This window comes from Chlorocebus sabaeus, chromosome 2 (genome assembly GCF_047675955.1).
Source record: "Chlorocebus sabaeus isolate Y175 chromosome 2, mChlSab1.0.hap1, whole genome shotgun sequence".
NCBI lineage: Eukaryota > Metazoa > Chordata > Mammalia > Primates > Cercopithecidae > Chlorocebus > Chlorocebus sabaeus.
The window spans coordinates 20,701,924-20,773,520 of record NC_132905.1 but is presented as its reverse complement, the minus strand read 5'-3'; the positions used below and the strand labels follow the sequence as shown (position 1 = coordinate 20,773,520).

The 71,597-nt window shown below is 44.5% G+C and overlaps 1 protein-coding gene, 1 long non-coding RNA gene and 1 other non-coding gene across 4 annotated transcripts; 2 read left to right on the top strand and 1 right to left on the bottom strand.

Annotated features, from left to right (window-relative positions):
* Nucleotides 1-9,326: 9,326 nt before the first annotated feature.
* LOC119618746 (U6 spliceosomal RNA) lies at nucleotides 9,327-9,432 on the top strand. Its single transcript, XR_005235106.2, has one exon. It is a non-coding gene; the product is annotated as a U6 spliceosomal RNA (small nuclear RNA).
* A 28,623-nt stretch (nucleotides 9,433-38,055) lies between these two features.
* LOC119618570 (uncharacterized) lies at nucleotides 38,056-54,363 on the bottom strand. 2 transcript variants are annotated; one of them, XR_012089367.1, is made up of 7 exons: nucleotides 54,021-54,363; nucleotides 53,191-53,288; nucleotides 51,595-51,658; nucleotides 49,505-49,627; nucleotides 47,750-48,440; nucleotides 40,181-41,484; nucleotides 38,056-39,344 (listed from the first exon to the last, which is right to left on the bottom strand). It is a non-coding gene; the product is annotated as an uncharacterized lncRNA (long non-coding RNA). The 2 variants fall into 2 exon arrangements; XR_005234950.2 differs by lacking the exon at nucleotides 47,750-48,440 and having other exon boundaries at nucleotides 54,021-54,353.
* Nucleotides 54,364-63,904: 9,541 nt separating this feature from the next.
* Nucleotides 63,905-69,626, top strand: SRSF6 (serine and arginine rich splicing factor 6). Its single transcript, XM_008016978.3, has 6 exons — nucleotides 63,905-64,186; nucleotides 64,407-64,555; nucleotides 65,815-65,939; nucleotides 66,078-66,286; nucleotides 66,563-66,646; nucleotides 66,751-69,626. The coding sequence occupies exons 1-6, from the start codon at nucleotides 64,080-64,082 to the stop codon at nucleotides 67,106-67,108; spliced, it is 1,032 nt and encodes a 343-aa protein (XP_008015169.1). The 5' UTR covers nucleotides 63,905-64,079; the 3' UTR covers nucleotides 67,109-69,626.
* Nucleotides 69,627-71,597: the final 1,971 nt, after the last annotated feature.

Below are 71,597 nucleotides of genomic sequence, written 5' to 3'. Positions count from 1 at the left end.
AAATAAATAAAATAGCACTCCTGGGCACTGCAGCACACACAGAGAGGGGAACATTTATTATCTTACCTGTTTTAAAGAAACATAATATTTGTCAGATACCCACAAACTACACAGCTCAAGGCAGTTCACAGTTTCAACATTAGCTTGTGCTACATTGCTTTTAGTGACATCATGTCTTTGAAAAGCTGAGTTTTCTGTAGTTACAGTTATAAAAAGCAAATCATCACGTGAAAATCAATGTAGAACAGAAAATGAGGGAAGCAACGTCCAATCTGATTCAAGTTTTGAGAAGCTGTGCAGTGCCCAACAGGCACATACATCCCATGACTATGTCATTCTGGTTGAGATGGAAGAAAAGTATTTTTTGTTTCAATTTATGTGAGTTATTTTTTCAAACAACAACTCAGCTGTTAGGGCATAAAGACCCGTAAGTTGTTTGCACCTAATTACTTAATAAACAAAACTATTAGGTATTTCTTTAGGCCTTGGGGCATCAAGGAAAAGTTACTAAGACACTGAAGGCATTGGGAACGGAGAAACTGTGGGAGTCCCTGTGTTAGGCATTTTACTTCATCTATCTGGGCCTCAGTTTTCCTGTATATAAACTGGAGGCCAGGCATGGTGGCTCACACCTGTAATCCCAGCACTTTGGGAGGCCGAGGTGGGTGGATCACCTGAGGTCAGGAGTTTCAGACCAGCCTGGACAATAGGGCAAAACCCCGTCTCTCTCTACTAAAAATACAAAAATTAGCCGGGCTTGGTGGTGGACACCTGTAATCCCAGGAGACTGAGACAGGAGAATCGCTTGAACCCAGGAGGCAGACATTGCAGGGAGCTGATATCTCACCATTGCAGTCCATCCTGGGAGACAAGAGTGAAACCACCTCAAAACAAAAAAAACAAACAAAAAAAAAACTGGAGATAATAAGTATATATCACAAGGTTATTGATAGGATGAGTTAAGTGAAGATATATGCAGTATTTAGAATGGTACCTAGTGCATAATAACGGCTGCATATATGTTCTTATTATTACACAGAAAGGCCAAATTGGTAGTTGGAATTATCATAGGGAAAATGTCTAAAACTCAGCAGAGAACAATATTCCAACATTGTCCTTTTTTTATTAATAATGTAATTACCATATACCAAGTTCTCTGACATACATGACAAAGAGCATTGGACTGGGAGTCATAAGGAGATGTGTTCCAGCCACAGTTCAGCCTTGAAACCTTGAGCAAGGCACTCCCTCCCCCCGAGCCTCAGTTTCCACATCAGTATATCATATGTGCGGTGGTGACCATGGGTTTCGTGGGGCAGGGTTAAGACTCTCCTCAAGTGTGCAAACACCAAAGGGACCAGGCCACAGATGGGGAAGTTCCTCCTATACTACAAACAGGGAAAATCTTAACAAGTCATTAATATTTTGAAATTGATCTGCTAATTAGAAACTTTCTTTGGGCCGGGCATGTTGGCTCACATCTGTAATCCCAGCAATGGGAGGCTGAGGCAAGATTGCTTGAGCTCTGGAGTTCAAGACCAGCCTGGGCAACAGGCAAAGCCCCGTTTCTATAAAAGAAAAATGAAAAAAAAAAAAAATATATATATATATATATATATGTTAAGAAACTGTCTTTATCAGCTCATTGGCATAAGTTTCTCTCGACTCTAGAGGCCACTGAAGGAATGAGTTTCTCGGCTTACTCTGAGTCAAAGGTAATGAAGCCAGTCAGAGTTCCAAAATCATTGGCTTCGAACTGATTCAGACCGTTCACTAAATTAGACCATCTCAGAATGTGTCGAAATAGTGAGGATTTTGCCAGCCGTATAATCAGTTCTGTATCCAATTTCTTAAATAGAGATTTGTTGATAAACCAACCTACCATTTTTAAAATGCAGTTTTGTCTTCACACACACACAAAAAAACAATAAAGCCTTTCTTTTAAAAAAGATCTCAGTTTTCATCAGATCAAATTTCCTTTGCCATTTGCCACTAGGGTTCCTAGGGATTCTGATTTTTTTTAGTGCTGAGTTTACTCCTTTATTAGATCATCACTGAAATCGACCTTATTCCCATAGAGGGGTGATTACGGGTTTATTCCTTTTACAAGGCTGGTGGCTGACAGAAGTGGTACTGCTGGTAGCTTCAAGGAAATGTGTTTTATAAAACGAGGACTGAGGTTGTTATAAAGCTGATTTTGGCATGTTTTTCTAACTTAAAAAAAAATGAGAAAGGAAAAATGGTTTTTCTCAGATGAAGGGTTCTGCGCGTATACACAGGATTTCAAAATCTAAAGCCTCTCAAAATAGAAATAAAGATGAGTGTCACTCCCTGACTTCCACTTCCCATTCTCCAGACCAGCCAGGTCTGTCTCTAAGTCTGGAGCAGAAAGCAGACCTACCCACGGCTCCCAGATTCTCCCTGACGGCACATGGCATTTGGATGTGAGAATGTTCAGACTCACTCCAACAAAACAAATGAGTACCTTTGAGCTTTTAAAAAAATCACGTTGGCCCGGTGCAGTGGCTCACACTTTTATCCCAACACTTTAGGAGGCCAGGGCAGGAGGATCGTTTGAGCCCAGGAGTTGAAGACCAACCTGGGCAACATAGCCAGACCATGTCTCCACTACAAAGGAAAAATAATAGACAGGCATGATGGCCCAAGCCTGTAGTCTCAGCTACTCAGGAGGCTGAGGTGGGAGGATCATCTGAGCCGCAGAGGTCGAGGCTGCAGTGAGCCATGATCTTGCCACCACACTCCAGGCTGGAATCTGGGTGATAGACTGAGACATTATCTCAAAAGAAAAAAAAAAAAAAAAAAAAAAAAAATCACCTTGCCTCACCCTTGAAACTGATTCCATGACCTCAGAGACACCCTTGGTAGAAAAATCAGGAAAGGCCTCCCACAGTTAAGAGTTAGGACCCAGACCATCCTTCCCATGTAGCTTCTACAGCTAGATGGTCCGGGTTCAAATCCTGGCTCTGCCACTAGCCAGCTATGTAACTTTGAGCAAGTCACTTAACCTTTCTGTGTTTTACTTTTCTCATATGCCAAGTGGAAGTAACAATTAAGAATCAAATGACTTACTATTTGTAAAAGTTCTTACCGTAAGAGCTGGTGTGCATTATTTGATGAAAGCAAGCAGCTAGGGTTTTGTCTTATGTCTGGACAACAGATGGTCATCCTCCTCTCCCAGCCTGCGCCTCAGAGTGGTCCATGTCCCCAGTGAGCTCACTGCCAACTTCCCAACTTTCACCCACTCCTGCCCTTCGCTCTAGAGAAAAGTCTGTTCAGGCCTTGACATTGCTCAACAACTCTCTGATTTTTCCTAGTCCATCCTTTTGCCTTCTTCACGAAGACAGTGTCAGACCGGCCTCTCCCACCAAATCTCTGAGCCTCATTCACACTTGGCTTCTCTCCTTCTTCACAGAGAAAATAATGCTGTCAAGCAGAAACCCCACAACCTCCTTCCATGCCTCTCACTCTGTCGTGCTCCTGACCACGCCTCCTTTCTCCCCTACCCTCCTTCTTACCAGAGTGGAGGAGGTCCCATCCCTCCACCTTGTGAGGTTGGTTGCCATCTCCAGTGGGGCCTGCCAGTGCAGTTGTGCAGGTTGTGCACTGCACAAGGGCAGCTAGCCAAAGTGTCAGTAGAAACTAAAATCCAACCCATTTGTGCTTTCCAAATCCTTTATCCTGGCAGGAGATGCCCGGACATGTGTGCTTTTTCTAAATCATCCACCAAGAAGGGCCCATTTTTCAAATTTAAGCAGATAATTTTTTTTTTTTTTTTTTTACTTTTTTTTTGAGTTGGAGTTTCACTTTTGTCATCCAGGCTGGAGTGCAATGGTACGATCTCGGCTCACTGCAACCTCCGCCTCCCAGGTTTAAGCAATTCTCCTGCCTCAGTCTCCTGCGTAGCTGAGATTACAGGCGCCTGCCACCGCACCCAGCTAATTTTTGTAATTTTAGTAGAGACAGGGTTTCGCCACGTTGGCCAGGCTGGTCTCAAACTCCTGGCCTCAGGTGATCCACCCACCTCGGCCTCCCAAAGTGCTGTGATTGCAGGCATGAGCCACCCCGCCTGGCTAAGCAGGTATCTTATAGGCAAGTGGAGATCATGGCCCCTGAGCTCAAAACCTCAGAGCCTTTATCACGCTGTCACCTCTTTATTAGCCTCTCCTTTATCAGCTTCTACCTTCAGTCTCAGAGCTGTCATGAGCAGAGGATGACATGAAGGAAAAGCAGCCAACACTTGAAATGGTGCAAAGAAATTACCGTGTATCCTTCAGTGCTGCATGTTGCAAGTCAGATGCCTCTCCCCTTATCTGATTCTCCAGGAACTGAGCTGTACAATACAGTAGCCACCAGCCACGTGCAGTTACTAAACATAAAACATGGGTAGTCAAAATCGAGCTGTGCTGTTAGGTATAAAATACACACTTGATTTCAAATACTTCGTAAGAAAAAAAATGTTAAATATTTCATTAAGGCCAGGTACAGTGGCTCATGCCTGTAATCCTGGCACTTTGGGAGGCCGAGGTAGGAGGATCACTTGAGCCCAGGAGCATGAGAGTAGCCTGGCAATAGTGCAAGGCCCTGTCTCCACAAAAATTTACTTTAAAAATTAGCTAGACATGGTGGTGCATGCCTGTAGTCCCAGCTACTTAGGAGGCTGAGGTGGGAGGATGGCTTGAGCCCAGGTGGTGGAGGCTACAGTGAGCCATCACCACTCCACCACACTCCCGCCTGGGCAACAGAATGAGACCTGCCTCAAAAAAGAATTTCATTAATAATTCTTACATGACATGTTTCTAGGGTTGTCATAACAAAGTAGCACAAACAGGGTGGCTTAAAACAGGAGAAATTTATTGTCACACAACTCTGGAAGCTAGAAGTCCAAAATCAAGGCGCCAGCAAACCCACGCTCCCTCTGAAACCTAGAAGGGGGAACCGTTGCCTGCCTATTCCTAGCTTCTGATGGTGGCCATCAATTCTTGGCATTCCTTGACTTGTAGCTGCCTCGCACGTGCCTCTGTCGTTGCTTGTTGCTCTCCCTGTGCTGTCACATAGCATCGTCTTAGAAGGATTCCCGTCATAGTAGATAAAGCGCCCATCCTACTCCAGTATGACCTGATCTTAACTAATTACATTTGCAACAACCCTATTTCCAAATAAGGTCATATTCTAAAGTACTGAGGGTGAGGATTTTAACATGTATTCTGGGGAAACAAAATTAAACCCGCAACACATGTTTTTTGTTTTATTTTGTTTTGTTTTGTTTGAGGCGGAGTCTCTCTCTGTCACCCAGGCTGGAGTGCAGTGGAACCATCTCAGCTCACTGCAGCCTCTGCCTCCTGGGTTCAAGCAATTCTGCCTCAGCCTCCTAAGTAGCTGGAATTACAGATGGGCACCACCATGCCCGGCTAATTTTTGTATTTTTAGTAGAGATGGGGTTTCACCATGTTGGCCAGGCTGGTGTCGAGCTCCTGACCTCAAGTGCTCCGCCTGCCTCAACCTCCCAAAATGCTGAGTCACCTCACCCGGCCCCACATCACATGTCTAAATGATACTATTTGAATACATTGAGTTAAATTAAGTACAATGATTGATTGCATTTGAGGCTCACATTACATGTCTATTGGATGGCACTGCTTTAGGGGTGTATACTGTGGTTTGACTTATTTACTATTGATTAGGGGAGCTTACAACTCTGAAAAAGAAAAGTGTTAATCCATCGAAAACCAATAGTAACCAATAAACTTTATCCTGTAGAGATGCAAATGAAAAGATCATAACCCAAAGTTTATGGATTTCTTCTGTATGTACTTTAGCAGTCTTATTCCAACATTCTTTCTCCTTTTTTTTATTTTATTTTTTTTTTATTTTTTGAGATGGAGTCTCGCTCTGTCGCCCAGGCTGGAGTGCAGTGGCGCAATCTCGGCTCACTGCAACCTCCACCTCCCAGGTTCAAGTGATTCTCCTGCTTCAGCCTCCTAAGTAGCTGGGATTACAGGCACCCACCACCACGCCTGGCTAATTTTTGTATTTTTAGTAGAGACAGGGTTTCACCATGTTGGCCAGGATAGTCTCAATCTCCTGACCTCAGGTGATCTGCCCACCTTGGCCTCCCAAAGCGCTGGATTTACAGGCATGAGCCACTGCGCCTGGCCACATTCTTTCATTTAAGTGATACCATGGTTTGAATATTTGTCTTCTCCAAAATTCATGTTGAAATGTAATCTCCAATATGGCAGTACTGGGAGGAGATGCCTTTATGAGAACTGGGTTGTGAGACACTGCCCTCACTAACAGATTAATCCATTCAAGGATGAATGGGTTACCACGGGAGTGGGCCTTGTGGCTTTCTAAGAAAAGGAAAACAGACCTGAGCTGCCACGCTCAGCCTCCTCACCATGTGATGTCCTGTGCCATCCCGAGGCTCTGCAGAGAGTCCCCACCAGCAAAAAGGCCCTCAGCAGATGTGGTCCCTTTACCTTGGACTTCTCAACCTCCATAACTGTAAGAAACAAATTTCTTTTCTTTATAAATTACCCAGTTTCAGGTATTCTGTCATAAGCAACAGAAAATGAACTAAGACAAGTAACTCTAAATATTTCTATCTCTCCTACACTGTTTTTTTTTTGTTTTTTTTTTTTTTATTTTTTTGAGACAGAGTCTCGCTCTGTCACCCAGGCTGGAGTGCAGTGGTGCAATCTCGGCTCACTGCAACCTCCACCTCCCAGGTTCAAGCTATTCTTGTGTCTCAGTCCCCTGAGTAGCTGGGACTACAGTGCCTGCCCCCATGCCCAGCTATTTTTGTATTTTTAGTAGAGAAAAGGTCTTGCTATGTTGGCCAGGCTGGTCTCGAACTCCTGACTGACCTCAAGTGATCTGCCCACCTTGGCCTTCCAAAGTTTTGGGATTACAGGCTTCAGCCACCATGCCCAGCCTCTCCTATACTTTTTTTGAACTCTTCTTACCATGTTGGGCTGGTTCACACATTAATGAGTTAATTGAATCTACAACCCATGCTCACCATATGGAAAGTTGAGTTTTCAATATTTTGGAAATTATACCTCGACAAGGGGATCCTGAGGAGAGTGGAGCCTGAATGAATGCCCTTTCCTTCCCTGATTCCAATTCCAGGCTACTGTCTTTCGTGAGCAAGACCCGATTCCTGCAAAAATCACTGCTATGGGGGTTTCCTTCCTCTTAGACAATTAACTCATGAGCAATAAAAGGGTAAGGGTCAAAAGTGGCCATTTCAGGGAAAAGTTGCGTTTTCAGGCTCCTTAGACCCTGCAGGAGACTACTGAGCCTTCTTGACCTTTACTAATTCAGAAAGTTGCTAGCATGGGTTGGATTACCCACTCACAAGTCTGAGAAAGTCCAGAGAGACCAGGGAGCAGCGAAGCCTCCTGTGGATGCCTTGGCAGGGGGATGACAGCCTCTCATGAACCACAAGTCCTCAGGGTCTGAGACCCTTCATTCCTGCTCATCTTTAAGGACACTTCTCAGCCAGATCTGCACCCAAAGAAACAGATACCAAAAGATAACGGCTCAACAAAGGGATCTCCAGAGGAGGATGAGGTAGAACAAACATATCGCATGTTTGCTGACTAGAACTGGAGCTTGAAGGGACAAATTAACATCTGCATTTGCAAAAAAAATGATAGTAAGCTTTAAGATCCACATACATCACAAAAAAAAAGAACTTTTGAAGCTTAAAACAAGAACTTTGAGTTTTGGCTGAGGGCAGTGGCTCATGCCTATAATCATAGCACTTTGTGAGACAGATGGGAGGATCACTTGAGGACAGGAGTTCGAGACCAGCCTATCAACATAGCAAGACCCCATCTCTTTTTCTATTTTTAAAAGAAAAGAAAAGAACTTTGAGATTTTAAAAAAAGAAATAGTAAATAAATTGAAGGAGGGGATATCATCATTGAGCCCTCAACTAGAAACCTGGAAGATTAAGTATAAAAAAAAAATCTTAAAGTATAGAGAAGAAAGATAATGAGATAAAAGTCATACTGGAAAATATAAAAGATTTAGACGAAAGATCCAGGAGTCCTAACATGTAAAGAACAGAAGTTCCAGGTGGAGACAAAATAGGAGAAGGAAAAGAGGCAATAATTAAATATATGTCAGAAGAAAGTTTTCCTGAGCTAAGGAAGTACCTGAATAGCCTGTTCAATCCATAGAGACACAAGGGCTGCCTGGCCAAGAAATTACTCACATAATAGAATGGAAGAAATTCACACAAGGATATGCAAGAACTCAAAGGTACACCTGAAGATAAGAAATAGCCTATGTGAACAAAAATATGGTTGCTGCTTCACTTCGGCACTCCAAATCTCCCACAAGAACCTGTCTTGGCCGGGTGCAGTGGCTCACGCCTGTAATCCCAGCACTTTGGAAGGCTAAGGAGGGTAGATATTGAGGTCAGGAGATCAAGACCATCCTGGCCAACACAATGAAATCCCGTCTCTACTAAAAATACAAAAATTAGCTGGGCGTGGTGGCACGTGCCTGTAATCCCAGCTACTTAGGAGGCTGAGGCAGGAGAATCGCTTGAACCCGGGAGGCGGAGGTTGCAGTGAGTCGAGTTCACACCACTGCACTCCAGCCTGGGCAACAGAGTGAGACTCCTTCTCAAAAAAAAAAAAAAAAAAAAAAAAAACAAGAAACGTATAGGTAAAGAAGTTTGTAAAATGTAGTTCATCCCAGCCAAATTCACATATTTTAAAGCTACTAAACCAGCTAAGGCTAAAAGAACAGAACAGATTTTTTTAGTCCCATTTTCTCTGGATGGCTTCCAGTCAATGCCTAAGCAAGGCAGTATCAAAGGCTTAGACATTTCTGCCCAATGGGGGAATTCCCTTAGTAGGCAACTGTTGCTCCAGAGCTCCCCCGTCAGGCTGGCAGACATAGTATTAGGAATTCATCGTGAGGTGACAGCTCCCCTGCTTAAATCCTGCTTCTTCCCATTTTCTTTCACAGGTGTCACTCCACAATAAATCTTTTGTATTTCTAATTCTGTCTTAGCATCTGCATCTCAGAAATTCCAACCAGTATAAAATAACTTTAAAATAACCATTGTAACTATACTCAAGGACTGAAAATATCCTTCAAATAAATGAATAAATAGGAAATTTCAACAGATAAATAGAAACTACAGAAAAGAATCAAATGAACATGCTAGAATTTAAAAATTCAATATCTGTATTTTTTAAAGGTCACTGGATAGGCTTAACAAGAGACAAGAGGTGACAGAGAGTCAACAAACTTGAAGATAGGTCAATAGAAGTATCCTACCTGTCCTCATTTCAGCAGTACATATACTAAAATTAGAATGATACAGAGAAGATTAGCATGGCCCTGTACAAGGATGATATGCAAATTCATGAAGCATTATAAAATAATTTTTAAATTTTTTTTAAAAGAGATATCCTAGCTGAAGAATAGAAAAATAAAAAATGGTGAAATTTCAATGACCTATGGAGCAATATCAAAAGTTTTAACTTTGTATCATTGGAGTCCTTGAAGGCCTTAAGAAAAGATTAGGACAAAAAAGTTTTGTGGGCTAGGCCCAGTGGCTCATGCCTATATTCCCAGCACTTTGGGAGGCCAAGGCGGGTAGATCACTTGAGGTCAGGAATTCAAGACCAGTCTGACCAAAATGGTGAAATGCCATCTCTACTAAAAATATAAAAAATTAGCCGAGCATGGTGGTGCATGCCTGTAATCCCAATCTCAGCTACTTGGGAGGCTGAGGCAGGAGAATCTCTTGAACCCAGGAGGCGGAAGTTGCAGTGAGCCAAGATCATACCCCTGCACTTCAGGTTGGGCAAAAAGAGTGAAATTCCATCTCAAAAAAAAAAAAAAAAAAAAGTTTTGTGAAGAAATCATGGTCAAATTTTTAGTGCAAGTTATAAATTTACAGATTCAAGAAATTCAACAAACCCCAAGCAGGAAAAAATACAAAGAAAACCACATATAAATACATCAGACCAAACTGCTGAAAACCAAAGATAAAGAAAATATCATGATATCAGCCAGAGAAAATTTACACAATACATAACGGGGAACAATGATTTGAATGACTTCTGACTTCACATCAGAAATAATAGAGAACAAAAGACAACAGAAAAACAACATTAAGCCCAGGCGACATGATGAAACCCCGCTTCTACAGAAAAAAACACAAAAATTAGCCAGCATGGTGGTGCACACCTGTAGTCCCAGCTATTTGGGAGGTGAGGCGGTAGGATCTCTTGAGCCCAGGAAGTTGAGGCTGCAGTGAGCCATGATCACACCACTGCACTCCAGCCTGGGTGACCAAGTGAAACCCTATATCCAAAAAAAAAAGGAAAAGAAAAACAAATTGTCAACCCAGAATTCTATATCCACGAAAATATACCTGAAATGAATGTGTTGCTATGCAACAATTACCACAACCTAGTGGTTTTTAAATATGCACATTATCTCACAGTTTCTCTACATTGGAAGTCAGAGCCAGGAATCTGTTCTCACCTGGAAGCTGAACTGACAATGAATCGTCTTCTAAGCTCATTCAGGTTAGTGGCAGAATTTATTTCTTTGAGATTGTAAGACTGAGGCCATGCTGAGCAACTAGATGTTGCCTGAAATTTCTTGCCTGGTGGGCTCAGATAAGTTTTTGCAAGCCTCCATGCTCACAGCCAGTAAGTAAAAGAGACTAGAGTCAGCTAGCAAGACAGAGTCTTCTATAATGTACCATATCATGGCAGTGGCAACCTATCACTTTTGCCATATTCTATTGTTTAGAAGCAATTCACAAGTCCCACCCACACTCAAGGAGAGGAGATTATACAAGGATGTGAATACCAGAAGGTGGGGATTACTGGGGGTCACTCAAGTTCTGTCCACCACAATGAAGATGAAACAAAAACATTTTCAAGTGAATGAAAACTAAGAGACTTCACTCAGCAGATCTGCACTACAAGAAACACTAAATGAAATTCATCAAATGAAGGGAAGTGACACAGATGGAAACTCATATATCTTCAAGAAGTAGTGAAATCCCTGGTGTTTTGTGAAAAGGCCACCTATGCAAAGTGACATCCAAATACAGAAGGAGCCAAGAAGCCAAAGAATGAGGTTGACAAATCCAGTTTGTCAGTAGGAACTTATAGGCAGAAGCGTAGTCTTGGGTGGCAGCAAGAAAAATAGATTTCTGCACCGTTACTCCCCAGACCCAGGGCTTTTATACCAGAGGGCAAGAGTGTATGTGCTCTATAGAGACAATTAAAGGTACCCTCCAGAAAGGCAAGAACACTATAGGCATCATAGCCCATAATTTCTGCAGTAACATCAAGATAGACCTGTTGCTACACTAGGAATAGTAAGTAAAGTAGAAATTTTGCAGGCATTCCCAGAACTGGGGTTAAGCAGAAGTCAACATGGAAGATCAACATCCAAGATGGGGTCATTTTTTCCTCCACATCTGAAAATGTTAAACATGTTGCTGAGTGATATGGTTTGGGTCTGTGTCCCTGCCCAAATCTCATGTCAAATTATAATCCCCAATTTTGGAAGAGGGGCCTGTTAGAGGTGATTGGATCATGAGGGCAGACTTCCCCCTTGCTGTTCTCGTGATAGTGAATGAGTTCTCATGAGATTTGGTTGTTCAACAGTGTGTAGCACCTGCCCCTTCCCTCTCTTCCCCCTGCTCTAGTCATGTAAGATGTACCTCCTTCCTCTTCACCTTCCACCATGATTGTCAGTTTCCTGAGGCCTCCCCAGCCATGCCTCCTGTACAGCCTGCAGAACTGTGAGTCAATTAAACCTGTTTTCTTTATAAATTACCCAGTGTCTGGTAGTTCTTTATAGCAGTGTGACAACAGACTAATTTAGTGAATATAAAACATTACATTCTCCTTAATTTCTAAATGCTTCTAACTCTTTAAAACAAAAATTATAACATTGTATTGTGGGAATTTTAATGTATTTATACATAATATGTATGAAAACATAGCATCAAGGTTGGGGGTAAATTGATGTGTATGGTTGTAAGGCTCTTAAATTTTGCGTGAAGTGGGTAAAATATTTAGATCTAAGTAGAATGTAGACTGTAAGTTAAGAATGAATATTGTAATCACTAAACAACCACTTTAAAACACATAAAGAGGTGTAGCTAAAATGCCAATTAACTAATTAAAATGGAGTTCCAACCCATAATGAAGAGAGAAAAAAATGTATATATAAAACAAGTAATAAAATGGTAGACCTATATCAAATTATATCCATAATTACATTATCTATAAATGGACTAAACACTCCAACTAAAAAGCAGAGAAGGTAGGAATTTAAAAAAATAACAAGGAGAATCTGTATCCCAACTACAAGAGATATACTTTAAATGTTACAATACAGATAGCCAAAGGAAATAGATGAAAAAAGATACATTATACAGCATCCAATCAGAGAATAAGAAAGCTAGAATAAGGGCTAGGTTAATTTCAAATGGAGTAGATTTTAAGACAGAGATAAAAAGGAACATTTCATGATGGTAAAATGGTCCATTTTCATCAAGAGAACAGAATTGCATCTAACGATAGAGCTTCAAAATGCATGAAACAAAAATTGACAAAACCTGGACTCCCAATTCCAAAATGGCAGTGCAGAAGCAAGCTGTCTTCAATCCCCACCCCCCACAGAAAACCAAAAACGAGTATATAGCACCAAGATTATCACCAGCAATATACCATAACTCAAATATGAGGATGAGACAGTTCCTGGGACTATAAAGAAGTGAAAAAACTCTAAGCCGACAGTCAGAGGATCATCAGACTTCCATATCCGTAATGCTCTGCCCTCCAATCTGCCCAGCACCAAACACATGGAAATCTTCCCCTGACTCACAGCTTCTACACTGGGAGCAGTAAGATTGAGGCGTTCAATCTATTTCCCCACCACCCTGAGTTATTTGGCAGGAGATCTGCCTCTGCCTGAAGTCACGGGAAGCATTGAGAGTGCCTAGAAAGAGAAATGTCCTGAGTACAGTCAGAGACAAATGGGAAAGTTAGGACTTACTATCCCCAGCCTAGAAAACTCTGCTCTGGACGTTGGCCAAAGGGGATGCCAAATCAGAGTGGCTGTTCATCATCACCACATGGGAGGAGGTTCGTTTCACAGGTTCCCCGTTCGCAAACCCCTAGAAAGCTTCCCCCGCTGCCAGGCTATCCGTTTTGGAGCCTCCCCCGTTTGGAAACAGGCAGCAATCTGATTTACTACAACTGAGGCAAATTTGAGCTTAAGGCGCCATCTAGTGCCAAAAAGGAGGCAGTGACCTAGAGGGAAAAACAAAAGAAACATAATTAACAGGTAAATTACAAAGACTCTCTAAGCAAACATATCCCCCCCCAAAAAAAAAACAAGTCAGACAGAGAAGACTGGAATAAATAACTAATCCTTCAATGCAAAGAAACAGACATTCATGCACAAGAAACAACACACACATGCATGGACCACACATGCAGTCCCAGCTACTCAGTAGCCTGAGCTCAAGCCCAGGAGTTTGAGGCCACCTTGAACTATGAATACGTTACTGCACTCCACCCTGGGTGGCAGAACAAGACCCTCTGTCTCAAAAAAAAAAAAAAAAAAAAAAAAAAAAAAAAAAAAAAAAAAAACTCTCCTCACCAGAAAAAAAAAAAAAAAAAAACAGGACTGTATGGATTCGCAGCTCAATAATTCTACCAGATGTACAAAGAAGAACTAGTACCAATTCTACTGAAACTACTCCAAAAAACAGAAGAGGGGAACCCTCCATAACTCATTCTACAAAGTTATTGCCACCCTGATACCAAAGTCAGGCAAGGACACAACAAAAAAAGGAAAACTACAGATCAATATCCTTGATGGACACAGACACAAAAATCCTTCACAAAGTATTAGCAACCAAATTCAACAGCACATCAAAAAGATAATGCACCAAGAGCAAGTGGGTTTTATTGCAGGAATGCAAAGATGGCTCAATATATGCAAATCAGTAAATGTGACTGACCACATAAATAGGATTAAAAACAAAAGCCAGATTATTATGTCAATAAATACAGAAGAAGCATTTGATAAGAGTCATCAGTCCTTCATGATAAAAACCCTCAACAAACTAGGCATAGAAGAAACATACCTCAAAATAATAAAAGCCATATAAAACAAACCCACAGTCAACATTATACTGAATGCAGAAATGTTCCCCCTAAGAACCGAAACGAGACAAGGATGTCTACTTTCACACTCTTATTCAACATCTGGATTTCCTAGCCAGAGCAGGCAAGAGAAATAAGAGGCATCAAAACTGGAAGATAGGAAATCAAATTATCTGTTTGCTGATTATATTATCTTATACCTAGAAAATCTTAAAGAATCCTCCAAGACATTCCTAGATTTGATAAATGAATTCAGTGAAGTTTTAGTATACAAAAGCAACATATAAAAGCCAGTAGTATTTCTATATACCAATAGTGATCAAGCAGATAACCAAATCAAGAAGTCAATCCCATTTACAATAACTACAAAAACAATACTTAGGAATACATTTTACTAAGGAGGTTAAATATCTCTATCTCTATTCAAAAAACTATAAAACACTGATGAAAGAAATTATAGATGACACAAACAAATAGAAAAATACCCCATGCTCATGGATTGAAAGAATCAGTATCATTAAAATTACCATATTGCCCAAAGCAATCAACAGACTCAATGCAATTCCTATCAAAATGCCAACATTATTTTTCACAGAATTAGAATAAACAATGTTAAAATCCATACAGATCCAAAAAAAGAGTCCAAATAGCCAAAGCAATCCTAAGCAAAAAATAACACTATCTGGCTTCAAATTATACAACAAGGCTACAGTAACCAAAACAGTATGGTACTGGCATAAAAATAGATACATTGACCAACGAAACAGAAAAGAGAACCCAGAAATAAAGCCACATACTACTGATAACTGATCTTCAACAGAATCAACAAAAACGTACACTGAGGAAAGGACACCTTATTCAGAAAATGGTGCTGGAAAAATTAGATAGCCATAAGCAGGAGAATGAAACTGGTCCCATATCTCTCACCATAGACACAAATTAACCAAGACAGATTAAAGGATTAAATGTAAGACCTGAAACTACAAAAATTCTAGAAGAAAATCTAGGAAAAACTCTTCTAGACATTGGCCTAGGCAAAGAATTTATAACCAAGACCTCAACAGCATATGCAACAAAAACAAAAATAGACAAATGGAATTATATCAAACTAAAAATCTTCTGCACAGCAAAAGAAACAATCAACAGAGGCTGGGCACAGTGGCTCACACCTGTAATCCCGGGCCAAAGTGGGCGGATCATGAGGTCAGGAGTTCCAGACCACCATGGCCAACATAGTGAAACCCCGTCTCTACTAAAAATATAAAAATTAGCTGGGCGTGGTGGTGCACACCTGTAATCCCAGCTATTCAGGAGGCTGAGGCGAGAGAATCGCTTGAAGCCAGGAGGCAGAGGTCACAGTGAGCCAAGACCATGCCATTGCACTCCAGCCTGGGCAACTGAGAGAGACTCTATCTCAAATAAAAAATTAAAAAATATAAAAAGTAAAAAGAAGCAACCAACAACCAACAGAATGGCCAAACTAGAGAAAGGGAGAAATTATTTGCAAACTATGCATCCAACAAAGGACTAATATCCAGAATCTACAGGGACCTCAAATAACTCAACAGCAACAAAATAACCCCATTAAAAAGTGTGTGAAGGATATAAACAGATACTTTTTAAAAGAAGACATACAGGTTGAGCACAGTGGCTCATGCCTGTAATCCCAGCACTTTGGGAGGCCAAGGTGGGAGGATCACTTGAGTCCAGGAGTTCAAGACCAGCCTGAGAAACATAGCAAGACCTCATCTCTACCCAAAAAAAAAAAAAAAAAATTAAGTTAATCAGGTATGGTGGTGCATGCCTGTAGTCACAGCTATTCAGGAGGCTGAAGTGAGAGGATGGCTTGAGCCCAGAAGGTTGCAGTGGGCTATAATCATACCACTGTACTCCAGCCTGTGGCAACACAGCAAGACTTTATCTCAAAAATTAAAAAATAAAAATAAAAAAGAAGACGTGCAAATGGCCAGCAAACATATTTTAAAATACTCAACATTAGGCCAGTGGAGTGGCTCATGCCTGTAATCCCAGCACTCTGGGAGGCCAAAGCAGGTGGATTACTCGAGCTCAAGAGTTGGAGACCAGCCTGGGCAACATGTTGAAATCCCATCTGTACAAAAAAATACACAAATGAGCCGGGGAAGGTGGCACATCCCTGTAGTTCCAGCTACTTGGAAGACTGAGGTAGGAGGATCACTTGAGCCCAGGAGGCAGAGGTTGCAGTGAGCCAAGATCATGCCACTGTACTCCAGCCTGGGTGGCAGAGGGAGACCCTGTCTCAAAAAAAAAAAAAAAAAAAAAAAAAAAAAAAAAAAAAAATGTGTACACATGGACATAGAGAGTAGAATAATAGGTAATGGAATCTCAGAAAGGTGGGAGGGTGAGGGGGGTGAGGGATGAGAAATTACCTACTGGGTACAATGTACATGACTTGAGTGATGGTTACATTAAAAGCTGAGACTTCACCACTACACAATCTAGCCATGTCACAAAACTGCACTCATGCCCTCTAAATCTATAAAAATAAAAAATTTTAAATTAAAAACAATGAATTAAAATATTCCATGTGCTGATGAAAAGAATGTGTATTCTGCAGGCCGGGCACGGTGGCATATGCCTGTAATCCCAGCACTTTGGGATTACATCACCCAAGTCATGTATATTGTACCCAATAGGTAATTTCTCATCCCTCACCCCTCTCCTACCCTCCCATTTTTCTGAGATTCCATTATCTATTATTCTACTCTCTATGTCCATGCATACCTGGTTTTGTTTTTTGGGTTTTTTTGTTTTTGTTTTTTTAAGACAAGGTCTCCCTCTGCCACCGAGACTGGAGTGCAATGGCACGATCTTGGCTCACTGCAACCTCCACTTCCCACGCTCAAGTGATCCTCCCATCTCAGCCTCCCAAGTAGCTGGGACTACAGGGGCATGCTACCATGTCCTGCTCATTTTTGCATTTTTGATCACTCGAGGTCAGGAGTTCAAGACCAGTCTGGGCAACATAGCAAAACCCTGTCTCTACTGAAAATGCAAAACTTAGCTGAGCACAGTAGCAGGTTCCTGTAATCTCAGCTACTCGGAGGCTGAGGCATGAGAATTGCTTGAGCCCGGGAGGCAAAGGTTGCAGTGAATCAAGACTGTGTCACTGCATTCCAGCCTGGATGGCAGAGTGAGGTTCTATTTCCAAAAAAAAAAAGAATGTCTAAGAATGTGTATTCTGCAGAACTGGGATGAAATATTCTGTAAATGTCAGTGAAGCCTATTTTGTCTAATGTGTAAACTCCAATGTTCTTCTTTGATTTCCTGTCTAGATATCCATCACTGACAGTGAGGTGTTGAAGTCCCCTACTATTATTTTACTGCTATCTCTTCCTTTGGGTCTATGAATATTTGGTTTATGTACTTGGGAGCTTGGGTGTTTGGTGCACAGATATTTATAATTATTATGTCCTCTTTCTGAATTGACCCCTTTATGTAGTGACTTTGTCTCTTTTTACAGTCTTTCATTTGTAGTCTGTTTTATCTGATATAAGCACAGCTATTCCTGCCCTTTTTTTTTTTTTTTTTTTTTTTTTGGTTCCCAGTTTCACGGGTATCTTTTACCATCTCCTCACTTTCAGTTTATGTGGGCCTATAGGTGAAGCAGGTTTCCTGTAAGCAGAATATAGGCAGGAGGATCACTTACATCCGTGAGTTTAAAGCTGCAATGAGCTATGATTGTACAACTGCACTCCAGCCTGAGCAACAGAGCAAGACCCTTCCTGTCTTATAAAAAATAAAAAATAAGAGCAAAAGTCAACAAAATAGAAAATAAACAGTAAAAGAAAATTAAGAAAGCCAAAAATTGTTTTTTCTTTTTTTAAAAACCAGTAGGATTAATAAACTCAGTCAGGCATAGTGGCTCATGCCAGTAATCCCAGCACTACTCGGAAGGCTGAGGCAGGAGAATTGCTTGTACCCAGGAGGTGGAGGCTGCGGTGAGCTGAGATTGCACCACTGCACTCCAGCCTGGGCAACAGAGTAAGACTGCATCTCACAAAAAAAAAAGGAGGAATTGACACACACACTCACAAACTCACAAAATGGAAAGAACAATTAACAACTCATCTTATGAGGCCAGCAGAATTCTGAGGACAAACCTAACAAAGAAATCACACACACACACACACACAAAAATTCCAGACCTATATTCTTTTTGAACATTAATGCAAAACTCCTTCACAAAATATCAAAAATAGAATCCAGCAATATGAAAAAAGAAAGAAAGAAAGAAAGAAAGAAAGAAGAAAGAAAGAAAGACCGACCAAATTGGACGTATCTCAGGAATCCAAGGTTGATTTAACTCACAAAAAGTCAAACAATGTAATCAGCCATATCAACTGTCTAAAAAAAAAAATTACTCATTGAGCCGGGCGCGGTGGCTCAAGCCTGTAATCCCAGCACTTTGGGAGGCCAAGACGGGCGGATCACGAGGTCAGGAGATCGCGACCATCCTGGCTAACACGGTGAAACCCTGTCTCTACTAAAAAATACAAAAAAAAAACTAGCCAGGCGAGGTGGCGGGCGCCTGTACTCCCAGCTACTCGGGAGGCTGAGGCAGGAGAATGGCGTAAACCCGGGAGGCGGAGCTTGCAGTGAGCTGAGATCTGGCCACTGCATTCCAGCCTGGGCGACAGAGCAAGACTCCGTCTCAAAAAAAAAAAAAAAAAAAAAATTACTCTTTGAAAGAAAGCAAGAAAACCATTTTTTAAAAAAAACAAAAGTCAGTTATTCAAAAATAAAACAAAAAAAAGGAAATAACTTTTAGCAAATCAGAATTAAAAGGGAACTTCCATAATCTAATTAATGACATCTTCAAGAAGCCTACAGTTAATATGATACTTAGTCGTTTAATTTTTTCTTTTTTTAATTAAGACAGGATCTGGCTCTGTCACCCAGGCTGGAGTGTAGTGGCACAATCACAGCTCACTGCAGCCTCAGCCTCCTAGGCTGGAGTGATCCTCCCACCTCTGCCTCCCAAGCAGCTAGGACTATAGGCATGTGCCACCACACCGAGTTAATTTTTTGATTTTTTGTAGAGATAGAGTTTCATTATTTTGTCCAGGCTGGTCTCAAACTCCTGGGCTCAAGCGATCCTCCTACCTGGGCCTCTCAAAGTGCTGGGATTACAGGTGTGGGCCACCACACCCAGCAGTAGTTGAATATTGAATAGTTTCCCTCTAAGATTGGAAAGAAGGCAAGAATATCCATTTTCACCACTTCTGTTGAACATGGTATCACAGATTCTAGCCCACGAGGTAAGGCAAGTAAAGACATTGGGATTGGAAAAAAAGAAATAAATTGTCTTTATTCACAAATGAAATGATTGTTTACAAAGAAAATCTTACAGAAACTATAAAACATCTGCTGGAACTAACACGTAAACTAGCAAATTTGTAGACACAAAGGCAATGCACCAAAATCAATTGTATTTTTCTGTTCTGGCAGTGAAACATTAGAAAATGGAATTAGAAAAACAATTTTATATACTGGAATGCCAAAAAACATGAAATGCTTAGGAATAAATTTAACAAAAGACATTGCCTTTACATTTAAAACCTCTTCATTAAAAATGTCTACATTAAAAACCACACAATCTTACTGAGAGAAATTTTTAAAGGGTTGAATAAATGGAGAGATAAACTAAATGCATCGATTGGAATATTCAATGCTTTTAAGATGTCAATTAGTCCCAAAATTGATCTATACATTTAATGTCATCCCAACCATAATCCAATCTGACCATTTTATGGAATTTGACAAACTTGTTCTAAAATATGTATAAAAATACAAAGACCTGGAAGTATCCAAAGTAATCTTGAAAAAGAAAGACAAATTTGGAGGACTAATAGAACTGGATTTAAAGACTTGTAATGAAGCTACAGTAATCAAGGTATTGTGGTTACTGTCACAAGGATAGATAAATAGATCAATGCAATAGAACAGAGAAGATCCTCATTTAGAGGGTGATTTACTTTTTTTTTATAAAAACACCAAAGCAATTCAATAAAGAAAGGAAATGTTTTTAGGCCAGGTGCAGTGGCTCACCCCTTTAATCCCAGCACTTTGGGAGGTCAAGGCTGGGAGATCATTTGAGGTCAGGAGTTTGAGACCACCCTGGCCAACATGATGAAACCCCCATCTCTACTAAAAATACAAAAATTAGCCAGGCATGGTGGCAGGTGCCTATAGTCCCAGCTACTCAGAAGGCTGAGGCAGGAGAATCGCTTGAACCCGGGAGGCGGAGGTTGCAGAGCTGAGATCACGCCACCATACTGCAGCCTGGGCAACAGAACAAGACTCCATCTCAGGAAAAAAAAAAAAAAAAAAAAAGCAAGAAAGAGAGAGGGAGAAAGAAAGAAAGAGAGAGAGAAAGAGAGAGAAAAAGAAAGAGAGAAGGAAGGAAGGAAAGAAGAGAGAGAGAGAAAAAAAGAAAAGAAAGAAAAAGAAAGGAAAGAAAGAAGAAAGAAAGAAAGAAAGAAAGAAAGAAAGAAAGAAAGAAAGAAAGAAGAAAGAAAGAAAGAAAGAAAGAAAGAAAGAAAGAAAGAAAGAAAGAAAGAAAGAGAAAGAAGGAAGGAAGGAAGGAAGGAAGGAAGGAAGGAAAGAAAGAAAGAAAGAAAGAAAGAAAGAAAGAAAGAAAGAAAGAAAGAAAGAAAGAAAGAAAGAAAGAAAGAAAGGATGGATGGAAGGAAGGAAGGATGGAACGAAGGAAGGAAAGAAGGAAGGAAGGAAGGAAGGAAGGAAGGAAGGAAGGAAGGAAGGAAATGTTTTCAACCAATGGTTCTGAGAAAACTGGAAATTCAATATGGGGGAAAAAAAAAAAAAGTGACCCTCCGCCTAGGAGAAAAGATAGGAAACTTCCTTCTCAACTTGGAGCCCAGGCTTCTTAAGCAAGTTTCTCAGGCAGTACTCAGAAAGCAATAACCATAAAAGAAAAAGTGTGTAAAGTCATTTTATCAAAATGTAAAACTTCAGTTTGTCAAGAGACATCTTTAAGAAAATGGATAAGCCGGGCGCAGTGGTTCACACCTGTAATCCCAACACTTTTGGAGGCCAAGGCAGGTGGATCATCTGAGGTCCGGAGGTTGAGACCAGCCTGGCCAACATGGTGAAACCCCATCTCTACAAAAATCCAAAAAATTAGCTGGGCATGGTGGCGGGCGCCTGTAACCCCAACTACTTGGGAGGCTGAGGCAAGAGAATCACTTGAACCTGGGAGGCAGATGTTGCAGTAAGCCGAGATCGCGCCATTGCACTCCAGCCTGGGCGACAAGAGTGAAACTCTGTCTCAAAAAAAAAAAAAAAAAAAAAATTAATGTGCCATTCTCAGACTGAGAAAAAAATTCACAAAACATATATATCTGACAAAATGTCAGTATTCAGAATATATTTAAACACACACACACACTTACACACTTCTACAACTCATTTAAAGAAAGAAAAAAAAAAGGGAGAGTGGCGTCAGTAAGATGACTGCCTGCAGACCCTGCTGTTCACCCTCCCACAAAACCAGACCAAGGCAAGGAATACACAGATCGGATTTGACTGGAGTGTGGAGGGAGAGGGCTCGAGTGCAGAGGGGGAGTGGAGCTGCAGCTGCTGTGACTGGAAGGCCAGGAGGGCTGGACATCCAGCGTGAAGGCACCTGGCCTCTGCAGCCCCGCCTCCCCCATCCGGATCCTATCTGCCCAGAGTCAGAAAGGACGTCTCACTGCAGGGGAAAAGGTAAGCAGAAGAACCCCCTCGGAACACCCCGTTGCAACTACGAACACCCTCCGTCCTCACTGCTGGAGAATCCTAGAGTCCTCGAGGGCCCTGAGCCCAGTGTAGAGAGCTGCAGGAGGTCACACAGCCACATTGTCCTGGATCCAGAGCACAGTGCACACTCCCCACCCCCATCCGCCCCCTTGGGCCAGACTACTGCAGCACAGCCCCATCGTGAGACCAGAGTCATTTCTAGAGTGCACCCTGCTCTGAGGGTCAGTAGCCACTACGCCTCTCCAGCACCGACTTCAGCATTCCACCAAGCCCATGCGGGTGGCTGCTGACACAAGTGCAGTAACATAGAGCCTGGGGGCAGGACTGGCTGTGGCTGGCCCTGCACAGCAGGGAAACCAACTCCTGTGGCCCTCACCTCCAGCGGGAGGAACAGTCTGGAAGTCCTACCCAGGGCAAACCTGCCTTTGAGCCAGCCAAACTGCTGCGTGCCCGAGCAGGAGAGGCCCTCAAGCCTCCAAACAGCTGAAGCACTCCTGGGCTGGCAGAGCAGCTGTGTGCCTGTGCCCACAGCTTGAGAAACAATCTGCAATGCTCAATCCCCTGCAGACAAGCCCCTGGCTTGCCCAGTGACCCGGCACCCACAATCAAGGCCTGAAAAACATCCCTGCAGGTTACCCCTGGCAGATATACCCCCAGGTCAGCCCAGCAACTGTGTGCCCATGCCCTGCAACTGAGAAACAACCCTACAGGTGATCCCTGTTGGACAAAACCCCAGGCTGGCCAAACAGCCATAAGCCCACATCCCAGGCCTGAAAAACAGCCCCATGGGCTTCCCCCAGCACACATGCCCCAGGTCAGCCAAGCAGCTGTGTGATCATATCTAGGTCCAAGAAACAGCTATATGGGCAGCCCCTGGCGGGCACCCTCCAGGCCAGCCGAGTAGCCTTGTGGTTGCATCCCAGGCCCGAGAAACAGCCCCACAGACTGCCCCCGGCATGCATGCCCCCAAGCCTGTAGAACAGCTCTACGTCTATGTCCTGGGCCTGAGAAACAGCCCCGCAGACTGCTCCTGGCAGGCACAGCCCCAGGCTGGCCATGCAACCACATGCACACATTCCCAACTAGAGTAATAGCCTCGTAGCACCAACCCCAGCCTCAACTTTGCCAACACGCAATGTGCACACATGTGCCTCTGACCTGAAAAACAGCCTGGCAAGTCTACCCCTGGTAAAGCCACACCACTGCCGCCACAGCCTCTGTCAGCCTAAGCCCCTGAGACACTTGGAAATGCCACTAGAGCGTATTATAGCTGAAGAAACGACATGGAAACTACAATACCTTTTATTTTATTTATTTACTTATTTATTCATTCATTTATTCATTCATTCATTCATTCATTCATTCATTTATTTATTTTTGAGACAGGATCTTGCTATGTTGCCCAAGCTGGAGTGTAGTGGTGTGATCTCGGCTCACTGCAACCTCCGCCTTCCAGGTTCAAGCGATTCTCCTGCCTCAGCCTCCCAAGTAGCTGGGACTACAGGCACCCACCACCATGCCCAGCTAATTTTTGCAGGAAACTACAGTACTGCATCCCCCTAAAACCAAAACCAGTACTCTCCACCAAACTAATACCCCATGTATATTTTTTGTAAGTATTGTGACTTCATAATACACAGATAATATTTAACCTTCCTCATCCCAGTCATTTTTTTCTCATATATTTCAAGGCCTTTCTCTCACAATGATCCTTCCAGATAAACTTTTTTTTTTTTTTAAGACAGGGTCTTGCTCTGTTGTCCAGCCTGAAGTGCAGTGGCACAATCTTAGCTCACGGCAGCTTTGAACTTCTAGGCCCAAGCAATCCTCTCACCTTAGTCTCCTGAGTAGCTGGGACTATAGGCACACACCACCATGCCTGGCTAATTTGTTTTTAATTTCAATAGTTTTGGGGGGGTACAGGTGGCTTTTGGTTATATGCATGAGTTCTTTAGTGGTGAATGCTGACATTTCAGTGCACTCATCAACCGAACAGTGAACACCATACCCAACATGAAGTCTTCTTTCACCCACCTCCCGGTCTCCCCAACTGAGTCCCCAGAGTCCACTATATCACTCTGTATGTCTTTGTGTCCTCATAGCTTAGCTCCCACTTATAAGTAAGAACATACCGTATTTGGTTTTCCATTTCAGAGTTACTTTCAATAATGGCCCCCAACTCCATCCAAGTTGCTGCAAAATGCATTATTTTGTTCCTTATGATGGCTGAGTGGTATTTTATAGGATATATCACATTTTCTTTATCCACTCCTTCCTCGGTGGGCACTTAGGTTGGTTCCACATCTTTGCTATTGCAAATTGTGCTGGATAAACATGTGTGCATGTGTCTTTTTCATATAATGACTTCTTTTCCTTTACACCCCATGTATATTAACAACACTTTCCCTACAAAACCTACTCACTAAAATTGGAAGAGGCCTTTTCTACCAAATGCATAGAAATCGATGTAGGGACACATCAAACGTGAAAAACCAAGGACTCATTGCAGCACAAAATGAACACAGTATTCTCTAGTAACCGTCCCCAATCATAAGGAAATACTAAAAACACCAGAAAAAGGATTCAAAATTATAAGAAAATTAAATGAGATACAATAGAATACAGATATACAATTCAATGAGATCAAGAAAATAATTCATGGTGTGAATGAGAAATTCAACAGAGATAGATATAATAAAAAAGAACCTAACAGAAATTCTGTGGCTGAAGAAGTTAATGAGTGAAATAAAAAATATATTTGAGAGCTTCAACAACACACTAGACCAAACAGAAGAAAGAATTTCTGAACTTTAAGACAAGTCATTTGAAATAATACAGGCAGACCAAAATAAAGAAAGAAAGAGAGAAGGAAAGAAGGAAGGAAGGAAAAAGAAAGAAGAAAGAGGGAGAAAGAAAGAAAGAAAGAAAGAAAGAAAGAAAGAAAGAAAGAAAGAAAGAAAGAAAGAAAGAAAGAAAGAAAGAAAGAGAAAGAAAGAAAGAAAGAAAGAAAGAAAGAAAGAAAGAAAGAAAGAAAGAAAGAAAGAAAGAAGAAGAAGAAGAAAGAAAGAAAGAAAGGAAGGAAGGAAGGAAGGAAGGAAGGAAGGAAGGAAGGAAGGAAGGAAAAAGAAAGAAAGAAAAGAAAGTGAGAAAGAAAGAAGAAAGGAAGGAAGGAAGGAAAGAAGAAAGGAAGGAAGGAAGAGAGAGAGAGAGAGGGAGGGGAGGGGAGGGGAAGAGAGGAGAAAAGAGGAGAGGAGGGGGGAGGGGAGGGGAAGAGAGGAGAAAGAGGAGAGGAGAGGAGAGGAGGGAAAAAAGAAAACTGTAAAAGTGACTGGGTGCTATGGCTCACACCCATAATCCAGCACTTTGGGAGGCCAAGGCAGAAGGATCTCTTGAGTCCAGGAGTTTGAGACCAGCCTGGGAAGCATAGCAAGGCCCCATCTCTAACCAAAAAAAAAAAAAATTTTTTTAATTGGCTTGGCATGGTGGTGCTTGTCTGTAACATTGGCTTCTTGGGAGGCTAAGGCAGGAGGATCACCTGAGACAAGGAGGTCAAGGCTGCAGTGAGCTACAGTCATGCCACTGCATTCCAGCCTGGACAGAAGAGCAAGACTTTGTCTCAAAGAAAAAAGCCTATACAACTTGTGTGACACTATCAAGCAAAGAAATATTCACATTAAGGGCATTCCAGAAGGAGGAGAGAAGGTAAAAGGTTAGGAAGCATATTAATGAAATAACAGCTGAAAACTCAAGTCTTTGGAAAGAGATGAACATCCAGGTCCAGGAAGATCAAATAACCCCAAATGGATTCAACTCAAACAGGTCCTCTCTGAGGCACATTATATTCAAAGTGTCAAAAGTCAAAAACAAAGAAAGACTTCTAAAAGCAGTAAGAGAAAAGTTTTAACTCATAGATAAAGGAATCTCTATTAGCAGAAACCTTAGAGGTCATGAAAGAATGGGATGATATACTTAAAGTATGGAAAGAAGACCAGGCATGGTTGCTCACACCTGCAATCCCAGTACTTTAGGAGGCCAAGGCAGGCAGATTGCTTCAGCCCATGAGTTCAAGAGCAGTCTGGGCAACATAGCAAGACTCCATCCCTACAAAAATAGAAAAATTAACCAGGCATGGTGGTACATGCCTGTAGTCCCAGCTACTCAGGAGACTGAGGTGGGAGGATCACCTGAGCCTGAGGAGGCTGAGGCTGCACTGAGCTGTGATCACACCACTGTACTCCAGTCCGGGTGACAGAGTGAGATCCTGCTCAAAAAATAAATAAATAAATAAAATACTGAAGAAAAAAAAATCAACTACCAAGAAAGAATATTATGCCCAGAAAAGCTATCCTTCAAAAATGAAGGAAAAATAAAATCTTTCACACACAAGCAAAATCTAGTAAGCCTTACAAGAAATACTCAAAGGAGTCTTACACCTGGAAGTGAAAAGACAACAGGCATCATCATGAAAGCATGTAAAACTATGAAACTCATTGGTAGAGCTGATACACAAAGGAGAAAGAGAAAATTATCAAACCTTATCAAACAAACTATACAAAATGACTCAAATACAAAAATAATGAGAAGGAACAAACAATATACAAAACAACAAGAAAACAATCAATAAAATGACCAGAATAAGTCCTCACCTATCAATGGTAACTTTAATGTAAACAAACTAAATTCCCCCCACTTAAAAGATATAGACTGAATGGATTTTAAAAAAAAAAGACCCAACTACATATTACCTATAAGAATCTCACCTCACCTGTAAAGACACACATAGGCTGAAAGTGAAGAGATGAAAAAAGATATTCCAAGCAAACCAAAACCAAAAGTAAGCAGTAGTAGCTATGCTTATGATATGGTTTGGCTGTGTCCCCAGCCAAATCTTATCTTGAATTGTAACTCCCACAATTCTCATATGTTGTGGGAGGAACCTGGTGGGAGGTAATTGAATCATGGGGGCAGGTCTTTCCCATGCTGTTCTTGTGACAGTGAATAAGTGTCATGAGGTCTGATGGTTTTAAAAAGGGGAATTTCCACACACAAGCTCTCTCTTTGCCTGCTGCCATCCATGTAAGACGTGAGTTGCTCCTCCTTGCTTTTCACCATGTTTGTGAGGCTTCCCCAGCCATGTGGAACTGTAAGTCCAATAAACCTCTTTGTTTTGTAAATTGTCCAGTCTTGGGTATGTCTTTATCAGCAGCATGAAAATGGACTAAAGCAAATTATGTCAAACAAAACAGACTTCAAGTCAAAAGCTGTAAAAGGAGACAAGGAAAGTATATAATAAGAAAGGGATTAATTCAGCAGGAGAATATAACAATTGTAAATATATATACAACAAACACCAGAGCACCCAGATATATAAGGCAAATATTATTCAATCTAAAGGGAGAAGTGGACCCCAATACAATAATACCTGGGGACTTCAATGGCCCACTGTCGGTATTGGCAAGATCATACAGACAGAAAATCAACAAAGAAACTCTAATTTAAGCTGCACCACAGGCCGGGCATGGTGGCTCACGCCAGTAATCCCAGCACTTTGGGAGGCTGAAGTGGGCAGATCACTTGAGGTCAGGAGTTTGAGACCAGCCTGGCCAACATGGTGAAACCCTGTCTCTACTAAAAATACAAAAATTAGCCAGGCATGGTGGCATACACCTGTAGTCCCAGCTACTTGGGTGGCTGAGGTGGGAGAATCACTTGAAACCAGGAGGAGGAGGCTGCAGTGAGCTGAGGTTGTGCCACTGCACTCTAGCCTAGGTGACAGAGCAAGACTCTGCCTCAAAAATAAAAATAAACAAAAAATAAATAAACTGCACCGTAGACCAAATGGACTTAACAGACATTTCACCTAAACGATGCAGAATACACGTTCTTTTCATCAGCACATGGAACATTCTCCATGATTGACCATCCATTAGGACATAAAACAAGTCTCAAAAAAAATTTTTTAACTGAAATTCTACCAAGTATTTTATCTAACCACAATGAAATAAAACTGGATATCAATAACAAAAGGAACATTTAAAACCATACAAATGAATGGAAATCAAACAAAATGCTCCCAAATGACCAATGGGCAATGACAGAAATTAATAATGAAATTTAATAGGTCAGGTATGATGGCTTACACCTGTAATCCTAGTAGTTTGGGAGGCCAAGGCAGAAGGACTGCTTGAGCTCAGGAGTATGAGACCATCCTGGGCAACATGGTGAAATCCTGTCTCTACTAAAAATACAAAAATTAGCCGTTTGAGCCCAGGAAGCAGAGGTTGCAGTATGCCGAGATGGCGCCACTGCACTCCAGCCTGGGCAACAGAGCACAACGCTGTCTGCCCCCCACTCCTCCCAAAAAAGGATGGAATCATGTCATTCACAGCAACATGGACGGAACTGGAGGATATTATGTTAAGTGAAATAAGCCAGGAACAGAAAGTTAAACACTGCATGTTCTCACTCATATGTGGAAACTTTGGAGAAAAAAAAAAAAAAAAAAGTTGATCTCATAGAAATAAAAAGTAGAACAGAGAATACTCGAGACTGGGAAGAATGGGGGAAGGTGGGGTTAGAGAGACATTTGTTAAAGGATACAAAATTACAGCTAGATAGAAGGAATAAGTTACCATGCCCTACAGCACTGTAGGATGACTGTAATTAGCAATAATACTTTATATAGTTTCACACAGCTAGAAGGAGGATAGTGAATGTTCCAACACAAAGAAATGACAAACGTTTGAGATGATGGATGTGCTAATTACCCTGATCTGATCACTATATATTGTATGTATCACAACACCACCATGTACTCATGTACAATTATTATGTGTCACTTTAAAAAATGTTTTTAACTGTTTTCCTCTATGGGCTTCTTAGCTCTACAGCTATACACCAGCGGTCTTCAATCTAATCTAACTGGGACAGGGAACAGGGAACAGGAAACAGGGAGAAGAAACGGTCTAATGAAACTCATCTTCCCATCATTTGGCAGTCAGAGGAACAGGAGCAGGTGGAGACTGTAATGGGGACTGCTGGTATTGCCTCTTCTGTCTTTGTTATTGATCCTATTGGCCAAATCAGGTACACACAGGTATCAGCATTGCTGCTTCTGATTCTTGCAGGAAAGTCAGATGTCCGTCTCAAACTGAGCATCATCCTCAACTGCATGTTCCCTGTCGTGATTGTTCAAGTTGTTTACTTCTACTTAGGAGTCATCTATTGAGGTGTCAGGGCTAGTGACTCCTGGGATATTGGGCAGATGCCAGGGCCGTGTGTGAGCTATGGGAGAATTGCAATGATCCAGTAGAAACTTTTGATCATAAATGATTCAAGATCCCTGGGGTGTGCTGAAGGGCATCCCCCGAGCATGGTGCAACAGTCACGAGGTAGCACTTTGGGAGGCCGAGGTGAGAGGATCGCTTGAGGCCAGGAGTTCAAGACCAGCCTGGCCAACATGGTGAAACCCTGTCTCTACAAAAAATAGAAAAATTAGCCAGGTGTGATGGTGCAAACCTGTAGTCCCAACTACCTGGGAGGCTGAGGCGTGAGGATTGCTTGATCCTCACATAAAACCCATAAAACTAAACATACACCTGTCCTGTGACCTGCAATTCTACTCCTAGATATTCACTTAAGAGAAAGGAAAACATGCCCACAAAAAGGCTAGCATGCAAGTGTTCATAGTAGCTTTATTCATAATAATCAAAAGCCAAAAACAGATCAGAAGAATGGATAAACACACTGTGGTGTATTCATAAAATAGAATATGGTTGAGCACTAAAAAGCCACAAATAACAATATGAATAAACCTCAAAAACATTACACACAGTGAAAGAGCCTTACTAAAAAGCATATATGGCTGGGCGCAGTGGCTCAAACCTGTAATCCCAGTACTTTGGGAGGCCGAGGTGGGTAGATCACCTGAGGTCAGGAGTTCGAGACCAGCCTGGTCAACATGGCAAAACCCCATCTCTACTAAAAATACAAAAACTAGCTGGGCATGGTGGCAGGTGCCTGTAATCCCAGCTACTCAGGAGGCTGAGGCAGGGAGAATCGCTTGAACCCGGGAGGCGGAGGTTGCAGTGAGCCAAGATCGCACCATTGCACTCCAGCCTTGGAGACAGAGCAAGACTCTGTCTCAAAAAAAAAAAAAGCATATACACTATATGATTTCATTTACATGAAATTCCAGAACAGCAAAATTAATATATCATGAGAAAATCAGAACAGTGGTTGTTTTGGGGAGTGGGGTAGGGATGGATTGGGGAGAGGCTTAAGAGAATTTTCTGGAGTTGATGTTACTGTCCTATAACTTAACTGGGATTTGGGACACATAAGTGTTTGCCTTTGTCGGAGCTTGTTGAAAGGTACACTTAAGATTTGTGCAATTCACTTTATATAAATTGTGTCTGAAAAATACCTGTAAACAAATATTGAGCTGAAGTTATGCAGGTCAAGGTGTTTAGAGGTAGAATATGCTGATGTCTACAACTTACATTGAAATGTGCCAAGAAATAAGACAGATTGATAAGTGAAAGATGAATGGCTCGATAATGGATAGGTGATTAAGCAAAGACAGCAAGGCAATAAGTATATCAGTGTTAAAATGTGCGATTCTTTCAACTTATCCATATATTTGAAAGTTTCTATAGTAAAATTATAGGGGAAAATATATATATACTCTTCAACCCAGAAATTTTACTCCTGGGAATTTATCCCATAGAAATAAAAGTATTTGTCTATAATAACACATGTAAGAACATTTATTGCAATGCTGTTCCTAGTGACCAAGAAGTGGAAGCAAAGTGCATATCCATGAAATGGGGATGGATATGAGTACTCACCTGAGTAGAGCATGGCATGTCCACATCATGGGCTAGAGTGTGGCCCATGAAAGGAATAAGTCAGAGCCTCTCCAGAGAGTTTAGAGGGATTTCACTGAGGAATGGTTAAGGGAGAAAAGCAAGAGTGAATAATATAATCCTATTTTTTTAAAACAATGACACACACCACACATACACTCTCTCGCTCTTGTTCTCTCTCTCTGGATAGAAGTATATATTTTAAAAGGTGGAAGACATAGATTGTTAACACAGCTTATGGGTAAAGGTAAAAAATAAAGGGTTGAGTGTTGTTATGGTGGTAAGAGGGAATATCCATGATTTAAAAAAACAGCATATATATCGTCTCCTTTAAGTTAAATTTTCTGGCCAGACACACCCAGGAGTTCAAGACCAGCCTGGGCAACATAGCAAGACCCTAGTCTCTACAAAAAAATGATTAGTTTGGTGTGGTGTTGTGTGCCTCTAGTCCTAGCTACCTGGGAAGCTGGGATGGGAGGATAGCTTGAGCCCAGGAATTTGAGGCTTCAGTGTGCTATCATTGCACCACTGCACTCCAGCCTGGGCAACAGAGTGAGACCCTGTCTCTTTAAAAGATAAATAAATAAAATTAAAATAAGTTAAATGTTCTGTAGTATGCAGGGTGTGGCACTTAAAGAGATGCACATGAAGGTTGGATACCAAAATGTTAATAATGGTCATCTCATAGTGGTAGGATTCCAGGTAATTATTTCCTTGTCTTTGTAGGAAGGACGGGAGAAAGGGAGGGAGGGAGAGAGGGAGGAAGAAAAGAAGTCTACAGGTCTCATATCCTTACCTCCTATTATCTCTTCAACCCACCCCAACTCCTACTGTGTTTTGTTATTTTTTGTTTCGAGACAGGATTTCACTCTTTTGTCCACACTGGAGTGCAGAGGTGCCATCACAACTCACTACAGCCTCAATCTCCCAGGCTCAAACCATCCTCCCACCTCAGCCTCCCAAGTAGCTGGGACCACAGGCATGTGCCACTGTGCATATATATATATATATATTTTTTTTTTTTCTTTCTTTCTTTCTTTCTTTCTTTCTTTTTGTAGAGATGGCGACTCACTATGTTGCCCAATCTGGTCTCAAACTCCTGGCCTCAAGCCCCAATTCCTACTTTTGCCAGGCCCTGATCTTATCTGATCTCTCACCAGCATTTTGCATTGTTGGCAGATGTCTCCTTGAAATACTCTCTTCAATCAACTTCCATGGCATCCTGCTCCCCACTCCTGCCTCTGCAATCATCAGTTCTCAGTCCTCTTTCCATCCCTCCCATCATCTTCCTCTGGATTTTGTCCTCAAACCTGTCCTTTTCTCAATTTAATTACCATCTAGATGCTAATGCCTCCCAAGCTGCTCTCGTGAACTCCAACCAAACATCTCTAATTGGATGTCCCACAGGTCATCAGACCCAGCATGGCCAAAACTTATCTCATCGTCTTTCCCCCAAAAGCTACTGCTTCTTCTCCTGTAGTCCAATCTCAGAGAATGTCAGCATCGCCACCCGCCTCTTGCTAAAGCCATAATCTTGGATATCATTACTCTCTCCTACTCCCACATCCAGTCGCCCACCAAGTGCTGTCAGTTCTGTCTCCCGAGTCTTTATCCATCCATCCTCTTGTCTGCATCTCCCCTACCCCTGCTTTGATTCGAGCACCACTACATCTCTTGTAAATGACTGAAGCAGCTTGTTCATTCATCTTTCTGTCCACTGCCCCCACTTATCTCCCATAGATGACAGAGAGATTTTTCTAACCCACAGATCTGACCTCATTGCTTCTCTGTTTAAACCTCTTTGAGGACTTCCCATTGCTCTTAAGATCAAGGTCAAACTCTTTTAAAAAATAAGGAAAGAAGGAAAGAAGGAAGGAAGGAAGGAAGGAAGGAAGGAAGGAAGGAAGGAAGGAAGGAAGGAAGGAAGGAAGGAAGGGAGGGAGGGAGGGAGGGAGGGAGGGAGGGAAAGAAAACTGGCCGGCCATGGTGGCTCACACCTGTAATCCCAGAACTTTGGGAGGCCGAGGTGGGCAGAACACCTGAGGTCAGGAGTTTGAGACCAGCCTGACCAACATGGACAAACCCCGTCTCTACTAAAAATACAAAAAATTTGCCAGGCATGGTGGCGAGTGTCTGCAATCCCAGCTACTTGGGAGGCTGAGGTAGAAGAATCGCTTGAACCCGGGACAGGGAGGTTGCAGTGAGCTGAGATGGCATCACTGCACTCCAACCCGGGAGACAGAGAGACTCCGTCTCAAAAAAAAAAAAAAAATTATTTATTTTTTATGTTTTTGGTTTTGTTTGTGTTTTTGTTTTTGACAGGGACTCCCTCTGTCACGCAGACTGGAGTGCAGTGGTGCTATCACAGCTCACCACAGCCTCTGTCTCCTGGGCTCAAGCATTCCTCCTGCCTCAGCCTCCTGAGTAGCTGGAACCACAGGAGCAGGCCACCCCACCCAGCTAATTTTCTGTTTTGTTTTCAGTAGAGATGAGGTTTCACTATGTTGCCCAGGCTGGTCTCAAACTCCTGACCTAAAGCAATCCTCCCATCTCAGCCTACCAAGGTGCTAGGATGATAGACGTGACCTACTGCAACCTGCCAAGATCAAACCCTTAAACATGATACATTGGTTTAAGGATATACTCAGCCTCCCCGAGCACATGCCATCTCCAGACCCTGGCCTCTCTCTTTACCACATATCTAAGAAGCAAGAACACTGCTGTGGGTCTTCAAGGGCTATGGGCACTGGAACATTTGGCAGAGGTGAGGATGCCTTTCCTTTTGGGAAAACTACTTGCCAGGTTACTGGAGAAGTGAGAGGACTGAGGTTGCTTCCCCTAAGGTGACAGCCTTGCATCTCCCACTCATCCCTCTGACGCTATTATTCTCCAGAGGTTGGGGCAATGAGCTGGTTGGAGATGACTGACCACAGAGAAGAAAAGCCCGGAGTGGGGATAAAGCCCACTTTTCTTCTGCTTTAGGGAGAAGGTTCTGCACTGGTCCACATTCATAGTGCCCTCCTTCCCGCCCCCGCTCTTGTTGCCGGAGTGCAATGGCAGGATCTAGGCTCACCGCAACCTCCGCCTCCCAGTTGCAAGCGATTCTCCTGCCTCAGCCTACCGAGTAGCTGGAATTACAGACACCTACCACCACGCCCGGCTAATGTTGTATTTTTAGTAGAGATGGGGTTTCTCCATGCTGGTCAGGCTGGTCTGCAACTCCCGACCTCCGGTGATCCACCCCCCTCGGCCTCCCAAAGTGCTGGGATTACAGGCATGAGCCACCGCGCCCAGTCACCCTCCTTTTTTTTTTTTTTTAAGAGACAGTCTTGCTCTGTCACCCAGGTTGGAGTACAATGGCTCGATCATAGCTCACTGCAGCCTCTAACTCTTGCACTTAAGCGATCCTCCCCAATCAGCCTCCTGAGCAGCTGGGACTAGAGGTGTACACCACTGCACCCAGCTCTCCATTTTAATTCTTGACACCTTGACATAAAGCTCAAGACCAAAGCGGGAGGGCTCCTCTGCTAATAACTGTCCTTCATGCATACACAGGATAGCACTGGGCACATAACTCTGTATTTTAATCTTTTTTTTTTTTTTTTTTTTTTGAGACGGCGTCTCGCTGTGTCGCCCAGGCTGGAGTGCAGTGGCGCGATCTCGGCTCGCTGCAAGCTCCGCCTCCCGGGTTCGCACCATTCTCCTGCCTCAGCCTCCCCAGTAGCTGGGACTATAGGCGCCGGCTAATTTTTTGTATATTTAGTAGAGACGGGATTTCACTGTGTTAGCTAGTATGTATTTTAATCTTTATCAGTGGAGTCTACAGTACACTTTTCCCCTCAACTTCAAGCTCCCAAGCCAGAAGGTGAGTCTTATTAAAGAAAACATTACTCATGACACTTGTTAAAGACAATAAGGCACACTTTATTGACAAGGGGCCATGACCATAAGTATAGGGACCACTGCAATGGGGTCCTGCAGCGAGGGAGAGAGACTGGACTCAACTCTGACTGCAACCAGCTCAAGTAGAGATTTATTGCCAAGGAGCAGGGGGAGGAGTCAATAGAAGTTTTGCTGGAGGCAGGCCAGGGTGATAAGATACCGAGGGTGGGGGGTTTTTGCTAAACTGACTTAGCAGGATTCTTGTTCAAATTGGATTCTGTGAGGACAGAGAGAAGCTCAAGCTCAGGGCTAGGTGAGCAGAGGGCTCAGAGGAGCCCAGCGATAGTTTTGGTCTAAGAAGAGAGTCTTTGTCAGCCTCAATAGGCAGAACTAAGTAGGGAGAGAGGAGAATGTGAGGCTGCAGGCTGGTCAGAGGGCCCCCTCTCCTTGGGGGTACCCCATAAAGTAGCCAAACACTGGCTTTGGGGTCCACCTATAGGTTTTAAGCGCTAGTCCTGAAATAAGAGGCAGGACTTGACTCTGGACCAAATTGAACACTAGCGAAAACAGGGATGGAGCCGAAGCCGCTTTCCATAAGACATGCCCACCAGTGTGCCATGTTTACTGTTGCCATGGTAACACCTGAAGCTTACCGCCCCTTGCCATGGCAGTGACCCAACGAGCCAAAAGTTACTACCCCTTCCCTAGAAATTTCTGTATAAACTGCCCATTCACCTACATGTAATTAAAAATAGCTATAAATAAAACGGCAAAAGTGCCCTGAGCTGCTACTCTGCATATACGGTAGCCCTGCTGTGCAGGAGCAGTCATGGAGCTGTAATCAGCCCTGCACATTACTCACTCTGTAACCTTAGGCCTCAGTCTCCCCATGGGTGAAGACAAGGAGATAGAGCGGTGCTAGAACTCCTGTGTGTACACAGGGTTCTAGGTGCTGGTGCCCGCTTTCCAGAAGGTCCCAGCTGGATGTTTCCTAAAGAACAAGAGCGAAGTCTCTTTCTTCAGCAACTTTCACATTTACATATAAATTGATACCTAATGGTTCTGCCCTCCTTTATCTTAGCCCCACATTCTAATGAGCTGGAAAAAATGGTCTTGTGCCTGGAAACAACGGAGCTTCCAGCCCGAGGGTGGGAGAGAATAAGTTTCTTCACTTGCTGTGCCATGGGGAGCGGCAGAGAGGGCAGGGGTGAAGGGAATACCATGTCCCTTCTCCACTGGGACCTATGCCACAGTGTCCTAAAGTGAGGGGGAAAAAAGGTTTTGTAACAGTTTGAAACATGGTGGTAAATCAAGCATGAAAGTATGTGAAATCCACTACACAATTTGTGAAAAGTGACTCATAATTCTATTTGTTCTTTCCGGTGTACACGTTGCAGATATTTCACCCAGACAGAAACTGGAAATAAAGATAAGCCAGGAGCGCCATCTGGGATGTGATCTGTCACTAAGGCTAAGGCTTAGCCGCTCAAATCCAGAGATCTCTGCAGATACCAGGGATGGGGAGAAAAGTGATAAAGTGCCTCCCCCAAAACACACATACACACAAACACAACACACACACAACACACACACACAAACACACACACACAAACAACACATACAAACACACACAAACACAACGCACACAAACACACACACAAACACACACAACACACACACAAACACACACAAACAACACACAAACACAACACACAAACACACAAACACACACAAACACAACACACACGAACACACACAAACACACACACAAACACACACATACAAACACACACAAACACACAAACACAACACACAAACACACACACAACACACACAACACACAAACACACAGACACACAAACACACACAAACACACAAACACACACAACACACACAAACACACACACAAACACACAAACACAACACACACAAACAACACACACAAACAACACACACAACACACACACAAACACACACACAAACAACACACACACAACACACACACACACACTCTACTGGTGTCAGATTCCTCTTAAAGCACTTTAAATACATCCTTTTGTTTAATTCCAACAACCTGTGAAGTTGAGGTTCCCATTTGAGAGACTGAAGAAACTAAGGCTTGCTCACCTAAGTGACTGGCAGACTTGGGCTTCAAACCCAGGTCTGTCTGATTCTAAATGCCCAGGTCAATTTACACAATACCACTAAATGTGTCCACTAGAGCACTAGAGCCTGTCTTTATTTTCTTTCTTTCTTTCTTTCTTTTTCTCTTTCTCTTTCTTTCTTTCTTTCTTTCTTTCTTTCTTTCTTTTTCTCTTTCTTTCTTTCTTTCTTTCTTTCTTTCTTTCTCTTTCTTTCTTTCTTTCTCTTTCTCTTTCTCGTTCTTCCTTCCTTCCTTCCTTTCTTTCTTCCTTTCTTTCTTCCTTCTTTCCTTTCTCCCTTCCTTCCTTTTTCTTTTTTTTTTTTTGTAGAGACAGGGCCTCACTATGTTGCCTAGGGTGATCTTAAACTCCTGAACTCAAGTGATCCTCTCACCTCAGCCTCCCAAAGTTCTGATTGTACAGGCATGAGCCACTGTGCAAGGCCTAAAGCACAAGTTCTTAATTGAGGTCCATGGACAGAATCAGGGAGTCCGTGGATGAAAAACAAAACTACATCTTTATTTTTTCCTATTTCTAACTCAAATTTAGCATTTCCTTCAAATCTGAAAGTGGACAACAAAGCAATATCAATAACTTTGCCTCCAGTGGAAATCACTGATTTTCATATCATATTACAGTTGTTGATATCTCAAAATATCATTTATGGTCATCAATATTTCAAAATATCAGTAGTTAACTGACTTACCACAATATCTTGTCATTTAGTGCATTAATAAAGAAGCACTATGGTAGCCAGGTAGCTCCCAGAAAATAAAGCCCTTCTATGTAGCATTTGCCAATTTCCATGGTGTAAATATTCCTACAATTGCCAGTTTCAAGGATGGCTATGTTTAACAACTGGTTTGCAAATTTCCTCAAAATTTAGCAATCAATGTTTGGAAGCACAGACAAGACAGCTCCAGTACACCATGGGTACTAGAGTGAATTTTTCTGGGTCTGCAAGTCTTCCCTGAAAGTCCTGTAGCCTTCAATGTAATGACATTGGTAATAACAGTAATAGATTTTAAATATTGATTAAATCCTTCCTCTGTGCAAAGCATAATAATAAGCACTTAACATGACCTATCTCATTTAAACTACCAATAATCCTGTAAGGCAGGTATTATTGGAGTGGTTTAAAATGGGGGAAAGAGGAAGGGAAAAGTTGTGGTTTTGCCCCCTGGGGATGTCTGGCAATGTCTGGAGACGTTCTTGATTGTCCTAACTGGGTTTGCTACTGGCATCTAGTGGGTAGATGCTGCCAAACATCCTTCAATGCACAGACACACACACCACCTGAGAAAGAATTATCCAGCCCAAAATGTCAGTAGAACTGGGGTTAAGAAATCCTTTATTATGTTATTCCCTGTTTAAAAATTGGAAAATTGACACCCATTGAGATTAAGTTGTCCAAGTTCACAGGGTTTTCACCGAGTCAGTTCTGAGTGAAGTCTAGTTCTCACTCCCTGACTCTCCCTCACCAAATGTAGGGAGAGTTGCTTATTAGAAAGGAAGTAGGCCAGGCACAGTGGCTCACGCCTGTAATCCCAGCACTTTAGGAGGCCGAGGCGGGCAGATCACTTAGGTCAGGAGTTTAAGACAAGCCTGGCCAACATGGTAAAACTTTGTCTCTACTAAAAATTAGCCAAGTGTGATGGCATGTGCCTGTAATCCCAGCTACTTGGGAGGCTGAGGCAGGAGAATCACTTGAACCTGAAAGACAGAGGTTGCAGTGAGCTGAGATCACAACATTGCACTCCAGCCTGGGCAACAGAGCGAGACTCTGTCTCAAAAAAAAAAGAAGAAAGAAAGAAAGAAAGAGAGAAAGAGAGAGGGAGGGAAGGAGGGAAGGAAGGAGGGAGGGAAGGAAGGAAGGAAGGAAGGAAGGAAGGAAGGAAGGAAGGAAGGAAGGAAGGAAGGAAGGAAGGAAGGAAGGAAGGAAGGAAGGAAGGAAGGAAGGAAGGAAGGAAGGAAGGAAGGAAGGAAGGAAGGAAGGAAGGAAGGAAGGAAGGAAGGAAGGAAGGAAGGAAGGAAGGAAGGAAGGAAGGAGCCTGCTGGGCTGGCCGTGGCAATGTGAGTCCAGGATCGGTCTCAAGGAGGCTCGGGCATCACATGTTGAAAGATCCAACCCCAGCTGCTTCTAAAGAGTGAGAAGGGGATGACAGTGACACTCTGTCTCTAAATAAATAAATAAGTGAGGAGATTTGGCCCCAGAAATTGTTCTCAAATTGAGTCAATCTGATGACCCATTGGGCTGTCTGAAAATTCATATAGGACAATAAAATGAAAAGGAACATGGAGATCACTGATTGTATAAATATTTATTAACCACCTAGTCTGTGCCAGCACTCTTCTAGATGGTTCTTCAGACGTACTCTGTGCCTGCACTCTTCTAGGTGGTGGTGGAGTAGTGAACAGAAGAAAATAACTCTTGCCCTCATGGAGTGTACAAGCTGGTGGGGGAGTAGAAAAGCAAATGAAGACGTGGGTTAGAAAAATTACAGTTGTGATAGATGCTGTGAAGGAAGGAAATGTGTGAAGTGCTGTAATAACTAATCTCTGTAGGATCCTCTTTAGAGAGGATAGTCAGGGAAGACTTCTCTGAAGAAAGGATATGTGAGCTAAGATCTGAAGGATGCAAAGCCAGCCACAGGAAGAGAAGAGAACAGGCAGGGCAGGTGATGAGGCTCTGAGCAGAATAAGTTTGGTGTTTTCTAGTCACCAAAAGGAGGTTATTGTGGCCTGGTGCACTGGCTCATGCCTGTAATCTCAGCACTTTGGGAGCCCAACGTGGGAGGATTGCTTGAGGCCAGGAGTTTGAGACCAGCCTGGGCAACAGAGTGAGATCTCCCACCTCTACAAAAAAGGTAAAAATTAGCCATGCGTGGTGGTGTGTGCCTGTAGTCCCAGCTACTCAGGAGGCTGAGAAGGGAGGATTGCTTTAGCTTGAGTTCAAGGCTGCAGTGAGCTAGGATCGAGTCACTGCACTCCAGCCTAAGCAACAGAGTAAGACCCCATCTCAAAAAAAAAAAAAAAGAGAGAGAGAGAGAGAGAGATTATTGTGACTGCAGCACAAGGACAGAGGGAAGGGGCAATTGAGGACCAAGGTAAAGAGATCAGCAGTGACCATGCCACATTGAGCTTTATAGGACTATATTCCACTCATCTGCTTGCGCTCAGGACTCAAAATAGGTGTGACAAAAAGGAAGCCCCAGGCTATAAGGGCTGTGCAGGTAAGTGGCTAAGGAGGATATATTAGTCTGTTCTCACGCTGCTAATAAAGACATACCTGGCCAGGAGCGGTGGCTCACGCCTGTCATCCCAATACTTTGGGAGGCCGAGGTGGGCATATCGCTTGAGGTCAGGAGTTCGAGACCAGCCTGGCCAATATGGTGAAACCCCCCGTCTCTACTAAAAATACAAAAATTAGTTGAGCATGATGACCCATGCCTGTAGTCCCAGCTACTCGGGAGGCTGAGACACGAGAATCACTTGAATCCAGGAGGCAGAGGTTGCAGTGAGCTGAGATTTAAAAAAAAAAAAAAAAAAAGACATATCTGAGACTGGGTAATTTCTAAAGGAAAGAGGTTTAACTGACTCACAGTTCCATATGGCTGGGGAGGCCTCACAACCATGGCAGAAGTCCAACGAAGAACAAAGTTAGGTCTCACATGGCAGCAGGCAATAGAGCTTGTGAAGGGGAACTACCATTTATAAAACTATCAGATCTCGTGAGACTTATCCTCTACCAAGAGAACAGTATAGGGGAAACCGCCCGCATGATTCAATCATCTCCACCTGACCCTGCCCTTGACACGTGAGGATTATTACAATTCAAGGTGAGATTTGGGTAGGGACACAGCCAAACCATATCAGCGGGTGGTGGGGAGGGGTAGCTGTAGGTGCCTAGAGGGACTTCTGGTCTCTCCTGTGCTCCCCCACTCACCTCCCTTAACCCGTCACCTCTGCTGACCCAAGATTCCCAGACGCCAGGATCCAAGATGTGAGTGTGTGTATGTATGTGTACAATAATGATGAAGATCAGATGGCACTGGAGAAATCCTCAGCTCATGGGACTGGAGGACCGGCACGCCTGGCTCTGTGCTGAGAATGTCACAGTAATAATTAGTCATTTGATTAGCAGCTGCCCACTTAACCACTGCACTGTTCAACAACAGTCAGTTGCAGAGTGGGTGAACAAACTAGGCTCTGCCCAGGGAAGCCCAGAATTCCAGAACAGTGAGACTCGTCTCAGAAAACAGAGAATGGCAGAAGGTGGAGAAAGAGAGGAGGAAACAGACCCTGATTAAATTATCTGTGCCAGCTGCTACGTGAAGCTTCACTATATAGGCATTATCTCATTTCATCCTTCCAACAATACACTTCGGTGGTACCCTTTTCCCCATTCTCCACTCGGGAACTGTATTACATCCAGTCAAGTCCACGATTGGGATCCAGGTCTCCCTTTTCCTCGATGAAGTGCCGCCCGATGTCTGGATTTCACCATTAGTGATTCAAGGAACTTCTTTATCTATTCAGAACTTAAAGAAGAGAGCTGAGGAGCCATTGGTGTGCACAAGACAAAGATGGCCTCTGCAAGGAGAGAAAATATGGCCCCAATGAGAGGAGGAAACGCTAAACAGAATTTGCCGGAACTCTCCAGAAATAATGACTGCCCAGGAAAAGAGCAAAGGTAATGGGAACTTGGGGACCCATTTGACTGTGTAAAGGGGGTAATATTTTTGAAACTATCAAATAGATCCATCTACTTTTCATCCCTGTGAGTCATGACACTCTGTGTCTCTTCTTTCCACCACCCCCAGCCCCATTAAATCAAGAGGAGTGCAGACCCCACCTGAAATAAAGAGGCCATCCTTTAGCTTTGAATCTGTGCAGAGATCATAGTCTTAAAATTTAGGCTAGTGGGGAATATGGAGAGGTTCTTAATTTCAAAAACTTCCCTTTCCATAGCAAAGGCAAAGCTGGGAGTTCTCAGCTCTGGCAACATTATAAGCAGTCATGATGGGATTCAGTAAACGAGCTCAGAAGAAGGGGATCTCTTCCAAGCCCAGAGGTGGAACCAAGGAGACAGGGACATTTAGAGAAAATGCAACCAAGAGAAAGACATTGCCTGGGATGCTCAGGGATTCAGTGCCCCCACCTCTTTCAGCCCTTGCCCCAGTGTGGGATGGAAAGAAAGTAGGAATCTGGGGCCGGGTTTGGTGGCTCACACCTATAATCCCAGCACTTTGAGAGGCTGAGACCGGAGAATCACTTGAGGTCGGGAGTTTGAGACCAGCCTGTCCAACATGGTGAAACCCCATCTCTACAAAAAACACAAAAATTAGCCAGGCATGGTGGCGTGCACCTTTAGTCCCAGCTACTTGGGAGGCTGAGGCGGGAGGGTCACTTTAACCTGGGAGGTAGAGGCTGCAGTGAGCCGAGATCATGCCACTGCACTCCAGCCTAGGCAACAGAGGAAGACTCAGTCTCAAAAAAAGGAAAATAGAACTCCCAGAAGGTGAGAGGATGAGGAGAAATCAGAAGGGGTTTTGCTTCGTTGAAGCTCTGAGACTGTGCCTCTGGGTGCCCAAGGAGCTGCCAAGGCAGCAGAGAGATAGTCACAGCCTTGGGGGATCCATCAGGGGGCAGTCACAAAAACAGAGCCTCTACAAGCACTGTGGGAATCAGATTTCACATTGAAACAAGAACTCACGCAGATGTGGGAGGACTTAGAGGTGGAAATCAGAGGGCAAGACAAAGAACCACTATCACGTCTGCTGGAGCCACTGATGTGAGTGGACACACCAGAGCTTGCAGGATAATCCAACAAGCTATTCCTGTCTGCCCAAAGGAGGCCACGAATGAGGTCCTTATAGAGGGGTTGTAGCAATGGAGACAAAAAAAAAAAAGACAAATTTGAGAGATGTTTAGAGGTGGAACTGAAAGTCCAGAAATGGTACAGCAGGGAGAGGGGAGAGAAAGAGGGGGGCCCAAGGGGATCCTAGATTTTTGGCTTGAGCAGCTAAGTGGACTGAACACTGTGCAGTAAGATGGGGAAGATGGGAGAGGGAACAGGGTCAGGACTAGAGTGAGCAAGTGAGGTACTCACTTCAGACACCAAACACAAGACTGTGCCTCCAAAAAATCATTAATCAAGATAAATAATGTTTTAATGCAATAATTTTTTTAAAAAATCAAAATGAATGCAAAAAAAATCCATGAAGAACAAGATCAGGGTTACTGATTTTTCCTTTTGCCTCAGGCTTCAATATGGCTCAGCACAGCACTATTACTGATCCTGTCTTGATTAAAATGTTTGATCTTTTGCTCACCATGGATTTTTTTTGCATTCACTTATTCCTTTTTAATATTGCATCAAAATATTATTTGATGGCTGTGTTTCTGGTGCCCCCTCACATTTTGCACCTAGGATGAGAGCTTCACTCATCTCCCCATTTCCAGCCCTTAGGAATAGGTCTGGGGAAAGGAGACTAAGTAAGGTTCAGTCTTGGATATACATGGGGATTAAATTAGACCTCAGGGCTGAGCATGGTGGCTCACTCCTGTAATCCCAGCACTTTGGGAGACCGAGGCAGGCGGATCACCTGAGGGCAGGAGTTAGAGATCAGCCTGGCCAACTTGGCAAAATCCCGTCTCTACTCAAAATACAAAAATTAGCTGCGCATGGTGGCAGGTGCCTGTAATCCCAGCTACTTGGGAGGCTGAAGCAGGAGAATTGCTTGAACCTGGGAGACGGAGGTTGCAGTGCACCAAGATTGCATTACTGCACTCCAGCCTGCCCCTGGGCAACAGAGCAAGACTCGGTTCTCAAAATAAATAAATAAATAATCTTAGGTGTGAAGTGCCTGGACCAGTGTTGAGCTTTAACCTGTGTTGTAGTGGATTCTGTGGGTACCTGGCTCGTTCCATAGGTCTAACCATTTCAGGACACAACAGCTGCCATCACCTGCATTTCCTGCCTCAGGATGCTCTTGGCTACCAAATGAGAGATGCTGGAAGTGCTGGGTAATTAACAGCACCCCCATCCCCACTCCCCCACCCCCCAAACCCCCCCCCCCCCCCCCACCCAGCAGCCTTCTGAGGCAGGAGAATAGGGTCTGGAGGCAGGGAACCTAAGGCTCTTTCAGGCTGACTTCCTAGAACTAAATTGAAAGAAAAACTCTAACTTTCCATACCTAAGTAACAGAAGAACCAGAGTCTACTCCCTTTGCGAACCGCCACCTTTTCTGCAGGGCAGATGGGAAATGAAAGTACCAAGACGTTTGCATAGGAGTGTAACTTTGTGATTTCACTTCAGCCTCCGATTGCGTACCACCACTTCATTTACATGAGGTGAACACCAAGTGGCCAATGGGAAACCTCTAGTGGATATTTGGACCAGAGAAGATTCTGTATCCAGGGCCTGCTCCCACACTGTAGAATGTACTTTCATTTTTAATAAATCTCTGCTTTTGTTGCTTCATTCTTTCCTTGCTTTGTGCATTTTGTCCAATTCTTTGTTCAAGATGCCAACAACCTGAACACCCTCCACCAGTAACACTTCAACTAGTGATCCACAGGAGTTGGTGTATAAATACCCCAGCTCCCTCACCCCTCAGATGGGATCATTTTGAGATATATACGTTGCACCATTTCCCAGAGTCCATGTGAGATGAAGCTCCAGTTGTCCAAAGTGTAACTGATTGGATAATATACCCATATGTTCTGTCCCTTCCCCATCTCACTTCCCTCCCCTGTTAATGGCATTTCCTGGGGTGATTTCCCAAGACCACTGCCTGTACTTGAATCCTTGTCTCAGGGCCTGCTTTTAGGACAACTGAACCAAGAGACCTATGTGTCCTTCCTTTTTCTCCCTCTTCCCTGTGGAAACATAGAATGTTCTGCACACACTTGGAAGTCTGAGCATACCCTCTAAGGAAAGACCCCTGACTCCCAGCACTCCCCTGGGATGGAGGTCTGTGGAGTGGTAATCGCCAGCCAGTGCTAGGAGGCCTGGATCTGAAATGGGCTTAGCTGTGTTTCTGTAATCTCTGCACCTTAGTGGAAAAATAATTGGTAGACACCTTTCTTGGCCATTAATTCTTTACAGCCAACACTGAGCCCTTGAGGCAAAAACTGATTGTCTGCAGTTACTGCCTGCCTGGTCCTGAATTCAGAACAGGAAGCTTGACTCTCCTGCCACCCTCTATTACAGACAACCACTCCTTCCTCCTGCAGAGATGAGATTCCCTCCCTCACTTCCTCCCAGAGTCCAAGAGGGGCCAGAGAAGGCTGGTTGTACAGATTGGAGGAGACAAAAATGCCCCTCAAGCCAGAGGAACTAAGGGTTGAGAGCCATGAGTAAAAAATCATGGAAGCCTTTATTCATGCTTTCTTTTTTAAAAATATTTTTCAATATGCACACTTTTTGCCCATTAATACCCACACGACAACTTTATGCAGTAGATGTTACTCTTAACACCCATTTTATAGATGAAGAGGTTCAGAGAAAAGGAGGGGCTTAGCCCAGGCCACATAGAGAATAAATTGATTTGGACACAGGTCTGTTGGACTGCAAACACTATTCTCTTCTTCATGCTATAGGTTGTTTTTCTCCCTTCAGTAAATGTTTCTTGAGCACCTATATGTCCCAGGCCCATGCTGGGCCGAAGGAGGACACAAAGATAGGTAAGAAACATTTGTTCCTTTCAGGAGGAAGAGATAAAATCTCCCCGATTCTTCCCATTTCTGCCCATTCCCTATACAGAGGGTAAGCATTTGCTTGTTGTTTGTTTTTTGTTTTTTGTTTTGAGACAGAGTCTCGCTCTGTTGCCCAGGCTGCAGTGTCGTGATCTTGGCTCACTGCAACCTCTGCCTCCCGGTTCAAGTGATTCTCCTGCCTCAGCCTCCCGGGTAGACGGGACTACAGATGCCTGCCACCACGCCTGGCTAATTTTTGTATTTTTAATAGAGATGGAGCTTCTCCATTTTAGCCAGGCTAGTCTCAAACTCCTGACCTCACGTGACCTGCCCGCCTCGGCCTCCCAAAGTGCTGGGATCACAGGCATGAGCCACCACACCCAGCCAGCATCTATTTTTATAAGATGTATATATTGCCTATAGTAGCTTTAATGCTACAAATTTGAGTAGGTGCAGCAGAGACCATGTGGCCCACGAAGCTGAAATATTGACAGCCTGGCCCTTTACAGGAAAAGTTTGCCAACTTCTGGTCTATACCGTGCCAGGCACTGACGATGCACCACCACATTTACTTCTCAACTCGCCTCTGGAAGGTGTCCTACTACGATGTCCACGCTATAGATGAGAAATGAGGCTCAGACGCAGGAGATGGCTTGTCCCATCGTTGGAAATGTATAAAGTTGGATAATTCCAAAGCCCCCTATGGCTCCAAGCCACATCACAAATGTTGATGGCCAATGTTTTGAAACATTGGCATTCACTCTTGAAAGAGCTCACAACCAGCTGGGCATGGTAGCTCACGCCTGTAATCCCAGCACTTTGGGAGACTGAGGCAGGCAGATCACAAGATCAGGAGATTGAGACCATTCTGGCTAATACGGTGAAATCCCATCTGTACTAAAAATACAAAAAATTAGCCAGGTTTGGTGGCAAGCGCCTGTAGTTCCAGCTACTTGGGAGGCTGAGGCAGGAGAATCACTTGAACCCGGGAGGTGGAGGTTGCAGTGAGCCAAGATCGTGCCACTGAACTCCAGCCTGGGGGGGAAAGCAAGACTCCATCTCAAAAAAAAAAGAGAGAGAAGAAAGAAAGAACTCACAACCTCCATCAGCAGTGGGCCACTGGACTATCCCCGTGACCCCCACTCCCCAAACAGCTGACATCTGCCACGTTGTCTTAGAGAGACCTGAACCTGGTCAGCTCCCCAGCCCTGCATGGGTGCCCTTCTCCTACAAGCACCAGAAGACCTTTCACTGTGGTGAACAGGCATTCATGAGTTCATCCAAAATCTGAGGCGGGTGTCATGATTTTCTGTTACTCAGCTTTTGTGGGAGGGCAGGTTCACATCTGGAGGAGGAGCTGAAAGTTGGCTGGAGTGTGCCACATGACAAAAGTGGCCCGTTTACAAGAAGCTCCTTTAACTTGGTCTTTGTTTTTCTCTACTCCTGTGAGACAGGTAAGATGCTTAAATCTACACTTTTTTTTTTTTAAGAGACAAGTTCTTGCTCTCTTGCCCACGCCAGAGTGCAATACCACAATCCTAGCTCACTGTAGCCTTGAACTCCTGGGATCAAGCGATCCTCCCACATAGCTGGGACTACAGGTGCCCACCACCATGCCCAGCTAATTTTTTTTTTTTTTTTGGTAGAGATGAGGTTTTGCTGTGTTGCGCGAGCTGGTCTCAGAGTCCTGGGGTGAAGTGATCCTCCCGCCTTGGCCTCCCAAAGTGCTAGGATTAGCAGGCCTGAGCCACCACACCCAACTACATTACCTAGTTCTTTTTTTTTTTTTCTTTTTTTTGAGATGGAATCTCGCTCTGTCTCCCAGGCTGGAGTGCAGTGGTGCGATCTCGGCTCACTGCAACCTCCACCTCAAAGGTTTAAGCAATTCTCCGACTTCAGCCTCCTGAGTAGCTGGGATTACAGGCCTGCACCACCACACCCAGCTAATTTTTGTATTTTCAGTAGAGACTGGGTTTCGCCATGTTGGTCAGGCTGGTCTCGAACTCCCGACCTCAGGTGATCCACTCGCCTTGGCCTCCCAAAGTGCTGGGATTATAGGCATGAGCCAGCGCACTCAACTACATTAACTAGTTCTTATCAGGAGTTGACCGCCTGTAGCAGATGCAGTTTGTACTGTTGTCCTCTCAGCACTTACCTTCACAAGCCAAAGGCTTACTGGGAACTTCTGCCTCCCAGCCCTGGGGCTTCTTAATTTCTGGCTGTGGAAGAAGATTCAGCCAATCAAGCAAGCAGGAAATGCCAGAGTGAACACTCCTGGAAGAAAGCTTCAACCAAGGACAGCTGGGCAGTTAACGTATGAACACCCAGCTTTCTCCCTGCTTGACTGGGGTGTGTTCTGCACAGTCTCCCAGAGTTCACAGAGGCATGAAGCTCCAGTTGCTCTGGGCTGTCCTCATCCCACTAACACATTTGCTGACTTCCTCCCATTCCCTGTCTCGTATCTTCTCCTACTGGTGCTTGCTGGGATCACCTCCCAAATCAACTACTTGTAAAATAATACTGAGAATCTTGTCTCAGAGGCTGCTTCCAGAAAAACTCAAACAAAGACAAGCACCAAGAGTTCTTCATGTCCTCTCACCTGATCCTGACCACCGCCCTCAGAGCCAGCTTCATCCCCATTTTTCTGAGGTGTAGGCTGACAGGCTCATAGAAGTAAAGCAAGCAGAACCCCAGCCCCAGCAAGGGCCAGAGTGCTCAAGAAAAGGTCCTGCATCAGGCGCAGTGGCTCACGTCTATAATCCCAGTGCTTTGGGAGGCCAAGGCAGGCAGATCACTTGAGTCCAGGAGTTCGAGAGCAGCCTGGGCAACATGGCAAAACCTTGTGCCTACAAAAAAAAAAAAAAAATCAGTCAGGCATGGTGGTTCACGCCTGTAATCCCAGCACTTTGGGAGGCCGAGGCGGGCGGATCACGAGGTCAGGAGATCGACACCATCCTGGCTAACATGGTGAAACCCCGTCTCTACTAAAAGTACAAAAAGTTAGCCGGGAGTGGTGGAGGGTGCCTGTAGTCCCAGCTACTGGGGAGGCTGAGGCAGGAGAAAGGTGTGAACCTGGGAGGCAGAGCTTGCAGTGAGCCGAGATTGCGCCACTGCACTCCAGCCTAGGGGACAGAGTAAGACTCTGTCTCAAAAAAAAAAAAAAAAAAAAAAAAAAAAATTCAAAAACTTAGCCAGGTGTCGTGGCTTATGCCTGTGGTCCCAGCTACTCAGAAGGCTGAGGTGGGAGGATCCCTTGAGCCCAGGAGATGGAGGCTGCAATAAGCCATGACATGCCACTGAACTCCAGCTTGGGTGACAGAGCAAAACCCTATCTCAAATAACTAAATAAAATAAAAAGAAAGGGTCATGGTGGGAGGGGATGCAAGCCTGTCTTCACCACAGAGTGAAACTGTCCCAGACCGAGGCTGCACCCCAACCTTCCAGCTCTTTCTGCTCCAGGTCCAGCTCCCACTTCCCATGTCGCCATCCTCTATCCATGAAGATGGCTGGAATGCGACCAGAATCAGCCTGTCATAAAAGATGGAGACCTAAGAGCTCTCCATAAAAATGATTTCCATGGCAAAATTAGGAGGGAAAAAGAGCATGGATGAAAGTTGCATTTATTAAATAACAATCGCAAATGCTCACTTCATGCTTACTGTATGCTAGCTGCTGTTCTAAGTGCTTTACAATAAAATAATTTGTTAAAATTTTTGCACAATTCTTCGAGATAGGTACTATTGCTTTCTTCATTTTACAGTCAAGGAAACTGAGGCATGAGAAAGTTATGAAGTTTGTCCAGGGTCATAAAGCTAGCAGATGAGGGAACTAGACTCAGGCAGTAAAACTGCAAATACAGTCATGACAATGAGCCACACAACAGTGAGTGGGTCAAGGAGGAGCCACTTACACAAAGATCCTCCCGTAAGATTATAACCGTATTTTCACCATACTTTTCTATGTTTAGATGAGGTCGGAGGTGGAACTGGACTCCAGAGGTGGAGCTTGGACACCAGACCAGATTGAAGGCGAGCTGAAACAGGAAAGAGGTAAAAGGACGCTCTGTAAGACACACCACCAGTGCCCTGTCAGTTTACTGTTGCCATGGCAACACCCGGCTGTTATCACCCTTTCCCATGGCGATGACCCATCTACCCAGAAGTTACTGCTCTTTTTCTAGAAATTCTGCATAATCCACCCCTTAATTTGTGCGTAATTAAAAGTGGATCTCGACCAATTGCAGTGGCTCATGCCTGTAATCCCAGCACTTTGAAAGGCTGAGGCGGGAGGATTACCTGAGGTCAGGAGTTTGAGACCAGCCTGGCCAGCATGGTGAAACCCGGTCTCTACTAAAAATACAAAAATCAGCTGGGTGTGGTGGCAGGCGCCTGTAATCCCAGCTACTACAGAAGCTGAGGTGGGAGAATCGCTTGAACCCGGGAAGCAGAGGTTGCAACGAGTCGAGATCACGCTAATGCACTCCAGCCTGGGTGACACAGCGAGACTCGATCTCAGGAAAAAAAAAAAGTGAATATCAGTATGAGTGCAGAATTGCCCCTGGCCCTGAGCTGCTATTCTGTGCACACTGCCTGTGGCAGTACCTCTGTGGCTGCTGTACGCTGCTTCAATAAAAGTTGCTAACATCACCTTGAATTCCTTCCTAGACAAAGACAAGAACTCTCCCAAACTAAGCCCCAATTCTGGGGCTTCCCGTCTGGCGTCATCCATACACAGACACTTCCCACTGTGTTACCATCGCCGGTGGTATGGGGTCAGTTGCACGCTGTAGTTTGTAGCCTACGGTGGCAAGCTGCACCATCCCTAGTGTGCGGGAGGCTATCCCATCTAGGGATGTACAGTGGACTCTATGATGTTCACACAGGGTTGAAATCACCAAATGCAACTTTTCTCAGAACATATCCCCGTCTTTAAGGGACACATGGCTGTACTCCCCACCTTCTTCCCCATAGGGTGTCTGTGGCACAAAGTGGGTTCTGTCAATGATCCGTCGACACTGTGACACTGCGAGACAGCGCCCCCTATAGGCCTGGTGGTCCCAGTTTTCGTTTTCATTTAGATGCAAAGGAAGCTCTGGCATCTGCCTAGGGTGGGGTGAATTTTTTAGGTGGGGGGTGGGGAATGGAGTCTCCCTCTGCTGCCCACGCTGGAGTGCCGTGGTGTGATCTCAGCTCACTGCAGCCTCCAACTCCCGGGTTCAAGCGATTCTCCTGCCTCAGCCTCTGAAGTAGCTGGAATTACAGGTGCGCACCACCATGCCCTTTTGTATTCTTAGTAGAGACGGGGTTTTTACCATATTTAACCAGGCTGGTCTCAAACTCCTGACCCTCAATTGATCCACCCACCTCAGCCTCCCAAAGTGCTGGGATTACAGGCGTGAGCCACTGCACCTGGCCTTAGGGCAGGGTGAAAGAGGCTTAACCTAGGCTCTCTGGGGACAAAAACGGAGGCCCAAAACGTGTGATGACCTTCTTAGCTTTTTTTTTTTTCTTGAGATGGAGTTTTGCTCTTGTCACCCAGGCTGGTATGCAGTGGCGCAATCTCGGCTGGCTGCAACCTCCACCTCCCGGGTTCAAGCAATTCTCGTGTCTCAGCCTCCCGAGTAGCTGGGACTACAGGTGCCTGCCACCATGCCTGGCTAATTTTTGTATTTTTTAGTAGAGACAGGGTTTCGCTGTGTTGGCCGGGCTGGTCTCAAACTCCTGACCTCAGGTGATCCACCCGCCTCGGCCTCTCAGAGTGCTAGAATTACAGGCGTGAGCCACCGCTCCTGGCCAGCTTTGTTTTTTATCATCTTTATTGATACATAACTTACATATGGTAAAGTGTACCCATTTTAAGTAGACAGTTCAATGAGTTTTGACGAATACATACATTTGTGTAGACATCGCAGTAATCATGATCTGGAACATTTCCCTCACTCTTTCCTGCCTCTCAACAGTCAATTCCCTCCTTCAGTCACCAGCCTGGGCAGCCACTTACCTGCTTTGTGTCCCTTCAGTTCCACCTTTCCTAGTGTGGTCCTCTGAGCATCTTCCTCTCGGCTCTGCAGGAGGATTTTAACACTCAGGGCCCCAGGCCCTGCATGCACCCAGGGAGCCCGCTGCTGACAATGGGACCCACATATCCGTGTTTCAACGATGCTCGCCAATGCCTGAGACCACTGCCTTGGGACTGCGATTTTTGGATGGCCCACCTGGGCCTGTCGCATCTGGTTATGTCCTCTGAGACAAGCAGTGTGCCCGGGCTAGGCTAGTCGAGGTGCCTGAAAACAACTCATTTCCCCTCACTCTCCTAAAAGGACCCGCTCAGCTTCTCCTGCCTGTGACATTAGAGGGCCGCCATGTGAGGCAGCTGTTGCTGCCAGAATAAAGGCTGCAGTGAAACGCACATGAACCCCCGAGGTAATCAGGAACAGGCTTCCACTTATATCTGTCCAGATGACAGCATGTGGAACTAATGATGAGTAAAAGGTCTGCAAGTCACAGCCTGGCCAGGCCGGAAACCTGCATGCACCAGCCTTAGGAAAGATCTGAGAGGGAACCTCAGTGCTGCTTCCTACAGGATTCTGACAGGCTCAAAGACGACGCTGCTAACTGAAGTGTGCTGTGGGCTGTGAGTAACTGTCTCTGATCTTCCCCGTGGCCTCGTGCTCTCCACCTGACACATGGCCAACCAGGATTTTCCTCATCAGCATTTCTTTTGGGTTTTTTTTTTTTTTTTTTGAAATGGAGTTTCACCCTTGTTGCCCAGGCTGGAGTACAATGGCGCAGTCTCGGCTCTCTGCTACCTCCACCTCCTGGGTTCAAGTGATTCTCCTGCCTCAGCCTCCTAAGTAGCTGAGATTACAAGTGCCTGCCACCATGCCTGGCTAATTTTTGTATTTTTAGTAGAGACAGGGTTTCACCATATTGGCCAGGTTAGTCTCGAACTCCTGACCTCAGGTGATCCACCCGCCTCGGCCTCCCAGAGTGCTGGGAATACAGGCATGAGCCACCGCACCCGGCATTCTCATCAGCATTTCTATCTCCCCACTGCCCTGGAAACCTGAGCAATGATCCTGAGTCTACACACCAGCACCAACTGGATTTCCATTCTGCTGACTGGTCTGCTTCCACATTTGCCACAATAGACAATTTCAAAAGCTTCTATTTTTTTAAGAGATGGGGTCTTGGCTGGGTGCAGTGGCTCACACCTGTAATCCCAGCACTTTTGGAGGCCGAGGTGGGCATATCACTTGAGGTCAGGAGTTCGAGATCAGCCTGGCCAACATGGTAAAACCCCCGTCTCTACTAAAAATACAAAAGTTAGTTGGACATGATGGCCCATGCCTGTAGTCCCAGCTACTCGGGAGGCTGAGACACGAGAATCACTTGAATCCAGGAGGCAGAGGTTGCAGTGAGCTGAGATTCAACCACTGCACTCTAGCCTGGGTGACAGAGCAAGACTCTGTCTCAAAAAAAGAAAAAAGAAAAAGAGATGGGGTCTCGCTATGTTGTCCAGGTTGGATTTACACTCCTAGACTCAAGTGAGCCTCCTGCTCCAGCCTCCCAAGTAGCTGGGACTATGGGTACTCACCACCATACCCAGTTTCTTCCAGGAGCTTGTTGATCCCAGTCTGACTCTAAGCAGCAGGAGACGTAGGACTGAGTGAGGAATTCGGCTCCAGCCACCACCTGTGTAAACAGAGGCTGCAGCTCTTACCTGGCCTAAAGAACAACGTGGCTGTGGCACCAACAGTCATATCCAGACAAGTCCAGGAAGGCCAAGGTCAGCTCTGACGGCCACACATGAATCTGAGCACATGAGCGGTGAGCAGCCAGAAGGATGAACAGACTTGAAACCAGGTCACAAGAGGGATATCTACGGGTGTGTTAGTCCGTTCTCACACTGCTATAAAGATAATACTGAGACCGAGTAATTCATAAAGAAGAGAGGTTTAATTGACTCGTGATTTGGTATGGCTGGGGAGGCCTCAGGAAACTTAATCATGTCAGAAGGTGGAGGGGAAGCAGGCATGTCTTACCTGGCAGCAGGAGAGAGAGAGGAGAGAGAAAGGGGAGAATGTGGGGAGAAGGAGAGGGAGGGAGGGAAAGAGAGAGAGGAAAAGGGAGAGGGAGAGGGAAGGGGAGGGGGAGGGAGGGACAGGGAGAGACAGGGAGAGGGAGAGAGAGAGAGAGAGGAAGAGACAGGGAGGGAGAGGGAGGGAGAGGGAGGGGAGAGAGAGGGAGAGACAGGGAGGGAAAGGGAGGGAGAGGGAGAGAGGGGGAGAGAGAGAAAGGGAGAAGTGTCCGGAGCTGCGCGCCCCGGCCATGGCAAGTAATTATTGACGATTAAACGCCTGAGCGCTATTCATTTCCACCTCTCACCTCCTTCCTAGATTTGTCCTTTTCCCCTGTATTAAATACCTCACACAAGATGGCGCTCTTCCTGCTTCTTCTTCACCCATCTTTCCTGCGCGCGCGAAAATTGTTACTTTATAGCGCAGGCGCAACATGACATCCGACCGTGGAAACCGAAACCTGCCTGGCCACGCCCTCCGAAATGAGATCATTTCCACCTTGGCCCAACCCCTTCCTCTCCAAGTGTATATAAGGCACTGCATTACCGCCATTAAACGAGACTTGATCAGAGCACTGTCTTGTCTCCATTTCTCGTGTCTCTTGTTCCCCAAATTCCCACTCCCTCCTCCAGGGCCTGCTTCGACGATCCCGCGGGCCGGGATAGAGAAGGAGAGAGAGGGATGGAGAGGGAGAGAGAGGGATGGAGAGGGAGAGAGAGGAAGAGAGAGGGAGAGAGAGGGATGGAGAGGGAGAGAGAGGAAGAGAGAGGAAGAGAGAGGGAGAGATTGAGAGAGAGAGAGAGCAAAGGGGAAACTGCCACTTATAAACCATTAGATCTCATGAGAACTCCCTCACTATCACGAGAACAGCATGGGAGAAACCACCCCTGTGACCCAATTGTCTCCCACCAGGTGCCTCCCTCCACGTAGGGATTACAATTTGAGATGAGATTTGGGTGCGGACACAGAGCCAAACCGTATCAGGGAGACTATGGGCACTTAGGCAGAAGAGAGAACATGAATAGAGCATCTGAGTGCTGACCCCAACATCTGAAAGACCCATTTGTTGGAAACAGATGTATTTGCACAGCCTCGGGCACAGCCAGGACCAGTGGGTAGACAATTCAAGGAAGGTAATTGTTTATATAAAGAATTAATAACACACAGTGAAAGATGTCCAACAATGGACTTGGACCCCCAGTTAAGCAGTGAACTTTCCGTCAGGGGTGTAGCCAAATAAGGGCCAGAAAACTTCTAGGTGAATAAGAGGCTTGACAATTAGAAGACTTGGATTCGGGGACCTTCGAGAACCTTCTGTTAATAGCTGTGAGCTTCTTTCAGGCAGGAATGAGCTGCTGTTCATTTTTCTACCACTGTAATCACACTGATAGCCACCAGGTGGCAACAAAGCCACAGCTTCAGCACCACGGAGTACGTCTTAGCCTACCGAAAACCCATTGGAAACAAGCCCGCTGCTCCCTCAACCAAAGCATAAACAACCAACTGATTCCGATAAATTAACATTTCTGTACAAACACTATAAATCAAGTTCTCAGCCGGGCATGGTATAATCCCAGCACTTTGGGAGGCCAAGGTCGGCGAATCACAAGGTCAGAAGTTTGAGACCAGCCTGGCCAACATGGTGAAATCCCACCTCTACTTAAAAATACAAAAATTAGCCAGGAGTGATGACACACACCTGTAATCCTATTTCTCAGGAGGCTGAGACAAGAGAATTGCTTGAACCCAGGAGGTGTAGGTTGCAGTGAAACAGGAGAATTGCTTGAGCCCAGGAGGTGGAGGTTGCAGTGAGCTGAGATCGTGCTACTGCACTCCAGCCCTGGGGGCAGAGCGAGACTCCATCTCAGAAATAAATAAATAAATAAACAAATACATAAAAACTTATCAGTAGAGCTTTAGTTACCAGCATGACAAAGAGGGCTCTAGGTGAAGTGTGTAATTGTAATTTTCTTTAGAGATTTATCACCTTTTTTGTTTTAATTTTCCGGTGAAGTACAACATGCATACAGTAGCATGCACAAATCATAAGTGCACAGCTCAGTGCATTTTCATCAACAGCGCACCCTAGTACCCAGTTCAAGAAACAAAATCCGACCAGAATTCCAGCAGCCCCTCATACCCTTTCCTAGCTCTCCCCTCCCTAGGTCACGGTGACAGCCACTACCAGCTTTCAGCTTTAATGGACACCACCATGCAGCTTTCCAAAGTGATTGTGCCAATTTCCACTGCCACCAATAATCTGAGAGTCCCAGTGGCTCCAGAGCCACACTGGAATTTTCTGTATGGATAAATTTTGGTGGAGGAAATGTGGGATCTGGTGAGGACATCCCTGCACCCCTTTGAAGGTGGTGTGTCTGGGCAGCACTAACCAGAAGGTGGAAGATTCCATCCCACCAGCACATCCTGGTGAACGCATCAGCACACTAATATCTGCTGAATGGAGAGTCTCGCTTCACGTGCTCTGCACAATGTCCCAGAGTGGCACTGCTCTCAATTAGCACTTACTTTGTATGCTGCAGTTTTGTTTTTGTTTTATTGATAGGGTCTCACTTTGTCACCCAGGCTGGAGTGCATTAGCTCACTGCAACCTCAAAACCCTGGGTTCAAGCACCTTTCTGCCTCAGCCTCCCAAGTAGGTGGAACTACAAGTGTGTGCTACTGTGTCTAGCTGTATGTGGACTCTTCTTTCTTCTTCTTTTTTTTTCTTTTTTTTTTTTTGAGATGGAGTCTTGCTCGCTCTATCGCTCAGGCTGGAGTGCAGTGGCACAGTCTTGGCTAACTGCACTGCAACCTGCGCCTCCCCAGTTCAAGTGATTCTCTTCCCTCAGCCTCCTGAGTGGGTGGAATTGCAGGCATGGGCGACCACACCCAGCTAATTTTTGTATTTTTAGTAGAGACGGGGTTTCACCATGTTGACCAGCTGAGAGACAGGAGAGGGGGAGAGAGAGAGAGAGAGAGACAGAGAGACAGAGAGACAGAGAGGGAGAAGGAGGGAGAGGGAGACAGGGAGAGAGAGAGGAAGGGAGAGCAGTCGTACAATCATGACTCTCGAACTCCTGACCTCAGGTGATCCACCCGCCTCAGCCTCCCAAAGTGCTGGGATTACAGGCGTGAGCCACTGCGCCCAGCCCGTTTTTGGACTTTTCTAAGAGCTGAGGATGAAGGTGTAAAAAGACAGACAGCATCCCTGCTCCACTGATGCTGACATTCTAGTTGGGGATGGGAGAGGCAGAAAGAAATATCTCAGGTGATGAAAAGTTCTATGAAAAAAAATGGAACAGGGGAAGAAGAGACACAGAGTTCAGGGGAAAGATGCTATTTCTAAATAGATGGTTGAGGAGGCGCTTCTGATAACAGTCTGTTTTCTGCTGATATACCACAAACTGGGTAATTTATAATGAAAAATTTATTTCTCCCTCTCTTTTTTTAAGGCTAGTCATGTGACGCAGTGGAAGTAGAGAAGGAACAAAGAAATCTATAACTGGTTGTGATCAATTAGTTGCAAACATCATTGCACTTGGACCAGTCAGAAAAGAAATTTATTTCTTACACAAGACAGAAAGGCACTGGGGGCCAGACTCTCTTTAAAACAATTCACCTCTTAATAACCAACCCATCCTTCCGTAATAACATTAATTCGTGAAGGCTCCACCCTCATTCATGATTCAGTCACCTCTTATTAGGCCTCACCTCCCAATATCATGCACTGGGGACAAAGTCTCAAACACAGAAACTGTTGAGGGACATGTTCAAGCCACAGCAATAACATTGAGCAGAAACCAAAAGGAAATGAGGGGCGCTAATCATAGAAAAACAGTTCCAGATGCAGGGAGCTGTCCAGTGACAAGGCCCTGAGGCTGGTGTATGTTTGGCACATTCAAGAGCTGGTGGGAGAAGGAAGAGTAAGGAATGCAGGGGGAGTTGGAGGGACGTGACTGTATAGGACCTACCCCCATTGATATTCAAAAGCCACCACAAACCCATCCAATATACACATATGTAGTCGTATCAAGAGCTGGGAGTTTTAGGCCAGGCAAGGTGGCTCATGCCTGTAATCCCAGCACTCTGAGAGGCTGAGGTGGGCAGATCAGTTGAGTCCAGGAGTTCGAGACTAGCCTGGGCAACATGGCAAAAACCCATCTCTACAAAAAATAAAAAAAATTAGCTGGACGTGGTGGCGCATACCAGTAGTCCCAGCTACTCAGGAGGCTGAGGTGGGAAAATTTCCTGAGCCCAGGAGGTGGAGATTGCAGTAAGCCAAGACGGCACCACTGCACTTCAGCCTGGATGACCAAGTGAGACTTTGTCTCAAAAAAAAAAAAAAAAAAAAAATGGCAGGGCGGGACGGGGGCTTGAGGTGGTGTTATTTACAAAAAAATGGGATCATGCATATATTAAAACTTGCCTTCTTTACTTAACAACACCCAAAAGCATCATTCGTGGTCAGTCACACAGACTGAGGTAAGCAAACCTCTTCTGTGAAGAGCCAGCGAGGAAATGGTGTAGGCTTTGCAGAGTTTCACTCTGTTGCGACCACTCGATATAATAACGAAATCAAGACTGCTGCTGTAGCTCGAGAGGAGCCATAGACAATGTGTAAATGAATGGGTGATGCTGTGTTCCCATAGAACCTTATTTACAAAACAGGTGACAGGCCAAGATTTGACTGAGGCCCTAGTTTGCAAAGCCGACACATGACGTGACTGTTGTTTTCCCGATGCTGAGAACAGCAGGCATTCAATAAATATTTGAAATGAGAATAATCTTACTTATTTTCATCGTGCAAGAGTATTCCATGGCTTAAATAAGCATCCTTGGACCCATGGTTTTACAAACTGGCTCCTTGTCAAATAGATTTCTAGGATTAAGCTTACTGGATCAAAGGCTTATGAACTTGTTTGTCAATTAACCACTACTTCCTTGAAACTCTTTCCACTCCTAGCTGCTGTGACACCACACTCTTTTGGGATGTTTTCCTTACCTTTTTAGCCACTTCCCAGTTGCCATTCCTAAATTTTTGGAAGCGAGGGGGACAGGTTTTCACTCTGTGGCCTAGGCTGGAGAGCAGTTGCAAGTGATTTTCCTGCCTTTGCCTCCCAAGTAGCTAGGACTACAGGTGCGTCCCACCATGCCTACTAACATTTTTCTTTCTTTCTTTCTTTGACACATAGTCTTGTTCTGTCGCCCAGGCTGGAGTGCAGTAGTGCAGTCTCTGCTCACTGCGACCTCCACCTCCCGGGTTTAAGCGATCCTTGTGCCTCAGTCTCCCGAGTAGCTGGGATTACAGGCCTGCACCACCACACCCGGCTAATTTTTTTGTGTTTCTGGTAGAGTCGGGGTTTCACCATTTTGGCCAGGCTGGTCTCGAACTCCTGACCTCAAGTGATCTGCCCGCCTCATCCTCCCAAAGTGTTGGGATTACAGGTGCTAGCTACCATGCCCGGCCTTTTTTCATTTTTTGTAGACTTGCTATATTGCCCAGGCTGGTCTTGAACTCCTGGCCTCCAGAGATCCTCCCACCTCATCCTCCCAAAGCACTGGGATTACAAAGCACAAGTCCTTGCACCCAGCTTCCATTCCTGAATTTAACAAAATTTCAGAGTCCCTTTGGTAGTGTGTCCGGAATTGGTTCCTTCCGGCAGGTTCTTGGTCTCATTGACTTCAAGAATGAAGCCACAGACCCTCGCGGTGAGTGTTACAGTTCTTAAAGATGGTGTGTCCGGAGTTTGTTCCTTCAGATGTTCAGATGTGTCTGGAGTTTCTTCCTTCCGGTGGGTTCGTGGTGTTAAGCCGCAGACCTTCTGCAGTGAGGGTTACAGCTCTTAAAGATAGTGCAGACTCAAAGAGTGGGCAGCAGCAAGATTTATACATGCATAGATACATAAATATGTGTACAGAGAGAGGCTTAAACAAACAAGTTCATGGAATATAGTTACGGAAGGGAGAATTTGACAATAATAACATTTTTTACTCATCAAACTCTCATTTTTAAAAAATGTGTTAAAATTCATTATTTGCAAGAGTTGAAGCAGGAAATGACACTTTTATGGTATTGGTGGGACTGGATGTTGCTTCCGGGAGTCAGTGGGGTAGTATTTATTGAAGGATGGGGAATTCGTTTGTCAAAGAGAAAGATGCAGCTGTGATATCATCCGCTCTTCCTCTCACTTCTCTTTTCCCAAAGCCCCGTGGCTACCCCTAACAAGAAACCCAAGAGCACTGCTGCGGAAGAGAAAACAGCTTCAGATATCATAATTGAGAGAGGTGTTGGATTGTCACCATGCTGTGGAGTCTTCCTGAGGACCCAACGCTGCTGATGTGTTGGGAGAACAAATCAAAGGAGAAATGGTAGATGTGCAGCATGGGAGCTCATTTCTTTTCTTCTTTCTTTCTTTCCTTTCTCTCATTTCTTTTCTTTCTTTTTTAGACAAGAGTCTTGCTCTGTCACCCAGGCTGGAGTGAAGTGGAGCCATCACAACTCACTGCAGCCTTGACCTCCAGGGCTCAAGTGATCCTCCCACCTCAGTCCCTGGAGTAGCTAGGACTACAAGCATGCGCCACCACTCTTGGCCTTTTTTTTTTAATTTCTTTTTATAGAGATGGAATCTCGCTATGTTGCTCAGGCTGGTCTTGTGCTCCCGGGATCAAGTGATCCCATCTCTGCCTCTCAAGGTGATGGGATTACAGGTGTGAGCCACCGTGCCCGGCAAATCCCCTTTCGTAGCAACTCAGGTGTATCTGTATGGAGTGGAGTGAATATAGCAGCAGTTGCTCCAGAAACAGAATCCAGAATTGGAAACTGTCAGTGACAGAGTTAGAAAGAATCATGATTCAGATGATTGAAAGACCCTCTGAGGCTCTTCCAACTGGGAGATTGGATTGCATGTTGCCAAGCTAGTCCAAACCTCGTTTTACAAACTTCTGTAGGCTGGGCATGGTGGCTCATGCCTGTAATCCCAGCACTTTGGGAGGCTGAGGATTGAACTCCTTGAGCCTAGGAGTTCGAGATCAGCCTGGGTAACATAGGGAGATCCTGTCTCTATTTTAAAAAAAAAAAAAGAAAAGAAAGAAAAAACTTCTGTACAGGATTCATTTGGACTAGCACTTCTCAACCTCAGCTACTGACATTCCAGGCCAGATAATTCTTCGTGGTGGGGCTGTCCTGTGCCTTGCAGGATGTTTCATGATATCCCTAGCCTCTACCCATGAGATACCAGCAGCTTCTTCCCTCCTCCAGCTATGACAACCAGAATGTCTTCAGATATTGACAGATGTCCCCTGGGGGGACAGAACTGCCCCCTGTTGAGAGCCTCCCCAGTAGTTGGAACTACAAGCATGTGCCACCATGCCTAGCTAATTTAAAATTTTTTTTTTTTTTTTTTTTTTTTTTGTGGAGACGGGATCTCGCCATGTTGCCCAGGTTGATATCGAACTCCTGGGCTCAAGCAATCCTCTCACCTGGGCCTCCCAAAGTGCTGGGATTACAGGCGTGAGCTACCATGCCTTGCTCCTTGTTTTTCTTTCTTTCTTTGAGTCAGAGTCTTGCTTTTTCACCCAGGCTGCAGTGCAGTGGCATGATCATAGCTTACTGCAACCTCGAACTCCTGGGCTCAAGAGATCTTCCTGCCTCAGTTTCCCAAGGTGCAGGGATTACAGACTCATATTTTTTTATCTAACTTTAAGCACGGTCTCTACCTCCCCCAGTCGTGACAAACAACGTTTCCCTCCAGACTGCCAAATAGCTCCAGGAGGGCACCCCGCCTCCCCCCGCCCGCCCCCCCCCCCTCCCCCCCGCCGCTTTTTCAACCCGAAGCTGAAGGATATTGAGGTTGCACCACTCAAAACTGAACAGGAATACAAAAATATCTAAAGAGCTGGTGTTGGGCTGGGCGCGGTGGCTCACGCCTTTGGGAGACCGAGGCGGGTGGATCACCTGAGGTTGGGAGTTCGAGATGAGACCAGCCTGACTAACATGGTGAAACCCCGTCTCTACTAAAAATACAAAATTAGCTGGGCGTGGTGGCGCATGCCTGTAACCCCAGCTACTCGGGAGGCGAGGCAGGAGAACCACTCGAACCCAGGAGGCGGAGGTTGCAGTGAGCCGAGATTGCACAGGTGTGAGCCACAGCGCCTGGCCTGGGCTGCATTCTTTCAGGAGGCTCTAGGGGAGAATCTGTTCCCTCCTGTCTTCCAGCTTCCAGAGGCTACTGGCACTCTTTGGCTTATGATTCCTTCCTCCATCTTCAAAGCCATTAACTTCGGTTGTGACTTCCTTACAGTCAATCACTCTGACCCCAATCCCAGCCTCCTTTGTCACATCTGCTTCTCTGACTGTGGCTCTCCTGTCCCCCTCTTGTAAGCACCCTTATGATCACATTGGGCCCACCCAGATAATCCCAGGGCATCTCTGCATCTCAAGATGCTCAACTTAACCAGATCTGCAAAGTCCCTTTTGACATATAAAGTAACACCTTCACAGGTTTCAGGGGTTAGGATTAGGGGGAACCCTTATTCTGCCTACCCAGAGGTGAAGCTGGTGGGGCTTCTGGGTTAGGTGGGGACTTGGAGAACTTTTTTGTCTAGCTAAAGGATTGTAAACACACCAATCAGCACTCTGTGTCTAGCTAAAGGTTGGTAAACGTACCAATCAGCACTCTGTAAAAATGGACCAATCAGCATTCTGTAAAATGGACCAATCAGCGCTCTGTAAAATGGACCAATCAGCAGGATGTGGGTGGGGCCAAAGAAGGGAATAAAAGCTGGCCAGTGGGCGCCTAAAGCAGCAACCTTGTGGGGTGGCCTTCTATGGGGTGTGGGTTGGGGTTGTGTTCTTATGTTTCAAGGGAGTTGGAGTCTTGCTTTGTCACCCAGGCTGTAGTGCAGTGGCATGATGGTAGCTCACTGCAGCCTTGAACTCTTGGGCTTAAGAGATCCTCTTGCTTCGGCTTCCCAAGGTATGGGGATTACAGACTCGTATTTTTTATTTATCTAACTTTAAGCATGGCGTCTACCTCCCCCAGTCGTGACAAAACAATAACGTTTCCCTCCAGACTTCCAAATAGCTCCAGGAGGACAAAACCCCCCTTTTTCAACCCGGAGCTGAAGGATATTGAGGTTGCACCACTCAGAGCAGGTATACAAAAATATCTAAAGAGCTGGTGTTATCTCAGTGATATCCCTTCCCTTTTTTTTTTTTTTTTTTTTTTTTAGCTTCGGTGACACCCTACTCTCCTGGTCTTCTCCCTACCTCCCTAGTCACTCCTCCCCGTCAGTCTCCTTTCCTGTACTTAAATTTTAGAGTACCCCAGGCGTTGGCCTGGGTCTTCCGCTCCCCACCTAAACTTAAACCAGAGGTTTTCATCTGGTTCTCCAGCTTTAAATAGCATCTCCATTGATAAACTCACAAAATAAGGCACTTTCAAGTCAATGGAAGAAATGATAGTATTGGGACAAAGGACTTTCCATATACGGGAGAAAAAAAAATTGTTCATCGCTGTAGGAGGGCTGCGGGGTCTCCTCCGCGCTCCCTTTTGAGCACCTACAGTGAGCGTAGGATTCCCACGGACACCCCAATCCACAAGTGAGTCAAGTTGCCTGGGCTCCAAGGAAGACCCATGGAGGGAGAGGGGAACGTCCGGGGAGGCCAAGACTGAAGAAGGCTGCGAGTGAGACCTGGAGAGGCTGATGTCGGCGGCTCTGCAAGCTCGCAACGCGACCCCGCCCGGTCAGCAAGACCTCAGCGCGCGATCCTCGGATTCTGCGAAACCGGACCGGCGACTGGGTCCGAGAGCGCGGTCCCCACCAAAACGAGCACCAACCAATCGCTAGGGGAAAGAGGCAGCCTCGTTTTAACCCACCAATCAGAGACCGCGGCGACCCATTATAAACCACCTCGAGAACCAATGAAAAACGGGGATTCTCTCAGCCCGCCTCGCGAGCTTCAACCCCAAAGAGATCGATCGCGCAGAGTTTTATAAAAGGTACAAATTAGAAAACAATTCTGCGGTTGCATTAGAGACATTGTGTTTTCAAAGACGGTGGGGAGGGTTGGTGAAAAATCCTAGAAGCGAGCAAGACCGCACTACACCGAAACGTCGCGGGCAGCAGACTGGCCAGTCACCATTTAGCCAGTCACCATTTAGCCCAGGGCCGACGGGGGACGGACGTGCCGCTGCGCGCTAACGTCACGCGCCAGGCCCCGCCCCACTGGCTGCCCATATAGCGTAAGCCTGGCGCGCGCGCGCATCATTGTGTGGCTGGACTCGGCCGCCGCTGTGGTGTGAGGCGCGTGTTCGGGCTCTTGCCGTCCCCGCACCCGCACCGCGGTACTGGCTTGCGGTCCGCCGTTCGACAACCAGCCCTTGGGCCCCCGCCCGCCACGGACATGCCGCGCGTCTACATAGGACGCCTGAGCTACAACGTCCGGGAGAAGGACATCCAGCGCTTTTTCAGTGGCTATGGCCGCCTCCTCGAAGTAGATCTCAAAAATGGGTGAGTCGGGCCTGGGCGCCCGCGCCCAGCGTCCCAGGCCTGGTGGCGGCGGGAACTCTCCAAGGAAAAAGGCGGCCAAGGCCGCGGCGCCGCGTGGCAGGGCCTCCAAGATGGCGACGGCGCGGCGTCGCGGGGGCGCGCTGAGGGGTGCGGGCGCGCGCACGGGCGCGCCCTGGCTAACGACGCCCCCGCCGTTGTCCGGCCCTGGCACCGCCCCCAGGTACGGCTTCGTGGAGTTCGAGGACTCCCGCGACGCCGACGACGCCGTTTACGAGCTGAACGGCAAGGAGCTCTGCGGCGAGCGCGTGATCGTAGAGCACGCCAGGGGCCCGCGTCGCGATCGCGACGGCTACAGCTACGGAAGCCGCAGTGAGTCCCACCCCCGCGCGCTCCGCGCCCTTGGGGACCCTGGGGGCGGGCGGGGGTGGGTGGGTTGGGGCCTCCCAGCCCGGGCAGGCGCGAGGGCCGGGGGTCGTTTGACTCGGGCGTCCCCGAGCCCCGCTGCCTTCATGTCTGCCCGGGGCAGCCATGGGACGCCGGAGCGCGGGGATTGGGTTTGGGTGTTTGGTTTTATTTGCGAAGTTGGGAGCGGGGTGGCTTCTTCTGGCCCCTTGTCAGCACTGTCACAGGTTCTAACCACAGAGGAAGTAAGGAGTGGCTGTATTTGTTGTATTCTCCTTACTTACCTATCAGTGCATTAGTTAGAGGTTCGGGGGCAGGCTGGGGTGGAGGTGGGGTAGCGGGGCGGGGGACGGGGAAGGGTGGAGCTTAAAGTATAGGTCTTAAAGTTATGGAACTTGATGGGGGCCGAAGAATGTACTATTTTTAAGTAATGTGGTATTGTACCACAAAGTAGATCTAAATAAGCTTTATGCTGTATTTGAACTAACTGGGGCATGTTACTGGGAGGAGGTTGGGGGGATTTTTGGTTATGTTAAATGTTTGATGTTTAAATTGTTGCATGTTGAATTCAAACTTTTTAACAAGTCCTTGATGTTTCAATTTGAAAGTGACCAATGGGGCTGAGGCTGTGTCCACTGAGGCTAAGATGACTGCCTTTCCTGATTGGCCTTGGCTTTTCCATACATTGTGTGACCCTTGCCCTATGACCCTTTGGCTGACCTTACCGGAAGCCATGACGACAGCAGCCTTTTGCCATTAGACGCAGGGTGATGGTGAGGATTCCAAGGGTTAGACAAAACTGGTTAATCTGAACTAGGTGACTGTTACCTTGCGTGTTTTGTGGCCAAACCACCACCAAAAACCTCACACTGTGATGTAAGTACTTAGTGTAAAACTAGTAAACATTTTTGTAAAATGTAGAAATGCATGTAATCAGTTAAGTTTTATATTTTACAATGTTCTGTAAAATAAAACTTAGCGAGGTAAATCGAATAAAGGAGCAGTCACTCTCTAACAGATTGTAGGAGAGGTTTAGTTGGATTTAGTCTATTTGACTTGCCCTTAATTTAATTTTATGGCAAATCACAAATGTGTCGAAGGTTTAGCAATATAATAGCAAAGTCCTACTCCAGTAAATAAAAGTTGATATGTTTGTACTAACTTTCAAAGACATTATGCGTTTTTATCATTACAAGGCATCTAATTGTTCCCTTCATGTGATAAAGGTGGTGGAGGTGGATACAGCAGTCGGAGAACATCTGGCAGAGACAAATACGGACCACCTGTTCGTACAGAATACAGGCTTATTGTAGAAAATCTTTCTAGTCGGTGCAGTTGGCAAGATTTAAAGGTATGTGCTGTAATACAAGATACAAAAAATACGACTAATGCTTTAAAGTAAACTCTTTTTACATTCTTATTTCTGGGAATTTATTATAGTATATAGATCTTTTAAGATTTCCGAGTCTGACCAATCTTATCGTTTCAGGATTTTATGCGACAAGCAGGTGAAGTAACCTATGCGGATGCCCACAAGGAACGAACAAATGAGGGTGTAATTGAGTTTCGCTCCTATTCTGACATGAAGCGTGCTTTGGACAAACTGGATGGCACAGAAATAAATGGCAGAAATATTAGGCTTATTGAAGATAAGCCACGCACAAGCCATAGGCGATCTTACTCTGGAAGCAGATCCAGGTAACTTGTTGAAGGACACTGTGGGGAGGAAACAGAATATTTGACAATAAAAAAGGGAAGTAATGGAGTAATTTCAATTGTTGCCTACTTGAATTAAAGCCATCTTTTAGTTTATTTTGGCTGTGCATCATTGGGTTTTTTTCTGGATGTTTTGAACGTGTATTTAATTTCGTAGTAAAGAAAAACATTATTCTTTGGCTTATCTATTTTTGCCAGATGGCACAGATGTATTTAAGATGGATTGAGATTAAGACTTCATTGTTTTTCTCCTAATAGGTCTCGATCTAGAAGACGGTCACGAAGTAGGAGTCGCAGGAGCAGCCGCAGTAGATCTCGAAGTATCTCAAAAAGTCGCTCCCGGTAAATAATGTTCTGTTGAGTCATTGTGAATATTACTGTACTTGTTTATGGAGTATGTGTATGTTCTTACAAAGTATTGAGAGAATCGGTCTTTCCTTGTCCAGTTCCAGGTCGCGGAGCAAAGGTCGATCACGTTCTCGATCAAAAGGCAGGAAATCTAGATCAAAGAGCAAATCTAAGCCCAAGTCTGATCGGGGCTCCCATTCACATTCTCGAAGCAGATCTAAGGATGAGTATGAGAAATCTCGAAGCAGGTCTCGGTCCCGATCCCCCAAAGAAAATGGAAAGGGTGATATAAAGTCAAAATCCAGATCAAGGAGCCAGTCCCATTCCAATTCGCCACTACCTGTTCCACCCTCAAAGGCCCGTTCTGTGTCCCCTCCACCAAAAAGAGCTTCAAGATCCCGTTCTAGGTCTCGTTCAAAGTCAAGATCAAGGTCCAGGTCGAGTTCCAGAGATTAACTCAGAACTCTCTTGTTCTTTGCACACTATTATGGAACACTTTCCTATTTAGGCAGTTACTCTTCCATGTTTATACTTGGCCTCTTCTGCAAGAGGAATCTGAAAACAGGGGCACACAGAAATTTGATTTGTGGCCAAATTTGATGAAAAAGATGAGGCTCTAAGGAAATGGTGGCATGAAGTCAGACACCCTGTCCCTTCTTTGTAGAATTAAGATAACTTTGATTTTATAGCTTTTGAGCTAAAATAACTTTTGTAAAGAGTAAGCTCATTTAGTTGTGTTTTTTTTTTTTTAAGTATTTCAGCAGGATCTGCTGGCAGGGTTTTTTTGTTTTATTTGTTTGCTTATTTTTAAATTAACTGTTTCAAGCTTTGAATACTTAAGACTTTAGAGGGAGAACCCAATTTTCAATTATGTTGGCTTTTTATAAAGCTTGAGTTATGTAAGATTTAAATAAAACTTTGCTACCAAGATGATTGCCTTATTGAATAGGTCACTATTAAATTCCTTAAAATGTTGGTATCTGCCATTTGTGGAAACATGTAAATTCTACTGAAGTGTAAACAAGGCAAGCCTCAGATCAGCAATAAATTATTCAGTTTGGATAACATTATTTTGTGCTGTTAATCAAATTTGCCAAAGTCTTCATCTGCCCCTTTAACAAGTTGAGTAAAAATAAAAGGTATTTTTTAGTCAATCTGTTCCATGATTTTGCTTAAATTAATTTTAAGTAATGGAACTTTTTTCAAAGGCAAATTTAAACTCTAAGAAATAACTCCTAATACTTGGGATCTTGTTTAGATAATCCACTTTCTGGAAGTTGTCAGCGTAATTCATGTTAGAGAGTGGTTCAGTTGTCTTTAATGTTTGTCATGTGGAAATGGAAGTAGCCTCTTTTTGATCTGAACTTGAGTTTATTCAAAGTGTAAAAGCACATACTGCATTTTATGCTGAAAGATAATTATGTTTAACAGGCACTTAATAAAGTCAGTTGCCAGTTAAGTTCCACCCAATAGTCCCCTTCGTAGTTAGTGGGATTATGTGATAATTGGTTAGATCATACTTGTAAATGTTAATGCATTGTGTAATTGCTTTGAAAAACAGTGAAATGGGTAAGCCCAAACTTTTGTACTTTATTACGAGTGAGGTGTAATGAGTACTGTGGAAACCAAATTTGAATACTGCAAATTTGTACGAGTTACTAGGTTAGCAGTTAGTCCATACATCCATAAGCCTGATGAGTTGAAATTGCAGTTGGAGAAGTGAATTAACCTTACATTCCTTTATTCAGATACTTAATTATATAAATAATTTTTTTAAAAGCATTTATTGATCTTAGTCTGAAATCAAAATATAGATTAATTGGCTCAGCTTTAATACCTTTCCAGGAGCTGTCACAGTGTAGGGTACTAAGGGTTGGATTGTGATGGGGCATGGTCGTACACCACTCATTGTGCCACAGGTGTGCCTGGAAAGCATGATATTCTAGGGTTGGTTTTTAGGTTCAAATAATCCAGAAATATGCCTAATAAGATAGAGTTGAAAAACTTTATGAGTCAAATATCTAGGGCATTCACAGAGTGGCTGTGAGTTCTTGGTAGTGTGAAAAAAAACCTGTTTTTCAGAAATTCTGGGTTTCCTGTTAAAAAATCTTAAAGCCCAACCTTAGGAATATAGTGCCCCAAAAGGCGGATGCTTCTTCTATTATCTTATTTTCTTTGATACTTTACTTAATTAGATGTTTATAAAGAAATGGGTTTATTTTTCCAGTATAAATCTCAGAATTTAAGGAAAGAAAGTGGTGTGTGTTACTGTAGTTCATTGTTTTGCCTACTCAGCAGAAGTGATGACTCTTAAAAATTGGCTTTGACCAAAGTTCTCTTGTTTTCAGGGAAAGAACATAAAAGCTTTTTGAACCACAGCCTTTTTAAAAGAGGGGTGGGAGGATATTATAGTAAGATATTTGGCTTTCTAAAAATATGAAACATCCTTCAACTGGGCTCTCTTGTTAATAGGACATCATATGATAATAGACTGGTTTGACTACATTGTTAGCTGCCGCAGTAAGCAGGTCATTGTATAGGTAAATGCCTGCATCCATAATTTTCTAGTAATAGCCACAACCAATTTATTAGTAGTCAGGGCCTATCCTTGCCTGTAGTTCTAAGTCACTGGATGCATGAAATCACTGTGTAACATTGGCTCACTTGATGAGCATAGGGCTGACTGATGAAATGTTTAGTTCCCTTGCTAACTTGTGAGAAGAATGAGTCCACAACATGCTCTATAACAGTGGCTAGATAGAGTATTAAGGTGGAGCAGAAGAGAAGTGAAAACATCTTGATTCCCCTTTCTTTCACTTGATGGTGTTTATGAACATGCCGTAGTGCCTTTATGGCCAGTTTTGAGTCCTGCCTACTTTGACTTTTACGTTCCCATTCCTGTGTTACCACCTTCCTCCCGATTTGTTAACCTATTTTGTGCTTTAAATCTCAATAAAATACTTACTGAGGGAAAGACTTGTTTTGAGTTTATTGCATATGCCCACTTAGGATTAGATTCTTAACAAATGGTTTTTTGAATTGGAGTTGGCATTGGGAAGCCATTCCTATCTTGAGTATAAGAACAGGATCTTGTTTTCACTTCCCCAGAAACGTGAGTTTGGGGTTTAGTATATGGTTTATCTTGGGCAAGTCATTAATCACTGTGCTTCAGTGTCGTCCTTGAAACAAGAGGGATAAAACATGGCATGGGATGTGAAGACTGAAAGTCAAGAATATGAACAGTACAAGAGAGTACCATAACAAATACAATTTTATTTACAAATACACATGGTTGGACCATACCTTAGATCTGCTTATTAATGCAGCTACTGTTGACAGTACTTGTATCTGCTCAGAGATTTCTATGGTTATGTAAAAATGACCTTTTAAGTTTTCAGTGTTCATGCCCTGAGTCTGCAGTTTGTTTTAATATATGCTAATACAGAGATCGGCTTACAATGGCTGACTGGTTACTGTTGAATGAATGTGTGATAAATTTTTTTTCAGAACCAATAGTGTGAATAATCCTTTGACTTGTGTATCAGCATGAATTTAAAAATTACTTTCAGGATTCAACATTTAGAGTTCTTGGAATAGAGCACCTAGTGTAGTAATTACCAATTTATATGCTAATCTTTAAGTTTTCTCAGTGACCACATTTTGAATATATTAGTATCCCGAACATGTATGCATCTATTTACTGAAAGTCAGTGCAATTGTGCAGTTGGTCTTCCTAGATCCTAAATAGTTTGTTTACATATGCCTTGTTATCTTAAAGCAATCCTGCAGATGACCCCTAGTATAGCACTTAACACAGTCATTAACTTTTTATAGCTTTTGAATAGAAAGGAATCATGGTTCAAAAATTGGAAGAGTGGGTGTGGTGGCTCATGCCTGTAATCCCAGCACTTTGGGAGGCCAAGACAGGAGGATCACCTGAGCTCAGGAGTTCGAGACCAGCCTGGCCAACATGGTGAAACCCTGTTTCTACCAAAAATACAAAAATTAGCCAGGCATGGTGGTGTGTGCCTACAGTCCTACTACTGGAAGACTGAGAGACGGGCAGGAGAATTGCTTGAACCCGGGAGGCGGAGGTTGCAGTTAGCCAAGATCACACCATGGCACTCCAGCCTGGGCAACAGAGTGAAACCCTGTCTGAAAAAAAAAAAAAAATTTAAAAATGTGTTTTCTAGGAATGGGAACATTATCTTCTACAGAATTATCAAAATCAGGAAATTAATGTTGATAAAATACTGTTGTCTGATACACAGTTCATACTGAAATTTCATCAGTTGTCCCATAACGTTTTTCCTCTTGGTCCAAGATTCATTGGTGGCATTTTGTTGTCATGGCTCTTGAGTCTCTTAATTTCTAATGCATCCTCAGGCTTTTTCTTCATCTTTTTAAGAAGTAGTTAATATAGGCTCCAGTTAACCCTCTCTCAAAATTATTTTTAAAAATGACTTTATAGTGATCCAGGTTATTAAGATGGATCACTGGACATATATAATACATCGAGGACAGAGTCTCAGTTTGTGATATTCCTGCCCAAAATGTTGTCATGTAGAAACGAGACAAATCCAAGATGAGGGGAAAACCTACAAAATAAACTTTTTTTTTTTTGAGGCAGAGTTTGACTCTTGTTAGCCAGGCTGGAGAGCAATGGTGCAATCTCAGCTCACCACAGCCTCTGCCTCCTGGGTTCAAGCTATTCGTCTGCCTCAACCTCCCGAGTAGCTGAGATGACAGGCATGCGCCACCACGCCCGGCTAATTTTCTTTTTTTTTAGTAGAGACAGGGTTTCTCCATGTTGATCAGGCTGGTCTCGTACTCCCGACCTCAGGTGATCTGCCCGCCTTAGCCTCCCAAAATGCTGGGACTACAGGTGTGAGCCACCTCGCCTGGCCTTCTACCGTAAAGGAATTGCTTTGGAGGGGTGGCGGGG

Excerpts from the sequence above, each read along its gene's own strand:
- SRSF6 (XM_008016978.3), top strand. The coding sequence starts at position 64,080 with ATGCCGCGCGTCTACATAGGACGCCTGAGCTACAACGTCCGGGAGAAG. Across the intron at positions 64,556-65,814 it reads CTACAGCTACGGAAGCCGCA|GTGGTGGAGGTGGATACAGC; the intron begins GTGAGTCCCACC and ends CATGTGATAAAG. Across the intron at positions 66,647-66,750 it reads ATCTCAAAAAGTCGCTCCCG|TTCCAGGTCGCGGAGCAAAG; the intron begins GTAAATAATGTT and ends TTCCTTGTCCAG.